Source organism: Pongo abelii, chromosome Y (genome assembly GCF_028885655.2).
Source record: "Pongo abelii isolate AG06213 chromosome Y, NHGRI_mPonAbe1-v2.0_pri, whole genome shotgun sequence".
In the NCBI taxonomy this organism is placed as follows: domain Eukaryota; kingdom Metazoa; phylum Chordata; class Mammalia; order Primates; family Hominidae; genus Pongo; species Pongo abelii.
The window spans coordinates 37,508,634-37,580,722 of NC_072009.2; the positions used below are offsets into that span (position 1 = coordinate 37,508,634).

Consider the following 72,089-nt stretch of genomic DNA (forward strand, 5'->3'; position numbering starts at 1 on the left):
GACCTTAATTGAGACATTCCAAAAGAAGATTCACATATAGGTTCTTTAAGATTTTATTGTTCGATATTCTGTTTTATTATGATTTTATTATTTTATGGTGAGATACTCTCAGCCTGGTTGTCTCTGAAATGCTCCTTTGCAGATTTTTTCAAAAAGTGTGTTTCCAAACTGCTAAATCAACACAAAGGTTTAACTCTCTCAGCTGAATGCACACATCACCAAGCAGTTGTGCTGATAGCTTCATTTTGTTTTTATCACACGATCTTCTGCTTTTTACTGTTGGCCTTCTTGTGCTCTGAAGTGTCCCTTCGCATATTCTAGAAAAAAAGTTTCCATCGTTCCAAATCAAATGAAAGACTTAAATTTGTGAACTGAATACACACATCACAAAGCATTTTCACAGATAGCTTTTTACTAGTTTTTATTGTTGATTACTAGGTTTTTTACTGTAGGCCTCAATGTCCACCAGAATGTCCCTTTGCACGTTCTAAAAAAGGTGTTTCCAAACTGCTGAATGAAAAGAAAGGTTCACTTCTGTGAGGTGAATCCAGACATCCAAAGCAGTTTCAGAGGTAACTTCTTTTAGTTTTTATCATGCGATATTCAATTTTTTATTACAGGACTCAATACATTCCAAATTATACAAAATCAAAATGAAAAGAAAGATTTCACTGTGTGAGCTGAAAGTACACACCAGAAAGCAATTTCACTGATAACTTTTTCTTGTTTTTGCCTAGAGATACTTCATTTTTCATTGTAGGCCTTATTGTACTCCAAAATGTCCTTTCTCTGGTTCTACAAAAAGAGTATTTAAAACTTCTAAATCATTTGAGTGGTTTAACTTTGTGAGCTGAATCCACATTTCACAAAACAGGTTAACAGATAGATTATTTCTGGATATCATGGGATATTGTACATTTCACTGTAGGCCTACTGGGTTCCAAAATGTCCCTTTGCAGATTCTACAAAAGAGTGTTTCCAAACACTGAATCAGAAAAAAATTTTAACACTGTGAGCTGAATGGAGACTTCAGAAAGCAGTTTCAGAGAAAGTTCTTTCTTTTTCACATGGAATATTCAGGTTTTTTCTTACTGCACTGTGAAATGTCCCTTAGCAGATGCTACAAAAAGAGTGTTTCCAAACTGCTGAATCAAAGGTAAGTTTAACTTTGTGAACTGAATGCACACATCACAAAGCATTTTTGCAGATAGCCTTTTTTCAGTTTCTATCATGAGACTTTTTGTTTTTCACTATAGGTTTTACTTTTCTCTGAAATGTCCCTTCATATATTGTACAAGAAAAGTGTTACTAACCTACTGAATCAAAACAGAGGCTAAAGTCTGTGAGCTGAATCCACACATCACAAAGCAGTTTCACAGACAGCTTCTTACTGATTTTTATCATGGGCTATTCACATTTTCACTATAGGCCTCAATGTCCTCAAAAGTGTCCATTCGCAGATTATACAAAAAGAGTTTTTCCGATCTCTGTTTGAATGAAACCTCTGAATGGAAAGAGAGGTTTAACTTTGTGAACTGAGTGCACACATCACAAAGCAGACTCAAAACTATTTTCCTTCTAATTTTTATTGTGGGATAATTGGTTTCTCACTATAGACCTTATTAAACTCAGAAATGTCTCCACATATCCTACAAAAACAGTGTTTCCAAACTGCTGAATCAAAAGAACAGTTTAATTCTGTGAACTGAATGCACATTCACAAAGCAGTTTCAAAGACAGTTTTTTTCTAGATTTTATCATGGGATATTCACTTTATCATTATGGGGCTGACTGCACTCCAAAATGTCTCTTTGCAGATTCTACAAAAAGAGTGTTTTCTAACTGATGAATCAAAATAAGGTTTAAATCTATGAGTGGAATGCACACATCAGGAAGTAGTTTCACAGATAACTTCATTCTAGTTTTTATCTAGGAATATTCTGTTTCTCATTGTAGACCTGGCACCCGGAAGTATACCTTCACAGATTCTACAAACACAGTGTTTCCAAACTGCAGAATCAAAAAAACAGTTTAACTGTTTGAACTGAATCCTCAAATAGCAAAATAGTTTCTCACATAGCTTCTTTCTGGATTTCATTGTGAGATGTTCACTTTTTCACTGTAGGCCTAGTGGTCTCGAAATCTGCCTTCACAGATTCTACACAAAAATTGTTTGCAAACTGCTGAATCAAAAGAATGGTTTAACCTTGTGAGCTGAATGGAAACTTGATAAGCATTTTTGCAGATAGCTTCTTTCTAGTTTTTATCATGGGATATTCAATTTTTGACTATAGGACTTACTGTGCTCTGAAATGTCCCCTCACAGATTCTACAAAAAGACTGTTTCCAAACCACTAAATTAAAAAATGGTTTAACTTTGTGAGCTGAATCCACACATCACAGAGTAGTTTTACAGATAGTTTCTTTTTAGTTTTTATTATTGGATATTCGGTTTTTCACTATAGGCCTTACTGTGTTCTGAAATGTCCCTTTGCAGATTCTACAAAATCTACTGTTTCCAAACTGCTGAATCAAAACAAAGTTTTAACTCTGTGAGCTGTATCCACATGTCACAAGGCAGTTTCACAGATACCTTCTTTCTAGATTTTATTGTGGGATATTCTGTTTTTCTCTATAAGCAAAATCGGATTCAAAATGTTCTTTTGCAGATTCTCCAACAAAAGTGTTTCCAAACTGCTGAATGAAAATAAAGATTTAAATGTGTGAGCTGTATCCACACATCATAAAGCAGCTTCACAGATAGATTCTTTTAGTTTTTTAGTGGGATATTCAGTTTTCAATGTAGGACTCGCTGCACTCTGAAATGTCCCTTTGCAGGTTTTACTTAAAGAGTGTTTCCAACCTGCTGAACCAAAGGAAAGTTTTAACTCTGGGAGCTGAATCCACAGAGCATAAAGCCAATTCACAGATAGCTTTCTTCAGATTTTTATCACAGGGCATTCCGTTTTCCACTACAGGCCTCAATGTCCCTTCACAGATTCCACAAAAAGAGTGTTTCTAAACTGTTGATTCAAAAGTATGCTTTAACCATTTGAGCTGAATGCACACATGACAGAGCAGTTGCACACATGACAGAGCAGTTTCACACATAACTTCTTTCTAGTTTTTATCGTGGGATATTCAGTTTTTTTACTTTTGGCCTTACTCCACTCCAAAATGTACCTTCACAAAATCTATAAAAAAAGTGTTTCCAAACTGCTGAATCAAAGGAGAGGTTTAACTCTGTGAGCTGAATCCAAACAAAACAAAGCAGTTTCACAGATAGCTTCTTTCTAGTTTTTAATGTGATATGTTAACTTCTTCACTATAGGTCTTAGTGCATTCCAAATTGTTCATTAGCAAATTCTACAAAAAAAGTGTTTCCAAACTGCTGAATCCAAAGAAAGGTTGAACTCTGTGAGCTGAATTCGTATATCACAGAGCAGTTTCACAGATAGCCTCTTTCAAATTTTATCATGTTCTGTTCAGTTTCTGCAATATGCCTGGTAGACTCTGAAATGTCCCTTCATATATCCTACAAAAAAAGATTTTCCAAACTACTGAATGCAAAGAAAGGTTAAACTTCTGAGCTGAATGCAGACCTAACAAAAACAGTTTCACATGTAGTTTCTTTTTAGTTATTCTCATGGAATATTCATTTTTCAGTATAGGCCTTACTGTGCTCTGAAGTCTTTCCTGGCAGATTTTACAAAAAGAATGTCTCCAACACGCTGGAAGGAAAGAGAGGTTTAATTCTGTGAGCTGAATCCACACATTATCAGGCAGTTTCACTAATGAATTCTTTCTAATGTTTATATAGGGATATCTGATTTTCTACTATAGACCTTACTGCCTTCTGAACTGTCCCTTCACAGATTCTACAAAACAATGATTCCAAACTACTGAATGAAAAGAATGGTTTAACTTTGTGAGCTGAATCCACATATCACAAAGCAGTTCCTCATGTAGCTTCTTTGAAGATTTTATCATGGGATATTCGATTTTTCTCTAGATGTCTTACTGTGCTCCAAAATGTTCCTTAGCAGATTGTACAAAAACAGTGTTTCCAACCTGCTGCATCAAAAGAAAGGTTTAACTCTGTGAGTTGAATCAACACATCACAAAGTAGTTTCACAGTTTCTTTTTAGTTTTCATCATGAGGTATTTGTTTTTTTTTATTGTACACATTACTGTGCTCTGAAATGTCCCTTCTCATATTCCACAAAGAGTGTTCACACCTGCTGAATAAAAATAAAATTTTAACTCTGTGTGCTGAAACCATGCATTGCAAAGCAATTTCACAGATAGATTATTTTGAAATTTTATCATGAGATATTCTGTTTTTCTCTATAGGCATAATGGGCTCCAAAATGTCCCTTTCCAGAGTCTACAAAAAGAGTGTCTCCAACCTGCTGAATCAAAACAGTGGTTTAACTCTGTGAATTGTATCCACATATGACAAAGCAGTGCCACAGATAGCTTCTTTATACTTTTTATCACAGGATATTCAGTTTTTCACTGTAGGTCTCAAGGTCCTTCAAAGTGTCCCTTTACAGATTGTACATTAAGAGTGTTTCCAATCTGCTGAATCAAAAGAAAAGTTTAACTCTGTGAGCTGAATGGAGACAAAGCAGTTTCACAGAAAATGTGTTTCTTTGTTTCTAGGCATGTTTTGTTTTTCACCATAGGCCTTACTGCACCCCAAAATGACCCTTCGTATATTCTAAATGACCCTTGGTAGATTCTAAAATAGGAGTGTTTCTGATCTGTGGAAAGAAAATAAAGGTTTACACTGTGCACTGAAATCATACATCACAAAGCAGTATCACAGACAGCTTCTTACAAGTTTTTATTGCGGGATATTTGGTTTTTCAACATAGGTCTTAATGCGGTCCAAAATGTCCCTTCACAGATTCTACAAAAGGAGCATTTCAAAACTGCTGAATTAAAAGAATGGTAGATCCCTGTGAGCTGAATCCACACATCACAAAGCAGTTTCACAGATCCCTTCTTTCTCTTTTTTATCTGAGAATATACTGTTTAGTACAATTAGCCTCACTGGGCTTCCAAATGTCGCTTTGTAGATTCTCCAAAAAGAGTGTTTCCACCATTCTAAATGAATAAAAAGTTTAAATCTAAGAGTTGAATCTTCACATTACAAAGCAGTTTCACCAATAGCTTCTTTCTAATTTTTATTTGGGAATGTTCAGTTTTTCCCCATAGGCTACAATGGGCTCACAAATGTCCCATCACAGAGTCTCCAAAAAAAAGTGTTTCCAACCTGCTGAATCAATAGAAATTTTAACTCTGTGAGGTGAATCCTCACATCACAAAGCAATTTCATCACAATAGCTTCTTTCTAGTTTTATAAGGGGATATTCTGTTTTCTTTGTAGGTCCTAATGGGCACCCAAATATCAGATTTTCCAAAAAGAGTGTTTCCATCCTACTCAATCAGAAGAAAGTTTTAACTCTGTGAGATGAATCCACACATCACAATGCAGTTTCAAGATAGCTTATTTCTAATTTTTATCTGGAGATATTCTGTTTTTCCCCTTAGGCCTCAGTGGCTCCTAAATGTCCCTTTGCAAATTTTCCAGAAAGAGTGTTTCCAACCTGCTGAATGAGAAAAAAAGGTTTAACTCTGCAAGATGAATCCACACATCACATAGCAGTTTCAAGGATAGCTTCCCTCTAGTTTTTGTCTCGGGATATTGAGTTTCTACCCATGAGACATGGTGGGCTTCCAAATGCCCCTTTGCAGTTTCTTCAAAAAGAGTGTTTCCAACTTGCTGAAACAAAAGAAACGTTTACCTCTGTGAGATAAATTCACACATCACAAAGCAGTTTCATATAGAGATTCTTTCCCGTTTTTATTTTAGGATATTTGACTTTTCCCCATAGGCCTGAACAGGATCTCAAATGTCCCTTAGCAGATTCCTCAAAATGCGTGTTTCCAAACTGCTGAATCAAAAGAAAATTTTAACCCTGTGAGATTAATTCAAACATCACACAGCAGTTTCACATAGAGCTTCTTTCTAGTTTTTCTGGAGATATTCTGATTTTCCCCTTAGGCCTCAATGGACTGACAAATGTCCATTTGCAGATTCTCCACAAAGAGCATTTCCAACCAGCTGAATCCACATAAAGTTTTATCTTTGTGGGTTGAATACACACATCACAAAGTAGTTACACAGGTAGCTTCTTTCTTGTTTTTGTCTAGGGATATTCATTTTTTCCCAAAAGTCCTCAACGGGCTTACAAAAATCCCTTTGCAGATTCTCCAAGGAGATTGTTTCCAACTTGCTGAACCATGAGCATGAAATGTTCTTCCATTTGTTTGTGTACTCTTTCATTTCGTTGAGCAGTGCTTTGTTGTTCTCTATGAGGAGGCCCTTCACATTCTTTATAAGTTGGATTCCCAGGTATTTTGTCCTCTTTGAAGCAATTGTGAATGGGAGTTCACTCATGATTTGCCTGTTTGTCTGTTACAGGTGTATAGGAATGCTTGTGATTTTTGCACATTGATTTTGTATCCTGAGATTGTGCTGAAGTTTCTTATGAGTTTAAGGAGATTTTGGGATGAAACAATGGAGTTTTCTAAGTACACAATCATGTAATCTGCAAACAAGGACAATTTGGCTTCCTCTTTTCCTAATTGAATACCTTTTATTTGTTTCTCCTGCCTGATTGCCCTGGCCAGAACTTCCAACACTATGCTGAATAGGAGTGGTAAGAGGGCATCCCTTTCTTGTGCCAGTTTTCAAAGTGAACACTCCAGTTTTTGCCCATTCAATATGATATTAGCTGTGGGTTTGTCATAAATGGCTCTTATTATTTTGAGATACGTCCCATCAATACCTAGTTTATTGAGAGTTTTTAGCATGAAATGCTGTGAAATTTGTCAAAGATCTGCTCTGCATATATTGAGACAATCATGTGGTTTTTGTCTTGGTTCTGATTATATGATGGATTACGTTTATTGTTTTGCATATGTTGAACCAGCCTTGCATCCCAGGGATGAAGCCAACTGGATTATAAAGGATAAGCTTTTTGATGTGCTGCTGGATTCAGGTTGCCAGTATTTTATTGAGGATTATTGCTTCAATGTTCATCAGGGATATTGGTCTAAAATTCTCTTTTTTGTTGTGTCTCTGCCAGGTTTTGGTATCACTATGATACTGGTCTCATAAAATGAGTTATGGAGGATTCCCTCCTTTTCTAATGATTGGAATAGTTTCAGAAGGAATGGTGTCAGCTCCTCTTTGTAATTCTGGTAGAATTCAGCTGTGAATCCGCCTGGTCCTGGACTTTTTTTGGTTGGTAGGCTACTAATTATTGCCTCTATTTTAGATCCTGTTATTGATCTATTCAAGGATTTAACATCTCCCTGGTTTAGCCTTGGGAAAATCTATTGCATCTATTTGCTTCTTCTCTCTTTTCTTCTTTATTAGCCTTGTTAGCGGTCTATCAATTTTGTTGATCTTTCCAAAATATCAGCTAATGGATTCATTTATTTTTTGACGGGTTTTTTTCTTTATGTCTCTATCTCCTTCATTTCTGCTCTGTTCTCAGTTATTTCTCATCTTCTGCTAGCTCTTGAATGTATTTGTTCTTGATTCTCTGGTTCTTTTAATTGTGATGTTAGGCTGTCAATTTTAGATCTTTCCTGCTTTCTTTTGTGGGCATTTGGTTCTATAAATTTCCCTCTACACCCTGCTTTAAATGTGTTCCAGAGATTCTGGTATGTTTTGTCTTTGTTCTCATTGGTTTCAAAGAACATCTTTCTCTCTGCCTTCGTTTCATTACTTACCCAGTAGTCACTCAGGAGCAGGTTTTTCATTTTCCATGTAGTTTTGTGGTTTTGAGTGAGTTTCTTAATCCTGAGTTCTAATTTGATTGCATTGTTGTCTGAGAGATAGTTTGTTATAATTTCTGTTCTTTTACATTTGCTGAGGAATGCTTTACTTCCAAGTATGTGGTCAATTTTGGAAAAAGTGTGATGTGGTGCTGAAAAGAATGTATATTCTGTTGATTTGGGGTGGAGAGTTCTGTAGATGTCCATTAGGTCCACTTGGTCCACAGCTGAGTTCAAGTACTGGTAATCCTTGTTAACGTTCAGTCTAGTTGATCTGTGTAATGGTGACAGTGGAGTCTTAAAGTCTCCCATTATTATTGTGTTGGATTCTAAGTCTCTTCTTAGGTCTCTAAGAACTTGCCTTACAAATATCAGTGCTTCTGTATTGGGTGCATATATATTTAGGATAGTTAGCTCTTCTTGTTGAATTGATCTTTTTATCATTATGGAATGGCCTTCTTTGTCTCATTTAATCTTTGTAGATTAAGGTCTGTTTTATCAGAGACTAGGATTGCAAACCCTGCTTTTTTTGTTGTTGTTTGTTTTTCATTTGCTTGGTAGGTCTTCCTCCATCTCTTTATTTTGAGCCAATCTGTGTCTTTGCATGTGAGATGGGTCTCCTCAATACAGAACCCTGATGGGCCTTGACACTTTATCAAATTTGCCAGTCTGTCTTTCAATTGGGACATTTAGCCCATTTTTATTGAAGGTAATACTGTTAAGTGTGAATTTGATGCTGTCATTAAAATGTTAGCTGGCTATTTTTCACGTTAGTTGATGCTGTCTTTTCATAGCATTGATGGTCTTCACAGTTTGGCATGTTTTTGCAGTGGCTCTTACTGATTGTTCCTTTCCATGTTTAGTGCTTTCTTCAGGAGCTCTTTTAAGGCAGGCCTGGTGGTAACACAATCTCTCAGCATTTGCTTCTCTGTAAAGGATTGTATTTCTCCTTCACTTGTGAAGCTTAGTTTGACTGGATATGAAATTCTGGGTTGAAAATTCTTTTCTTTAAGAATGCTGACTGGCAGCCAAGATGGCCAAATAGGAACAGCTCCAATCTACAGCTCACAGTGTGAGTGATGCAGAAGACAAGTGATTTCTGCATTTCCATCTGAGGTACCAGGTTCATCTCACTAGGGAGTGCCAGAGAGTGGGCACAGGAGAGTGGGTGCAGTGCACCGTGAGTGAACCAAAGCAGCGCAAGGCATTGCCTAACTCAGGAAATGCAAAGGGTCGGGGAGTTCCCTTTCCTAGTCAAAGAAACTGGTGACAGACAGCACCTGGAAAATTGGGTCACTCCAACCCTAATACAGCACTACTCTGATGGGCTTAAAAAACAGTGCATCAGGAGACTCTATCCCACACCTGGCTCAGAGGGTCTTACACCCACAGAGGCTTGCTGATTGCTATCACAGCCATCTGATATTGAACTGCAAGGTGGCAGCGAGGCTGGGGGAGTGGTGCCTGCTATTTCCCAGGCTTGCTTAGATAAACAAAGCAGCTGGGAAGCTGCAACTGGGTGGAACCTACTACAGTTCAAGGAGGCCTTTCTGCCTCTGAAGGCTTCACCTCTGGGGGCAGGACACAGACAAACAAAAAGACAGCAGTAACATCTGCAGACTTAAATGTCCCTGTCTGACAGCTTTGAAGAGAACAGTGGTTCTCCCAGCATGCAGCTGGAGATCTGAGAATGGGCAGACTGCCCCCTGAAGTGTGTCCCTGACCCTGACCCACAAGCAGCCTAACTGGGAGGCACTCCCCAGTAGGGGAAGAATGACACCGCACACGGCCAGGTACTCCTCTGAGAAAAAACTTCCAGAAGAATGATCAGACAGCAGCATTCATGGTCCACGAAAATCTGCTGTTCTGCAGCCACTGCTGCTGGTACCCAGGCAAACAGGGTTTGGAGTGGATCTCCAGCAACTCCAACAGACCTACAGCTGAGGGTTTTGTCTGCTGGAAGGAAAGCTAACAAACAGAAAGGACATCCACATCAAAAACCCATCTGTACACAACTATCATCAAAGACCAAAACTAGATAAAACCAAAAAGATGGGGAAAAAAGAGAGCAGAAAAACTAGAAACTCTAAAAAGCCGAGTGGCTCTCCTCTTTGAAAGGAATGCAGTTCCTCACTAGCAATGGAACAAAGCTGATGTAGAATGACTTTGACGAGTTGAGAGAAGAAGGCTTCAGATGATCAAACGAATCTGAGCTACAGGAGGAAATTCAAACCAAAGGCAAAGAAGCTAAAAAGTTTGAAAAAAATTTAGACGAATGTATAACTGGAATAACCAATACAGAGAAGTGCTTAAAGGAGCTGTTGGAGCTGAAAGCCAAGGCTCAAAAACTATGTGAAGAATGCAGAAGCCTCAGGAGCTGATGCAATCAACTGGAAGAAAGGGTATCAGTTATGGAAGATGAAATGAATGAAATAAAGTGAGAAGGAAAGTTTAGAGCAAAAAGAATGAAAAGAAACAACAAAGCCTCCAAGAAATATGGGACTATGTGAAAAGACCAAATCTATGTCTGATTGGTGTACCTGAATGTGATAGGGAGAATGGAACCAAGTTGGAAAACATTCTGCAGGATATTATCCAGGAGAACTTCCCCATCTAGCAAGGCAGGCCAACATTCAGATTCAGGAAATACAGAGAATGCTCCTCAAGATACTCCTCAAAGATACTCCTCAAGAAGAGCAACTCCAAGACAAATAACTGTCAGATTCACCAAAGTTGAACTGAAGGAAAAAATGTTAAGCACAGCCAGAGAGAAAGGTCAGGTTACCCACAAAAGGAAGCCCATCAGACAAACAGTGGATCTCTTGGTGGAAACTCTACAAGCCAGAAGAGAGTGGGGGTCAATATTCAACATTCTTAAAGAAAAGAATTTTCAATGAAGAATTTCATATCCAGTCAAATTAGGCTTCATAAGTGAAGGAGAAATAAAATGCTTTACAGACAAGCAAATGCTGAGAGATTTTGTCAGCATTTTAGGGAAGGCCTGCCCTAAAAGAGCTCCTGAAGGAATGACTAAACATGGAAAGGAACAGCCAGTACCAGCCACTGCAAAATCATGCCAAATTGTAAAGACCATCAAGGTTAGGAAGAAACTGCATCAACTAATGAGTAAAATAACCAGCTAATATCACAATGACAGGATCAAATTCAAACATAACAATATTTACTTTAAATGTAAATGGACTAAATGCTCCAATTAAAAGACACAGTCTGGCAAATTGGATAAAGACTCAAGACCCATCAGTGGGCTGTATTCAGGAAACCCATCTCATGTGAAAAGAAACACATAGGTTCAAAATAAAAGGATGGAGGAAGATCTACCAAGCAAATGGAAAACAAAAAAAAGGCAACTTTAAACAAACATAGATCAAAAAAGACAAAGAAGGCCATTACATAATGGTAAAATTATCAATTCAACAAGAAGAGGTAACTATCCTAAATATATATGCACTGAATACAGGAGCATCCAGATTCATAAAGCAAGTCCTGAGTGACCTACAAAGAGACTTAGACTCTCACACAATAATAAAGGGAGACTTTAACACCCCATCATCAACATTAGACAGATCAATGAGACATAAAGTTAACAAGGATACCCTGGAAATAAACTCAGCTCTGCACCAAGCTGACCTAAAGGACATCTACAGAACTGTCGACCACAAATCAACAGAATATACATTTTTATCAGCACCACCACACACCTATTCAGAAATTGACCACATAGTTGGAAATAAAGCTCTCCTCAGCAAATGTAAAAGAACAGAAATGATAACAAACTGTCTCTCAGACCACAGTGAAATCAAACTAGAACTCAGTATTAAGAAACTCACTCAAAACTGCTCCAGTACATGGAAACTGAACAACATGCTCCTGAATGACTATTGGTTACATAACGAAATGAAGGTAGAAATAAAGATGTTCTTTGAAACCAATGAGAAAAAAGACACAACATACCAAAATCTCTGGGACACATTCAAAGCTGTGTATAGAGGGAAATTTATAGCACTAAATGCCCACAAAATCAAGCAGGGAAGATCCAAAACTGACCCCATAACATCACAATTAAAAGAACTAGAAAAGCAAGAGCAAACATATTCGAAAGCTAGAAGAAGGCAAGAAATAACTAAAATCAGAACATAACTGAAGGAAATAGAGACACAAAATTCCCTTCAAAAAACCAATGAATCCAGGAGCTGGCTTTTTGAAAATATAGACCACTAACAAAATTGATAGACTGCTAGGAAGACTAATAAAGAAGAAAAGAGAGAAGAATCAAATGGATACAATAAAAAATGATAAAGGGGACGTTACCACTGATCCCAGAGAAATACAAACTACTATCAGAGAATACTGCAAACACCTCTACACAAATAAACTGAAAATCTAGAAGAAATGGATAAATTCCTCAACACATACACCATCCCAAGACTAAACGAGGAAGAAGGTGAATCTTGGAATACACCAATAACAGGCTCTGAAATTGTGGCAATAATCAATACCTTACCAACCAAAAAAAGCCAGAACCAGATGGATTCACAGCCGATTTCTACCAGAGGTACAACGAGGAACTGATACCATTCCTTCTGAAAATATTCCAATCAATAGAAAAAGAGGGAATACTCCCTAACTCATTTTATGAGGCCAGCATCATCCTGATATCAAAGCAGGGCAGAGACACAACCAAAAGAGAGAATTTTAGCTCAAAATCCTTGATGAACATTGATGCATAAATCCTCAATAAAATACTGGCAAACCGAATCCAGCAGCACATCAGAAAGCTTATCCTCCATGATCAAGTGGGCTTCATCCCTGGGATGCAAGGCTGGTTCAATATATGCAAATCAATAAATATAATCCAGCATATAAACAGAACCAAAGACAAAAACCACATGATTATCTCAATAGATGCAGAAAAGGCCTTTGACAAAATTCAACAACCCTTCATGCTAAAAACTCTCAATAAATTAGGTATTGATAGGTCATATCTCAAAATAATAAGAGCTATCTATGACAAACCCACAGTCAATATCATACTGAATGGGCAAAAACTGGAAGCATTCCCTTTGAAAACTGGCACAAGACAGGGATGCCCTCTCTCACCACTCCAATCCAAATAACATTGGAAGTTCTGGCCAGGGTAATTAGGCAGGAGAAGGACATAAAGGTTATTCAATTAGGAAAACAGGAAGTCAAATTGTCCCTGTTTGCAGATGACATGATACTAGATCTAGAAAACCCCATTGTCTCAGCCCAAAATATCCGTAAGCTGATAAGCAACTTCAGCAATGTCTCAGGATACAAAATCAACATACAAAAATCATAAGCATTCTTATACACCAAAAACAGAGAAACACACAGCCAAATCATGAGTGAAATCCCATTCATAATTGCTTCAAAGAGAATAAAATACCTAGGAACCCAACTTACAAGAGATGTGAAGGACCTCTTCAAGGAGAACTACAAACCACTGCTCAATGAAATAAAAGAGCATAAAAACAAATGGAAGAACATTCTATGCTCACGGGTAGGAAGAATCAATATTGTGAAAATTGTCATACAGTCCAGGGTAATTTATAGATTCGATGCCATCCCCATCAAGCTACCAATGACTTTCTTCAGAGAATTGGAAAAAATGAGTTTAAATTCATATGGAACCAAAAAAGAGCCTGCATCACCAAGTCAATCCTAAGCCAAAACAACAAAGCTGGAGGCTTCATGCTACCTGACTTTAAACTATACTAGAAGGCTACAGTAACCAAAACAGCATGGTACTGGTACCAAAACGATATAGATCAATGGAACAGAAGAGAGCCCTCAGAAATAATGCCACATATCTACAACTATCTGATCTTTGACAAACCTGAGAAAAACAAGCAATGGGGAAAGGATTCCCTATTTAATAAATAGCGCTGGGAAAACTGGCTAGCCCTATGTAGAAAGCTGAAACTGGATCCCTTCCTTACACCTTATACAAAAATTAATTCAAGATGGATTAAAGACTTAAGTGTTATACCTAAAACCATAAAAACCCCCCAAAGAAATCCTAGGCATTACCAGTCAGAACATAGGCATGAGCAAGGACTTCATGTCTAAAACACCAAAAGCAGTGGCAATAAAAGCTATAATTGACAAATGGGATCTAATTAAACTAAGGAGCTTCTGCACAGCAAAAGAAAATACCATCAAAGTGAACAGGCAACCTACAAAATGGGAGAAAATTTTCACAACCTACTCATCTGACAAAGGGCTAATATCCAGAATCTACAATGAACTCAAACAAATTTACAAGAAAAAACAAATAACCACATCAAAAAGTGGGTGAAGGACATGAACAGACACTTCTCAAAAGAAGACATTTATGCCACCAAAAAACACATGAAAAAATGCCCATCATCACTGCCCATCAAAGAAATGCAAATCAAAACCACAATGAGATACCATCTCACACCAGTTAGAATGACAATCATTAAAAAGTCAGGAAACAACAGGTGCTGGAAAGGATGAGGAGAAATAGGAAGACTTTTACTCTGTTGGAGGGACGGTAAACTACTTCAACCATTGTGGAAGTCAGTGTGGTGATTCCTCAGGAATCTAGAACTAGAAATACCATTTGATCTAGCCGTCCCATTACTGGTTATATACCCAAAGGATTATAAATCAAGCTACTATAAAGACACATGCACACATATGTTTATTGCGGCACTATTCACACTAGCAAAGACTTAGAACCAACACAAATCCCCAATAACATTAGACTGGATTAAGAAAATGTGGCATATATACACCATGGAATACTATGCAGCCATAAAAAATGATGATTTCCTGTCCTTTGTAGGGACATGGATGAAATTGGAAATCATCATTCTCAGTAAACTATCGCAAGGACATAAAACCAAACACCACATATTCTCACTCATAGTTGGGAACTGAACAATGAGAACACATGGACACAGGAAGGGGAACATCACACACTGGGGACTATTGTGGGGTGGGGGTAGGGGGGAGGGATAGCATTAGGAGATGTACCTAATGCTAAATGATGAGTTAATGGGTACAACACACCAGCACGGCACATGTACACATATGTAACTAACCTGCAAATTGTGCACATGTACCCTAAAACTTAAAGTATAATAACAACAAAATGAAAAAAGAAAAATATTTACGGGTTTTGTTTATGTGCTTGTTTGTTTGTTTTTTAACATTCTGAAGCCATCCCTTTTCAATATACCATGTAAACTAAATGATAGGAAAACACTACATGTTTATCTCAATTGTTACAGAAAATACCTAAAGTTAGTCAACATATTTAATAATAACAACATCCAATATACCGTGCTTCAAATTTCTTTCACATGATAAAATGTCTTTATGCAAAACCTGTAACAATCAGCATCTGAATTGTTGGGAACAAAATCTTTAAGGTGAGGAGCACAGCACTGATGCTCACTTTCATCATTGTATTTGATACAGTAGTAGATGTTCCATCCAAAATAATTGGAAAAGAAAAATATATATGAAGTTATTCATATGTGGAAAAATAAAAGTAAAACTATCTACTCATGGATCTCATGATCTCATATACAGAAAATCATAAGAAAACAAGAAGTAATAAAATCTAGTAAACAAATTAAGCAAACATACAGTATAAAATATCAATACACTAAAATCTATTTCTGTACACTAGAAATAAACCATATGAAACTGAAATTAACACAATAATTTTATTTGTAAAAGCAACAAGCTCTGCATCATCCAGCTTCCCTGGAATGCACAGGATCATGCAGCTAATTGTGAAGGACGACTTTGGAGTGGAGTCTCTACTGCTATATTGGGACCTGTACTGCACTGTCTGGGGGACTAACTCAAATTCTGGGGGAATCGAAGCAGAATCACTTAAGTACATAATGGATGAAGAGTAGAAAATCTACAGTGGTTTTGAAAGCCCTAATGCCACAGTGTCAAATGGATATCTTCAGAGTCATAAATTTATGGTAAAGAGAACATGAGTGAACATCAGCAACAATGAAAGTCATGTTGAGTGGCTCAGGTCATTTTGCTGAGAAGAAAAGCACTGAGGTTAATTTGGAGTTATCTCTTCACAAGTGCTGCCAAAAGAATGGACATATTTTACCTAATTGTTTCACTACACCTACAACTGCACAGAAATTTCTAAATTCCCATTCCACCTGAAACTGCCATAGAACAGTTGATGGCTGTAAACTTTCAAGATTCTATATAAATACAATTGATTGATAGGATAACATAATTTATAATAAACTTAATTTTTTTCAGTGTTTAAGATCTGTAGTTCTGTTAGTATTTTTTATAGATAGCACAGTCCCTGTATGCAAGGTAACTATAAAATTAATTGCAAAGAAGATTCTCTTCTGTGTTTTGCATAACAGAGTTGAAATTCTTTTGCATTGTGAAAAATCTAAAGACATTTTCACAAACAGAGAAATAAACAAACATGCCAATTCATAGGTGATTTTGCCTTATCCCTTGAATGTGACTTTAAAATGACTTATGTTGACACAGAAAATGATGAAAATTAGGCATAAATAAAAATTGCATTATATACATGTTCATAACTTAGCCTAAAGATTGATATTTATCTAACTCTAACATAAACATTTTATTAATGCCTATAATCTCAGCATTTTTTGAGGCCAAGGCCTGCAGATCACTTGTGTCCAGACATTTGAGACATGTCCAGGCAACATGGCAAACCTTTGTCTCTACGAAAAAATACAGAAAGTTAGCCAGAGGTGATAGCTGAGTCTAAGGTGGAGGATCAGTTGATCTTGGCAGTTAGGAGCTGCAGTGAGCCATGATGGCAATTCTGTACTCCAGGCTGAGAAAAAGAATGAGAACATGTCTCAAAAAAAAAAAAAAAAAAGAAGAAAAGGAATAAGTTGAAAATTTTATGTCCTGTGATAAACACAGTATTGTTTAATATTGTCTTTTCATTTTGTTTACTGCTACAATTTAAGAACTTTACTTAAAAACAATTTTGGGATTGTCTTTTCATTTTGTTTACTGCTACAATTTAAGAAATTTACTTAAAAACAATTTTGGGAGGTTACTAGGTACAATATTTGAGGAAGCAACAGAAGTATACCCAGATGGTCAACGAGTCAAGTATATGACTTACAAGGAAAGCATCCCTGACAACTAAAAACAGAATGAAGAAAAAATCTGGCAAGGTGTGGTGGCTTAGGTTTTTTAGTGTTTGATTTTTTTTTTTTTTATTTAAGAAATCTCTTTTTTCTGTTAGACTAATTATAATGTATAACAATTTAATATGTTACACTTTTGTAAATAGAAGTGAAACACTTATAAAAAAAGTTAACTCTCACTTCCCCCCACCCACCACAGTCATCTAAATGGACCCCTCCTTTTGACCAAGGGCATGCTGAAAGTGGTTCAGTTCCCGACAAGAAAGAGGGACACACATGATTCATTCCACGCTCCTCCCTTTTGAACTTTAGAAAAAGTTGACCATCATTAACAGCAACACATACCTTAAGTCTGATAAGGAATATTTACCTTTATTCTCTCAAGCCTGCTACATGGAGTCTTCATCATCATGATAGAACTTTGGAACTTTGGTCTCTACAGCACTTAACTATTCATTGTAACCCAATCATTCCCATTTGTTGATTTTAGTATTTTAGGTAATAACTTAACTCTTTCAGACAACTGCCAATGAAAACATATTTAAATCTACCTGTAACTTGAAAGTGCAGCCCCACACCATCGCTATGTCAAAGTGTCCCATCCTTTCTCGACCAAACCAACGTACTTCTTACATATGTTTGATTGATGTCTCCTGTCTCCCTAAAATGCATAAATATAGGCTGTGTACACATCACCTGGGGCAAGTGTTCTCAGGATTTCCTGAGAAGGGTTGTGTCATGAACCATTTGTCACTCATATTTGGCTCAGAATTCTTCAATTAATTTATGGTATAGTATCAAAATTTGATATTGTTAGTACATCTCACCTACTGTAGGATTTCAATCTTCATAAAGTGGACATTTTCATCAACATTAGAAATCCACTCTCAACTAAACTATGACTGTCTCAGGAAAAGAAAAAATGTGGCTAACCATTCATATATCACATATTTAAACTTAAATAATAATTCAAGTTCTCATATACCTACTTTAAAATTTTTCTATATTGTTTGAACTACTTTAGTTCTCTAAGAAAAATGAGTCATTAAAGCATGAAAAAAAGTGTTGTTGGAGGTTGTGATTTCTCCCCTGTCCTCAGCCAGTCATAGTGGTTCCACTCAGCACCTCTCCTTTCTCTGTACCAGAATCTCCCCCAGAAACAAGCTCAGATGATCTGCAAACCACAATTTGGTAGCTGTGACAATGTGTGGTCACTGACTCACTCAAGGGACACCTTCGTATAGTCAGAATTGGAGGCTAGGGCTGGGAATTAAGGCTCAGGGCAGTGCCCCTCCTTAGTTCTTGGTGCTGCAGACAAGGTGTGTTTTCCTCACCTGGCCCCCGGATGTATGAATGCTATGTCCTCTTCTGGGAAGGTCCTGAGGAGACGTCTGTGTTGTCACCTGGTCATAGCACCAGAAGTCTTGTAGCAACGGTCACTCCTGGACATGTCCAGAAGAGAAAGAGGCTTCATCTTCATGGTGGATGTGACCTCAGGTGTGCCAAAGTCGCGACCACTCGGGCGGGTCCTGAGATGAAGTAGGCTTAGTCTTCACCATGAACGTGCCACCGGTGTCCCCAGGTACCCTGCAACCATGGCCTGTCTCTGGTGTGTCCTGAGGAGAAGGAAGCACTGTCTGAGGCACTGTGAGGACCCCCTGCTCCTCAGAAAGTTCGTTTGGGGGCTCTGCGGGCTCAGTGCGTAGGCTGTGTCCACCCTCCGATGGTAGCCCGGGAAAATCTCTGAAATTCGTGGTGGGTTAATCCAGGTGGTAATCTCAGGAAGGGAAAGTGAAATAGAGCCAACCTTCCCGTAACTGAATGGAGATAAAAAAAAAAAAGCAAAGAAGAGGGTCAATAGATAAAACTCAATTGATTTTTTGTATATCAGCAATAATGAATAGAAATCATTGGAATTTGAAATATTAAAACACCACTTAAAATACTACCCATAAAATTGAATCCATTAAGCACAAATGTAACTAAATATGCAAAATTCATTCAGTAAACAATGAGCAGTCTTTGAGAGAAATCAAAAGAAATATTAGCAAATGCACAGAGGCCTGGCATGTTGGCAGATGCCTGTAATCCCAGCACTTTGGGAGGCTGCCACAGGCAGATCACTTGAGCCTAAGAGTTGGAGACCAGCCTGGGGAACAGGGTGAAATCCATCTCTACCAAAAATACAACGCCTGTAGTCCCAGCTACTTGAGTCATTGAAGTGGGAGAATCTCAGTGAGTTGAGATAGCAGCACTGCACTCCAACATGGGTGACACAACTCTTTTTCAATCAATCAATCAATCAATAAACAGATGTTTCTCATTCTGGAGAAGTACATTTATGATTATGGCAGCCCTATCCCAATCAAATTCCAGGTAAATATATCAAAAAACTCTTCGTAGATGTAGAATAGATGAAATAAGACTGAAGAAAAACAAAGCTAAAGGACTTACACATCTGGATAGGAATACTTACACTAAAGCTAACGTAATAAAGAAGAATGTGGCATTCATAATTTAATAGACAAGCAGATAAGTGGAAGAGAATAAATAGCCCCAAAATCGTCCCAAGTCAACTGATTTTGTCAAAAACGCAAAGCATATTCTTTGGAAGAGATAAAGCTATTTCACAAGTGGCAAGAAAACTGCTGGAAACTATATGGAAACAAATGAACATAGACAAAAATTTTACAGTTAAAAAATTAGTCAAAAGTACCCATACTTTTTTTCAACACAAAGTTGTAATTAGAAAATATCTTCATGGGTGTGGGTTTGGTAATGAGTTATTAGCAAGTCCATGAAAGAAAAAGAATGGATAATATGAACTTTATTGGAAATTGAAATGTCTACTCTGTAAAACACTCTGTTACCATTGGGCATGGCAGTTCAAGCCTGTAATCTCAGCACTTTTGAAGGTCAAAGCGGACAGATCACCTGAGGACAGGAGTTCCAGATCAGCATCGTATACATGGTGAAATCACATCTGCACTAAAAATACAAAAATTTAACTGGGATTTCTGGTGTGCGCCGGTAATCCTAGCTGCTCAGGAGTCTGAGCAAGGAGAATCCTTTGAACTTAGGAGGTGGGGATTGCAGTGAGGCTAGATCAGGTCATTGCACTACAGCCTTGGTGACAAAATGAGACGCCACCTAAAAAAAAAAATCCGGTAAAGAGAACCAAAAAGCCAGCCACAGATAGAAAAATTTGGCAAACTCATCTGAAAAGTGACTTGAATGTACAATATATGAGGAAACTCTAAAAGTCAAAAAGATAAGCAACCCAATTCCAAGGTAAAAACCTGAGTAGATACCTCACTAAGGAAGATACAGAGATGGAAAACAGGCAGGCAAACCAAACACTGCTTGCGGAAAGCCTGCTATTTCTGCTGAAGGCTGAGACTCCAAGTTATCCATGGGGAGCAGCAGTGGCTCCAAAGGCCGCTCCCACCTACCCAACTGCCGCCCTTCCTCCAGGGTCCAAGAGTCCCCAAGGAACGGGGCATGCTCTCCCAGAAAGAGCCTGAAGTTGGATATTTTGTTTCTCCGCTTTCCTTAAAGCTCTGGAGGCTGCTAAGTATCCTTAGGTTGGAAGTTTCATTTTTATCATAAGCATCTTGCAGCACTGACAAGCATTAGGAGAGTTGGTTTTTAATCTACACTTGTCTTCATAAAGAGATAAAATAATTGGCTCCAACTGCTTTTTAGTAAATTCTTTTAAAATGTTTGGTACAATATATTTTTATTTTGCTTTCCTGGAGACACAAAGCAGAGACAAATTATTAAGTAAAAACCAAATAGGGAGTAATCATAAATTCATGGATTCTATTTAGTCCATCATTTAATCTGACTTTCTTTTTTATTACAGTTTAACTTCTAGGATACATGTGCAGATCAGGCAGATTTGTTACATTGGTGTACATGTGACACGGTGGTTTGCTGCACCCATCAACCCATCATCTAAGTTTTAAGTCCTGCATGCATTGGGTATTTGTCCTAATGATCTCCTTCCACTTACCCCCTACTCCCTGAGAGGCCCCATTGTGTCCTCATTGTTCCATTCCCATTTATGAGTGAGGACAGGTTGTGTTTGCTTTTCTGTTCCTGTGTTAGCTTGCTGAGAATGATTGTTTCCAGCTTCATTCATGTCCCTGAAAAGGACACGAACTTACTCATGACTGCACAGTATCCCATGGTATATATGTTCCATATTTTCTTTATCCAGTCAATAATTGATGGGCATTTGGGTTTGTTCCATGTCTTTTTTGGGTCTGAATAGTGCTGCAATAAACATATGTGTGCATGTTTACTTATGTAGAATGACTTAAAATCCTCTGGCGGTATACCACATAATGCGATTTCTGGGTCAAATGTTATTTCTGGTTATAGATCATTGAAGAATTACCACACTGTCTTCCCCAATGATTGAACTAATTTACACTCCCACCCAGCAGTATAGAGCATTCCTTTTTCTCCACATCTTCACCAGCATCTGTTGTTTCCTGACTTTTTAATGGTCACCATTCTGACTGGTGTGAGATGGTATCTCATTGTGCTTTTGATGTGCATTTCTCTAATGACCAGTGATGTTGAACTTTTTTTATACGTGTTTATTGGCTGATTAAATGTCTTCTTTTCAGAATTGTTTCTTCATATCCTTTGCCCACTTTTTGATGGGTTTTTTTATTTTGTTGTATATTTTTAAAAATTTCTTGTAGGTTTTGAATAGCAGACCTGTTTCAGATAGATAGGTTGAAAAAATGTTCTTACATTTTGTATGTCACCTGTTCACTCTGATGATATTTTCTTTTGCTGTGAAGAAGCTCTTTAGATTAATTACATCCCATTTGTCAATTTTGGATTGTGTTGCAATTTTTTTTTGGTCTTTTTGTCATGAAGGCTTTGCCCATGCCTATATCCTGAATGGTATTGTCTTGATTTTCTTCTATAGTGTTTAGGGTTTAGGTTTTACGTTTAAGTCTGTTAATTCATCTTGAGTTAATAATGTGGTGTGAGAACGGGATCTAGTTTCAGGTTTCTGCATATGCTGAGCCAGTTTTCGCATATCAGGGAATTCTTCCACAGTTGCTTGTTTTTGTCAGGCTTGTCAAAGATCAGATCATTGTAGATGTGTGAATTACTTTAAGCAGTATGGTCATTTTCATGATATTTATTCTTATCCGTGAACATGATATTTTTTTTTCCAAATTTTGTTGTCCTCTCTTATTTCTTTGGACAGTGGTTTGTAGTTCTCCATAAAGAAGTCCTTCATGTTCCTTGTAATTTTTATTCTTAGTTATTTTATTTTCTTTGGAGCAATTGTGAATTTGAGTTCATTCACGATTTGAGTCTCTGTTTGTCAATTATTCATTTATAGAAATGCTTGTGATTTTTGCACATTGATTTTGTAGACTGAGATTGCTGAAGTTGCTTATAAGCTTAAGCAAACTCATACAAAAGACAAGTCCCTTGTCTATTGTTAAGGAGTTTTAGAGGTGAGATAATGGAGTATTCTAAATATACAACTATGCCCTCTAAAAACAGGGTAAATTTGACTTATTTTATTTTTATCTGAATATCCTTTATTTGTTTCTCTTCCCGATTGCCCTGGGCAGAACTTTCAATCTGATGTTGAATAGGAGTGGTGAGAGAAGCCATCCTTGTCTTGTGCCTTGTGTTTTGTGTTTTCAAAGGAAATATTTCCAGCTTTTGCCCATTCAGTATAATATTGCCTATGGGTTTGTCACAAATAGTTCTCTTTAGTTTCTGATACATTCCATCAATACCTAGTATATTGAGTGTTTTTAGTAGGAAGGGATATTGAATTTTACAAAGGCCTTTTCTGCATCAATAGAGAAAATTATGTGGTTTTTGTCATTGGTTCTTTTTATGTGAGGAATTACTTTTGTTAATTTGTGTATGTTGAAACCAGCCTTGCTGGTTGGAGCTGATCTGATTGTGATGGATAAGCTTTTTGATGTGTTGCTGGATTCAGTTTGCCAGTATTTTATTGTGAATATTCACATTGATGTTCATAGGGGATATTTGCCTTTATTTTATTTTTTTGTCTGTGACAGGTTTTGGTATTAAGATGATGCTGGCCTCATAAAATAAATTCAAGAAGAGTCCCTCTTTTTATATTGTTTTGAATAGTTTCAGAAGTAAATGGCACTAGCTTTTCTTTGTACTTCTGGTAGAAGTCGGCTGTGAATCTGTCTACTCTGGACATTTTTTGGTTGGTAGGCTATTAAGTACTGCCTCAACTTTAGTATCTGTTGGTCTCTTCAGGGATTCTAATTTTTCCTGGTTTAGTCTTGTAGAATTGTGTGTGGCCAGGAGTTTATTTATTTCTTCTAGATTTTTTGCTTTGTTTACATAGAGGTGTTTACAGTATTCTCTGATGGTGGTTTGCATTTATGCGGGATCAGTGGTTACATCCCCATTATCCTTTTTTACTATGTCTAATTTATTCTTCTCCTTTTTTTCTTTATTAGTCTGGCTAGCAATGTATCTGTTTTGTTAATTTCTACAAAATAAAACCAAAAACGCCCCTGGATTCATGAATTTTTTGATGGATTTTCCTGTCTCTATCACCTTCAGTTATGTTCTGAACTCAGATATATCTTTTTTTGTCTCAGCTTTTGGATTTGTTTGTTCTTGCTTCTTCAGCTCTTTTTCTCTCTTTCTTTTTTTTTTTTTTTTTTTTTTTGAGAAGGTGTCTTGCTCTGCCACACACACTGGAGTGGAGTCATGCTACCTCAGCTCACTGTGGCTTTTATCTTTGGGGTTCAAGAAATTATCTCAACTCAGCTTACCGAGAATCCTAGATTACAGGTGTGTGCTCCCAAGCCGGGCTAATTTTTTTTTTTTTTTTTTTTTGTATTTTCTGTGGACATGGAGTTTCACAACGTTGGTTGACTAAGCTGGTCTTGAACTCTTGAGCTCAGGTGACCTGCCTGGCACAACTTCCCAATGTGCTGAAATATCAGGCATGAGCCACTATGTCTGTCCCTCTAGTTTTTTTCATTGTGATTTTAGGGTGTTGATTTTAGATCTTTCCCACTTTTGATGTGGGCATTTAGTGCTATAAATTTCTCTCTTAACGCTGTTTTAACTGTGTTCTAGAGATTGTAGTAGGTTGTGTCTTGTTCTCATTGATTTCAACAACTTCTTTCTTTCTTTCTTAATTTTGTTATTTACCCAGTGGTCAATCAGGAGCAGGTTTTACAGTTCCCGTGTGATTGTGCAGTTTTGAAAAAGTTTCTTAATCTGAGTTCTAATTTTATTCCACTCTGGTGTGAGAGACAGTTTATTTTGATTTCCGTTCTTTTCCATTTGCTCAGGAGTGTTTTACCTCCAATTATGTGGTCAATTTTACAATAAGTGCTATGTGGTGATGAGAAGAAAGTATATTCTGTTGATTTGGAGTGGGGACTTCTGTAGATGTCTGTTAGCTCTGCTTGGTCAAGGCTGAGTTCCCTTCCTGAGTATTCTTGTTAAAATTCTGTCTCATTTATCTGTGTAATATTGATAATGGGGTGTTGAAGTCTCCTGTTAGAATTGTGCGTGAGTCTAAGTCTGTGTAAGTCCCTAAGAACTTGCTTTTTAATCTAAGTGCTCCTGTATTAGGTTCATATATATTTAAGATCGTTAGCTCTGCTTTTTGCATTGATTCCTTTACCATTATGCAATTCCCTTCTTTGTCTTTTATGATCTATGTTGGCTTGAAGTTTGTCTTAGGATAGACTACAATTTCAACCCCTGCATTTTTTTTTTTTAACTTTCCATTTGCTTGGTAAATATTCCTCCATCCCTTTATTTTGAGCCTATGGGTGTCTTCACCCATGAGATGGTTCTCCTGAATATAGCACAATGAAGAGTCTTGATTCTTTATCCAATTTGCCAGTCTTGGTACTTTAATTGGCAAATTTATTTCATTTACATTTAAGGTTAATATTCTTATGTGTCAATTTGACCCTGGCATGGCAATGGTATCTGGTTGTTTTGCACATTAGTTGATACACTTTCTTCATAGTGTTGTTGTTCTTTATATTTTGCTATTTTTTTCAATGGTGAGTACCAGTTTTCTTTTTTTTTTTTTTGTTTTTTGTTTTTTGTTACAGAGTCTCACTCTGTTGGTCAGGCTGGAGTGCAGTGGCATGATCTCGGCTCAGTGCAAGCTCCACCTCCTGTGCTCCTAACATTCTGCCTCAGCCTCCTGAGTCTGAGTAGCTGGGACTACAGGAACCCACCAACATGGCCGGAAATTTTTTTTGTATTTTTAGTAGTGATGGGGTTTCACTGTGTTAGCCAGGATGGTCTCCATCTCCTGACCTCATGATCCACCCACCTCTGCCTCCCAAAGTGCTGGGATTACAGGCATGGGCCACTGCACCAGGTGAGTACCAGTATTTTCTTTCAGTATTTAGTGCTTTCTTCAGGAGCTCTTCGAAGGCAGACATGGTGGTGACAAAACCATATACATTTTGCTGTCTGTAACAATTTTATTTTTCTTTTCTTATAAAGCTTAGTTTCACTCAATATAAAATTATAGGTTGAAATTGCTTTTTTTAAACAGTTGTTTTATATTGTACTCCACTCTCTTTTGGCTTGTAGGGTTTCTGCAGAGAGATCCTCTGTTAGTCTGATGGATTTATCTTTGCAGGTAACCTGACCTGTCTCTCTGGCTGTCCTTAACATTTTTCTTTTGTTCAACCTTGGAGAATCTGACAGTTATTTGTCTATTGCTGTTCTTGAGGATTATGTTAGTGGTGTTATCCATGTTTCCTGAACTTGAATGTTGGCCTGTCTTGTTCCATTTGTGAAGTTCTCCTGGATAATGCCTTAAAGTGTGTTTTCAAACTTGGTTCCATTTTTACCCATCACTTTCAGGTACACCAATCAATTATAGGTTTGGTCTTTTGACATAGTCCCATATTTCTTGGAGCCTTTGTTTGTTGCTTTTCTTTCATTTTTCTCTAATCTTGTCTTCATGCTTTATTTCATCAAGTTGATCTGGAATCTCTGATACTGTTTTTTCCTCTTCATTGATTCAGCTATTAATACTTGTTTTTGCTTCACAATGTTTCTTGCACTGTGTTTTTCAGCACTATGAGGTCACATATGTTCTTCTCTTAACTGGTTATTTTAGTTAGCAGCTCCTGTAACGTTTTATCAAGGTTCTTACCTTCCTTGCCTTGGTTTAGAACATACTCCTTTAGCTCAGAGACTTTTATTATTACTGATTTTCTGAAGCCTACTTCTGCCAACTCATCAACCTCATTCTCCATCCACTTTTGTGCCCTTGCTGGAGAGGAGTTGCAATCATTTGGAGGAGAAGAGTCATTCTAGTTTTTTGAATTTTCAGCTCTTTTGTGCCGGCTATTCCTCATTTTTCATGGATTTATCTACATGTGGTCCTTGATCCTGAATGTCTTTGGATTGGGATTTTGTGTGAGTGTCCTTTTTGTTAATGTTGATGTTGATGTTACTGTTTCCTGTTGGTTAGTTTTTCTTCTAACAGTCAGGCCTCTCTTCTGCAGGTCTGCTGCAGTTTGCTGGTCTACTTTAGCTGCTGTTTGCCTGGGTATCACCATATGAAGTTGCACAACAGCAATGATTGGAAGATTTGTCTCAGAGTGATACCTGGCTGGTACCAGCCACAGCTCTTCTGTATGAAGTGTCTGTTGACCCCTGCTGGAAGGGGTCTCCTAGTCAGGAAGCACATTGGTCAGGGACACACTTGAAAAGCCAGCCTGTCCCTCAGCAGAGCTTGAGCACTGTCCTGGGAGATACACTGCTCTCTTCAGAGCAAGCAGGCAAGAATATTTAAGTCTGCTAAAGTTGCACTCACAGCCATCCCTTTTTCCACGTGTTCTGTCCCAGGGAGATGGGAGTTTTATATATAAGCCCCTGACTCAGACTGCTGCATTTCTTTCAGAGATGCCCTATCCAGTTTGGAGGAATCTAGAGAGTGAATGTGGCCACAGCTGCTTTGCATGCTTCTGTGAGTTCCTTGCAGTCCAAACTTCTTGGCAGTTTTCTTAACACTCTGAGGGGAAATCCTTATGCTCAGGTCTCAGTAATGGTGGTCAACCCTCTCCCAAACAAGCTTGATCATTCTAGGTTGACTTCAGGCTTCTATGTGGGTAGTGAGAACTTGAAGTCAGTGGATCTCAGCTTGCTGTTGTCCATGGGATTGGGGCCTGCTCAGTGAGACCACTTAGCTCCCTGGCTTCAGCCACTTTCCAGGGGGGTGAATGGTTCTGTGTCACTGGTGTTCCAGGTGCCACTGGGGTATAAAAATTATTTTGCAGCTAGCTCAGCATTTGTGAAAGCAGTCACCTAGTTGTGTGCTTGAAAACTCAGGTCTCTGGTTATGCAGGCACACTAGGGAATCTCCTGTTCTGTGCATTGTTAAAACCATTCAAAACTGCAGGTTATGGTCTTGATAGCACAGCCCCTGATGGCTTTCCTTGGTTAAGGGAGTAAGTTTTCAGCCCCATGCACTTCCTGAGTGAGGTAACACTCACCGTACTTCTGCTTGCCTTTTGTGGCTGGAACTCAATATCTAACCACTTCCAGTGAGAGGAACCAGGTAACTTAGGTAGAAATGCAGAAATCACCTGTCTTTTGTGTTCATCTCGCTTGGAGCTGCAGAACAGAGTTGTTACTTTTCAACCATATTGCCAGATGCCCACAAGCTTTTCCCCTTATTTATAGTGTGCACTGTTGAAATTACCAGAAGTTTCACTTGTAATGTCTCAAAGCAACAGGGAAAAGAACAGTGAGAAATGATTTAATAAATTGATCTCTGTCTTTCAATGTCAATCAAAAGGAGTGCCATGTTGCAAAAGGTGAAGGAAAATGAACAAACCAAAAACATGTGATTTCACATTTTGGTTCACTTTTGAAAAAGCAGATTTAAGAAGGTAAACCTCCAGGTTTCTAATCTGTATCAAGTATTAAGCATTGCAAAGTATGTACAGAAATTGAAATCAATTATTTCTTCAATTTTGACAGAAATAAATTTGTACTCTAGAAACTCCTGTTGTTGCTTTGATATCTGTGGGGATTCAGTCAAGATGTTGGGGAAAATTAGCAGATGCAAACTTTCTTGCAAGGCTAGGGGGTTGGCATAAGCTCCAGGAATTAACTTGGCTGAAAATGGCCTTTTCCCTTTCGTCAAGTAAGTTAGAGTAGAAACAAACGAATGTGGGTGTTTATCTAACTAGCTTGCTTACTCATGTGGTCCCAAGTTTAATCTTTGACTTAGTACAGTGCTAAATTGCTTTCTAATTGGGAAGTCCACACTGTCAATTACCCTTTAGTGGTGTCAACTTGAGCCTTGGTCAATTAGTCTTTACTGAATTAATGTGAGTCTCACTAGCTGCTTGGGGCCACAGTCAAAGCTCTGCAGTGAGCAGAGACCACACCACTGCACTCCAGCCTGGGCCACAGAGCAAGACTCTGTTTCAGAAAAATAAAAAGCTCCTACTCACTCTAGGAAAGAAGGGTCTTCCTTTGTTCCACATGGAACTATTTCAGGACCAGGTCTCAGGAAGCCTTTATTGTATGCGTTAAAAGAAATGTAACATAAAATTTACCAATCTAAATATTTGTACATGTACAGGTAAGTGGCATTAAGTATGTTTATGTTATTGTTCAACCATCACCACCATTTCACATTCCCACCATCAATGCACAAGGGTACCATTTTCTGCAGAAACTCTCCAACTCTCCCTTTTTCAAAAAAAAAAAAAAAAAAGAAATTCTAGTGGGTATAAGGTGGTAATCCCTCTCCTGTCCCACTCATGCCTGTTTAAATATCTGTAGCAGACCCACTGGCCATTTCCAGCTCCAGGTCACTTTTTCTATGCTGCCTATCCAGACGCCCAGTGATCAGTGATGTCTCCTCAGGGTTTAGAAGGTCTTCTGCATTTTGCTCTATTATAATTCAGACCTCAGCATATGATATCCATGCATTGTTCCACGTAAATAAAGGGAAATTAACATTTTCTGAGCACCACCACATGCAGGTGACTTGCTCAAGTGAACTCAAAGTAACTCTGCCAGATATGGTTCATCCCACATGTAGAGAAAAAAGCCAGGATCAGGTGATTGAGTGACTCACTTTCAATCACACAGCTTCCAAGTAACTTCAGGTCCAGCCCCTGGCCAGGTCTCCCGTTGTCATTTAGAAAAAGTTTGTGAGTCACTTGAACATATGTCCAGGCAACACCCAGTCTTCTTTCTATCAACCAAGGTGAGCTCCAGGGACAATGGGTGACAAGACACAGCCAGTCATCTTTCTTCCATTCAGAGGCACTGCAGGTACTTGAAACTCATCAGGAACAGTCTCTTATCCCAAAACCCTCTCATACATAGGATGTTTTGAGGGCAATGTGTTACACATGGGTCACAGAAGGCAAACTTTAGTGAGGGAATCAAAACCAGCACATGGAGAAGGAGCTGGTGATTCCAATTGTAAAGGAAGTGTGGTATGCTAAGAAATTATTGCCCTGGAGGGTGAAAGAAACAAGAGGTTAGTATGACTAAATCAGATGGAGCAAGACGGAAAGTAGGGAATGGACCAGACACTTAGCATAAGGGCCAGTGGTTCCTTAGCAAGGTCGATGCAGATCTACCATGACATGATGTGGCCACTGCCCTCCTAGGAATGAACGATGAGAAATGAAGGCAAGTTTACAGGCTACATACATAAATAAATATTCACAACATCCTTATACGCAATGTTCCCAAACCAGGGGCCCCCCAAATGCCCACACACAGAATAAGGGTGAACAGGCTGTGGCACATCCACACCATGGCATGTGGGTCAGCATGAAAAGGAATGGACTGTTGATGCAATAAGAACAGAGTGACTCTGAAAGTGGTTCCACTGAATAAAAGAAGCCAGATCAGAACGATGCACAAAGACCCAAATACATACTGTATTTACATGTAATTCTATAAAATACCCGCGAAATTTTAGTGAAAGAAGCAGATCTGTGGTCCTAGATAGGCCAAGGAGAGATCGTTATCGCCGGGAGGAAGGTACGTTTTCATCACCTTCATCGCACTTCTGGCCTTACAGTGAATGAAATACTCACATGGAGAAAATCATCGGTTCTTCTGTCTGCACATGTGCAGTTTACCATATGCCAATCACAGTTCAACGAAGCTGTTTTTAAATAAGGAATCACTATCTGCAGCTTAGAATATGGATGGGCAGGAGGCCTAGAAGGAAAGATTGTTTTCTTTTCCTAATCTATGAGGTTGTACAATGAGAATTAAGTTGGTCCTTAGCTCAGACACAGAACAGGCCTGAGGGAAGGCCTCACACAGTCCTTCCTTCTGCACAGAAGAGTGACCATCTAACACAGTACCAAGATGTCCCTGAGGACCTTTATAAGTCAAAGTGACCTCCTGTCCTCATGTCTATTTTCTGGTATTTCCTCTTTCCTGCAGAAGCTTGCCTGCCCTCTGATGTAGAGCAAATAATGTTCAAGTTCTAATACGAACATTCTGGTTCCATCACAGTAGAGAAATGGGTTGCCTTCTCTCTCTTCAAGACAAAGAAAAGTGAAAAACCATGAGCACAATGTCCACAGTTGTGCAGTCAGGTTGCAAGTGGAGGAAGAGCATCGCCATGCCAAGGTAGCAGCAGGACAACCGAAGGTGAACATTTCTGCAGAAGAAACAAGGAAGCTTAGGGATTCCCAGAGGAAATCATCCTTCCCATGTGTATACCCCTGGTTTGAAGCCCAGTTCCTATTGTCCCAATGTGAAATGAGCCTGTCACCATCCCCATTTCAGCCTTATTACTAATTGCACAGGCAAACATAAGTGTTCAACAGTTTTAAAAAATGCAAAAAAAAAAAAAAAAAAACAGGACAAATATGATCAAACAGACAACTCACCTCGAGAGAAATGAGTCTTTAAGTTCCTTTTTCCTTCTGGCCCCATGACCTCTGATCAAGGAAAGTTCAGAATGAATGCTCCCTATAGTCTCAAAGAAGTATAAAATATTGCATCCATAGAAAGTAACAAAATTTAGGAAGATAATAGGAAAATTCAGAGACCAGGAAAGACAGCTTGAAATTCTCTTAAAATGTGCAACTCTCAAAATTGGAAGACAGAACTTAAAAAATATTTCAAAACCACAGACAATTAAAGAAAAACACATAAGAAATGTGGTTAGCTCTCTGGCAGATGAGTCCCTGAGTTGCAGTAGTGAAATAGCATTTGACATGTAAAAACTGAGGGAGGCAGTTATGAAAGCCCTTGGAATGACAGCTCAATCCCAGGCCTAGAGAGCTGTTGGTTGGGTGGGAACAGGAAAAAGGAAGGCATCCAGCAGTGACTTTTCAGATGGGAGGTTAGAAATGAGGGAAGATGTTAAGGATGTGATAAAAGGAGACAATTTAATTTTAAATAGAAAGAGAAAAGAAAAGGCAATAGAAACTCTATGAAAATAGAAAGCTAAAGAAAAAATTTGTATATACCCATAGAATACCAAGACATATATGTGAATTGACAGTGCTAATATACTTCCTGCAAGAGGAAAGTCACAAGATTCTATTGTATTTGATCAACAAAATATATATCTAACTATTTATACTCTACAGTTACTTGCAACTTCAATGATAAGTAAGAAAGAATCTAAAATCAAGATATTCCTATCATTGGCTGAGGGTGGAGAAAAGGTGGGAGTCTAAGAAACTCAGTCTTCCTCTGTGGTACCTGGTTGTTAACGGGTTGTTCAGGGGACTAGGGTGAGGTGTACATGGTAGCAGCTCCTTCTGTGTAACTCTTGCCTCACCTCTGTATTTTTCAGTCATGTGCATATATTTTTATTTTCAAAATAAAATATATGAGAAATAACATGTGGTGTCAGAGACTCAAGGAAGAGTCTCTGTTCCAGCTTTACTGGTTCCAAGTCTAATTAAACACCACAGATTCCAGCAGAAAATCCTGTCTCTACCCACACTTCCACTCCCTGAAACAAGACCCAAGTAATCACCAGATGCAGCTCAAAAACTCAAGATCTGTCCAAAGCAGATCCACATGTAGGCATCACCAAGGGTATCAGTGGACACAACCACAGAGGTGTCTGCAGTGTGCATCATGAAGTCCAGCTCCTAAGTGTAGACCAACTTCGCGATCTGGAAGGAAATTTCCTTAGAGGATGCCAGTACTAGTGGCATCAGCCACCACTCAGGTACAGCCATAGAGTGGTCCAGCATGTTACTGTAAGCAGCCAGAGGGCAGAGGAAAGGAGCAGGAAAGATGAGAGGGAGGGTGGCAACCTCATGTTTGGACCCCTACTGGTATATGTCACTATGTTGCAGTGGCCTGGGAGACACAAAGAACACCATATTTTGGTGGGAAGAGGCTCTCTCAGGTCAGAGCAGTAAGACTTGGAAAGAAACTGAAGCCAAGCTGAGGAATATGGTTTCCTGTTTCAATTTGGCCACCTGTGGCTGTGGGTCCCATGATATCACAAATGGCAATGCCTTTTCCATTTTCTCTGTGGCTGCAAAGACTTGGGTAAGGCTCTGATTGACCTGGCACTCTTGAGGCACTTAAGCCTATTACTTGAAACTGTTAATACGTTAACACTTTATTTACAATGACTTCAATGAAGTATTGTTCTCCAGTGTTGAAAATGGGAAAATGATTAACAAGAGCTTGATAGTTATGCAAATAAATGATGGTTGATCCTAAAGAACAAATAGGCAGCACTTGATAATAAAGATTTAGTATTTAATGAATGTGCACTGTGTCTCAATGGTACTCTTAGGCTTTTGATAACCACCCCCACTTAATCTCTGCGACAATCCCCATGGCAGGTCCTGGCACCATCCTTATTTTAGAAGTGAGAAGTCACATGAACCCGACCAGGGTCACAAACCTGGGCTGTGGAGGATCTAAATATAAGCAGGTAAAAGAGGTGCCAAGAAAGATGATAATATCCTAATGGTATGTGGAAAGGAGGAGAAAAAGTGCAGATGGTGTGAAGGCCAGACAAGACATAGGCCAGCCTCAAATGTAGACCATATCGACACCTGGCCAGCCTGCACTTTTCTTATCTTAAAGGATCCTCCTCATCAAAGGAAGATCACAGAGTGCAGGGAGTGTGCTCAAAGAAGCACTGATATGTAGCAGAAACATGATAAAAGAGAAACAAACAAAATGCTAAAAATAAACACACCAGAAGTATGCTGGGTTTGTCTTTAGGTGACAAGCCTGCAAGTGTCTTTTCCTAAGTATGTTTTCTCCATTCTCCAAAATAGACATAAATTCAGGTGATGAGTCAGGCTGCAGGAGTAAGCGTAGGGTCAGAGGAATCTTCTCCTCAAACCTGGCCCCAGACCTTGGCTCCTGGCTGGTGGCCTCCCCTTCGCTGGGGTCTGCCCTTGTCCCAGAGACAGGGCTAGTCATCCCTACAGCCATTCCATGCCCTAGTCCCCAATAAAGAGTAGAGGGGAACTGAACAGGAGAAATGGTCTCATGGCCCATGGGATGAGAGTACCTGGCAGTCAATGGCATTCAAATTGTCTTGTCTCCAGAAAAGTCCAAGCCCAAGTCATTGAGTGCTTTCTTGGGACTGTGGAGGCCCATTTTATTCATGTCCCTCTAAAAGAGATCAGATGGAAGAAGAAGTTTTGTGGGACTCTGAGGCCCAGCCTTCTTTCCAGAAGGTAAAGCAGGCCTGCTGGCTGGAAAATGCTGTCACCACAGGGCGAAACCAATATTATTTGTTTATCTCTTGTCCTGTCTTCGGTCCAAAACAAAAACTGATAATTACTAACTGTGGAAAAGAGAGTTTCTGGGGTGCCAGTTTAGTTGGTCTACCCTGTGTAAGAAACCCATGGGGAGCCATGGGCAGCCTCTGAGGAGAAAAGTCTCCTTATTGCCCTCACGTATTTATGCCCCGAGTGCATAAATGCTCAACAGCATTCCACATGTTGCTCAGGGAGATAACACTCCCTTGAAGCAGTGGAGTATAACCAAACATCTTGGCTCCTTCTGAAACCAGCTCCCACCCATTTCAGTCCTGATAAGTTACAGATCTTAAGTAAGTTTGACACACACTTTTGCTTAAGGAAATGCACAGAAACTGCCAGTGCCAAACATCTTATTGAATGGCTCAGGATTTCTCCTTCACTGATTAATCCTTTTCCTCATCCCTTCCTCCCCCTCCCAGCTGCCCTGAGAACAAAAACTTGTAAACCAATAAATTGGGTGAAATCCAGGAGCAATGGGCCTTGAGCAAGCTTTCAATGTGCTGGTCTCCTGGACACACATTTTAAATGTTTATTCTGTCTCTTTCTAATTCCTTTTTCTCCTCCAGACTCAGGGTACCCACTGGGTGTTGGGCTGGTTTCCCAAACACAAACCTGTGACATTCCAAATCTTGGTGCTTGTATTGTCTCTCAAATCAACTCAATAAGCCCTCCTCTGGTGACACAAAAGCCTTTTCTCTAGCCAAAGAACTGACCCTACCATACAGTGACCTTGAAATGCAGACAGGCAGCCACAACACTGCTTGGGCCTGTCCTGAGCCTCAGATACCTGGTTTCAATTCATTTACATTCAAGATAATCATTGATAGGTAAGTTCTTACTACTGTTATCTTGTTAGTTGTTTCTGATTGAGTCATACATCATTTTTTCCTTTCCTCCTCCCATGTCTGCTTTTAAATATTTAGCATTTAATTATTTTCAGTAGTGATAAGCTTTGACTGCTTTGTTTTTATTGTTAGTGTTGCTGCTATAGCTTTTGATGGTCATCAAAGGCTCAGAGGAAACATCTTAGTTAATAATCAACTAGCTTAAGCTGAAAACATTTGTCACATAAAAACTCTAGACATTTACCCTCTCTTCCAATTACATTTTTGACATCACAATTTATATCTTTTAATACTGTGTATTCCTTAAAAGCCTATTGTTGACAAGTCTTTTGCCGAATGATTTCAAGTTCCTCTATTTTTTTGTTTATTTTCCCTTAGTACTTTTAGAATTTTCTTTATTTCTCAGACTTTGAGAGCTTGATTCTTTTTTTTTTTTTGGCAACACTTTTATTTTTCCTTACACAATGATGTGTTGCTGAGGCCTAATGTTCTCACATAACCGTTGAAAACAAAAATTTGTTGTCATCTCTTTAAAGAATTGAGAATTTCATACAAAAACCCTTACATAAATTAAAAGGATGAATACATTTACAGGTGTAAATGCAAACTGCTTCCAACTCAAGGCTAGTGACAGCCCACGGTGTTCTGGCAGAAAACATCAGCTAAGAAAGGAAACTGGGTCCTATGGCTTGGACTTTCCAACCCTGACAGACAGGCAGGATGGAAGCAACTGTTTCAGGAGCCCTTGCCAGCCTCTAGAGAAATCCCAGAACACTTAGTCCTGACACATTAATACCCTGCACAGATCAGAGACTACTGACCATGCAGACTCACCAAGCCACAGACTTGTCTTCCACAAGCACGTTCTTACCTCAGCAGTCATGAAGTGACCAAGCCACATGCACTAAAGTTTGAACTCAAAGATATGTACACAGTATTAAACAAATACCAAGGGGAACAGTTGACTTGAATACAAGGTCAAAACTGGCAACAAGTTCTACAATCCAGTGCTGATACCAGATAAAAGCTTCAAGGACAATTTCTTTTCAAATGCTTATTCCAGTTTCATGAGGCTAGCATGAGGTGTATGCATTTGCCAAGGGCAAATTTATACTTCTGTATTAACCCATGCAGCAAATTCTACACATCTGCTCAGTTCATTTAGAAGCATTTGTGGTGGACGATGGAGGGGCCTGAATCGTCATACTCCTGCTTGCTAATACTCATCTGCTGGAAGGTGGACAGTGAGGCCAGGATGGAGCCACCAATCCACACTGAGTACTTGCTCTCTGGGGGTGCAATGATCTTAATCTTCATGATGCTAGGAGCCAGGGCAGTGATCGCCATCTGCACCTTGTCAGCAATGCCTGGGTACATGTTGGTGCCGCCAGATAGTACCGTGTTGGTGTACAGGTCTTTGCAGATGTCCACGTCACACTTCATGATGGAGTTGAAGGTGGTCTAGTGGTTGCCGCAAGATTCCATACCCAGGAAGGAAGGTTGTAACAGCACCTCTGGACACCAGAACCGCTCATTGCCAATGGTGATGATCTGGCCAGCGAGCAGTTTGTAGCTCTTCTCCAGAGAAGTGGAGGATGTGGCAGTGGCCATCTCCTGCTTGAAGTCCAGGTAGATCTAGCACAGCTTCTCCTTGATGTCGCACATGATTTCCCGCTCGGCTGCGATGGTGAAGCTGTAGCCTCGCTCATTGAGGATCTTCATGAGTTACTCAGTCAAGTCCCAACCAGCCAGCTCCAGAAGTAGGATGGCATGGGGAAGGGAGTAGCCCTCCTAGATGGTCACCGTGTGGGTGACCCTGTCTCCGGTGTCCATGGCAATGCCAGTGCTGTGCCCAAAGGCATAGAGGGACAGCACATCCCTGATGGCCACGTACATGGCTGGGGTGTTGAAGGTCTCAAACATAATCTGAGTCATGTTCTCTCTGTTGGCCTTGGGGTTCAGGGGTTCCTTGGTCAGCAGCACTGGCTGCTCCTCTGGGGCCCCATGCAGCTCATTGTAGAAATGGTGCCAGATCTTCTCCATGTTGTCCCAATTGGTGATGATGCCATTTTCGATGGGGTACTCTAGGGTCAGGATGCTGTGCTTGCTGTGGGCTTCATTGCCCACATAGATGTCCTTCTGGCCCATGTCCACCATCACTCCCTGGTGTTGGGGGTGCCCCACAATGGAGGGAAACATGGCTCGGAGAGCGTCGTCCCCAGCAAAGCCAGCTTTGCACACACCAGAGCCATTGTCAATGACCAGCATGGCTATATCTTTTTCTATTGCGATGGGCGGAGGAGTGGGATAGTAGAGTGGTAGAAGAACAAGGTGAGTGAGCTTGCATTGGTGACTGAGAGTGAGTGCTTGATTCTTGTTTGTTGTGGGGTAGTTTTATGGCGTATTAATCTTTTTTGTAGTCTCTGATCTTTCTGAACCTATATATTTATATCTCTCAAATTTTTGAAAGTTGTTATTATTCATTTGAATATGCTGTATATACCTTCCTTTTGCTGAACTCTTTCATGAATATTGCTAAATATTAGATTTGCTTATTCAAGAGAATTTTGTATATCTGGTAAATGTCATTCATTCTTTTTGATTGTTTTTCTGTTTTGTTCTTTGTTCATTTCTTAATAACCTATGTTAATTTTCATTTCTTTTCTTTTTTATTTTACTTTTTTTTTTTTTTTTGGACAAAGTCTCTCTGTGTTGCCCAGGCTGGAGTTCAATGGCACAACACTGACTCACTGCAATGTCTGCCTCCCAGGTTCGAGTGATTCTCCTCTCTTAGCCTCCTGAATAGCTGGGATTACAGGTGTGCACCACTATGCCCAGAGAATTTTTTGTATTCTTAGTTGTGATAGGGTTTCACCATGGTGTCCTGACTGGTCTTGAACTGCCAACCTCAACTGATCAGCCAGTCTCAGCCTCCCAAAATGCTGTGATTACAGGCCTGAGCCTGCAAACCTGGTCCTAACTCATTTTAGAGCTCACTGATTCTTCATTCTGTTTGTTCTCTTCTGCTGTTGAAAGCCTTCTGAATTTTCTACTTCAACCAGTATATTTCTCAGTTCTGGGACTCTTTTTATTTTTAAATACTTTCAGTCCATTTTTAAAAGTTTCTTTCAGAATTGTATCAGTTTCTTTTCTGTGTTGTTTTAGAGATCTGAGTTTCCTGGAAACTGATATTTTGAATTCTTGATCCAATAACCACTGATAGCCATTCTTATTAATTAGCATTGGTCAATGGTTTATGCTTTGTCCATTTAGGGATGTTATAATTACCTGTTTGGTATTATTTCTTGTGGTTATACATATATATCTTTTTATTGAAGGACTAGTTATTTAGTTTATTGTTTTCTCTGTCTTATTTTGCATTTTGTTGTATATAATTGCTTTGGGTTTTCTTTAAGACAAAAGTATGGTGGGACATGGTTTGCTTGATTTTGGCTAGGTCAGTTCCTCTGTTTGGCAGTAGATGGTGCCTTAAGCCCAGGTTTATCTCAGCTCTAACAAACTTTGAAACCCTGACAGTCTCCTGTCTGAGAGATTTTGAAGGGGATATCCTAAGCCTGTGAGAAGGCTCTCTACAGGTTTGTCATCAAGGAAATTATACGATATACCTCATACCTTATAGTAATGCTGTAGAGGCATTCAGGTTTGGCATCTCCTGTGACTGAGCTATCCAGGCTGGAAATGGTAGTCCTGTCTTGCTACTTCATCCCTTGTTGTCCCCAGGTTGTTTTTCACTTTTCAGGTGCTCACAAGGCTTCCTTGGGCTAAGGCATGAATAGTTTTGCTGCCAGGAAATCCAAAGTGATGGGGAAGCTGTCCATCCACTTCAACTTTATTTTATTCAATGTAGTAACCAAGAGTCAGAGGAGTTTTTCTTTTTCTATTTTTTAACACTTGTTTGTCAGCAGACTAGAGGACTAGTGTCATGGATATAAAAGGCCAAATTTTTGCCCTCTGCCTGGTTTCTTCACTTCTCTGTCACCCTAGAAACAGCCTCATTCTCAGTTTTGAGCTCTGCGTTATTGATGGTGATAATCTCGGCACTGTATACTTGGTTTTGGTTTTTCTGTGGGTGTTCTTGGGGGGTTAGGGTTGGGGGCAATTGATGGCAGCTTCCTTTACTATGCCATATTTTTTACAAAAGTACTGTCCTCTAGTTTACATTTTTTCTGCTTCCTTGTGTGTACATTTATATTATAAATTTTACATTTCTTATTATATATCTATATGTTTACACATATATATTTCTCAACTTTGATTTAGCTGCATTTCAGAAGCTTTAGTATGTTTTAATTTTTCTTTTGTTTGTGAAAATTATTCAATTCCTTGCAGATTCTTCAGTTAACCATAGGTTGTTGAAGAGTGTATTTATTAATTTCCAAATAATATATATTTTTCAGGTTTTAGAAAATGAGTCTCAGTCAGACATGGTGGTCATGCATATAATCCGAGCACTTTGAAAGGCTGAAGTGGGTGGATCCCCTGAGGTCAGGAGTTTGAGGCTAGCCTCATCAATACAGTGAAACTCCGTCTCCACTAAAACTACAAAAATTAGCCTAGCATGGTGGTGTGTGCCTATAGTCCCAGCTACTCAGGAGTATGAGGCAGGAGAATTGCTTGAACATGAAAGGTTGTGATGAGTCAAGATCACACCAATGAATTCCAGCCTGGGTGACAGAGTGAGACTCCAACTTATTTATTTATTTATTTATTTATTTATTTTAAAGAAAGAAAAAAAAAAGAAATAAAAGAAAAAAAAGAAAATGTGTCTTTAGTTTTATTACATTGTGGTTGGAGAAAACATTATATGTGATTTCAGTAATATTAAATATAATAGACTTCCTTTGTGGCCTACCATAAAGTCTATTCTGAGGATAGCACAGAGAATAACAAACATGCACTTTAGAAGAATGTGTAGTCAGCTTGTGGAGTGGAGTGTTTTGTATGTGTCACATAGACTTATTTGGTTTATGCTGCTTTTCAAGACCTTTGTTTTCTTATTGAATTTGGATTTGGTCATTTCATACATTGTTGAAAGTGAGGTGTTGAAATCTCCCACTATTACTATTATTGCAGGACTGTCTAGCTCCTGAAATCAATTTATTATTGTTTCATATATCCTGAGGATCTGTTAATAGGTATATATGTAAGTGTTATACCTTCTTGATCAATTAAACAATTTTGATATTTGTCTAGTAATTCTACCTCTATTTTGGTTACAGTTTGCTTTATATTTTCCCTCAATTTTAGAATATTTAAAAAGTTATTCTGCCAGTCTTTGATGTTTAACTGGAGTTTATTTGGATGGAAATTAATTTCTGACAAGAATTTATTTTCCTATTTTTGTCCTTTTTTTCTACAAGTTTTGTTATTGGTGTTGTTGTATTTCTTTCCTCCAAAACTGCTTATATTTGCATTTGTTTTTCTAGGGTACCATTTTGACTCCTTCATTTCTCTTCAGTATATTTGAACAGTTATTTTCTTATGGTCTATTAATGATATTATAATTAATATCTTAAATTTATAATAATATAGTGTGAATTACAATAACTGACTATTGACATTACACAAAAATCATTTTCTCATATTGCTCTCCCTACCTTTCTATTTTTTGTCAAAAATTGTTTGTTATACAAAATTTCATATACAAATTTTGTATGATTTTTGTTATACAAATTTTGTATAACAAACAAAAATTTTTATACAAAAATATTACATATTTTTCTACCAACAACCCAGATATGTAATTATTGTTTTATTCTCTGTCATTTCTTTATGGTATTATTGAATTTTATTTTACTTCATTGAGACAGGGTTTCAGTCACATAGGATAAACATGGTTCACTACAGCCTCCAGCTCCTGGGCTCAAGGGATCCTTCCACTTCGACTCCTCATGTACCTGGGACAGAAGTGTATGCCACCACAGCTGGCTATTTTTGTTGATTTTCTGTAGAGACAGGGTCACACTTTGTTGCGCTGACTGATCTCAAACTCCTGGGCTCAAGAAATCCCCATCCTTGGTTCGGATTACAGTTGTAAGATACTGTGACTTTCCTCTTGTCATTTAAATACAGTAGAAAAATAAAGTCACAGGAACCCCGTATACAATAATATTGGCTTTTCTATTTCCTGGTGTAATTACTTTATTGATGTTCTTTATTTCTTTATTTTCACATGAGATACTACTTTACTTTCATGCCTTATATGTTTTTATCATATTTTGTAAGGCTGATCTAGTAGGAATGTACTCTCTTTAATTCTGTTTGCTTAGAAATGCCTTACTTGCTCAAAAATTTAAATTTTGGTTTGGACAGATATTGAGTTTATGACTGACTTAATTTTTTTATTTCAGCACTTTGAAGATCTCATCACCATGACCTATTTCCTCCATAATTTATAATGAGAAATTGGCTGCTAATGTCATGAATGATAACTTGCATGTGATCAGTTACTTCTGTCTTGCTTCTTTTAAAGTTCTCTATTTATTTGTCTTCTGTCAATTTCAGTTCATGTGTTTCATTGTGGATATCTTTGAGTTTATTCTTCCTGGAGTATTTTTTTTTTCTATGGAGATACTTGGATCAGTAGATTTCCATCTATCAACACATTTGTGAAGTTTCAGCTATGGTTCATTCAAATATTTTTTCCCCCCATATTTCTCTTTTTTCAGTGGAACTCCCATTATGAATATGTTGATATTCTTGATGGAATTCCATGGCAACCTAAGTTTTTTTCATTATTCTTGTTTCTATTTTTGTTTCATACACTGAATAATATCAAACAATCAATCTTCAAGTTGCCTCATTACACTTTTTGCATGCCCTCACAAGCTAGTCAATCTTTCTAGTTACAGATTATTGATTTCATTTTTTTAAATAATGTAAATGTCTTTACTGGTATTTTCAATTTTAAATCACTGTTCTACTGGGTTCCTTTAGGTCTTTGAGAACATTAAATTGAAGAGAATTGGAAGATTTCCCTAGTTAGTACCATGCCTGGGCTTTCTGAAACAGTTTCTTTTAATTATGTTTTCTTCGAATGTGCTTTTTTTGCGTTTATCTTTGAATGTCTTTTATTTTATTGTTGAATGTTGAACACTTTGAATATTATTCATCATATTCAGATAACAAATTCTTGACATCCACAATTGCTTAGTTTGTGGGTTGTGTACTTGTTTCACAACTCTTTAAAGCTAGTTTTGCAGTCTGTATTATTTGTCATGTATGAACATTTAATCTGTGTTCTGTCATCCTTTTCATCATCTGCTGTCCTTAACACACTAAAAAAAAAAAAAAAAAAACAATCCAAGGAGGGAAAAGAAGAAGAGGAAAAGAAAGAAAGGAAAAACTGTCCAGAATTTGCATATGGACTCCTTCAGGAACTCTAGTGTTTAGTCCAAAGTCAGCGAAAAGTGAAAAGTTTTGGGGTCTTCTCCATGCATGCATCCAAAATGGACATTCTTATATCCTTCTAAATATACCAGTAGGAGTCTGAGTATGGTGGTTTATATCTCTAATCCCACCAATTTGGAAGGCTTAGGAGAACAAATCACTTGAGGCCAGAAGTATGAGACCAGCCTTGACAACATGACAAGATCTCTTCTGTATAAAAAAATACAAAAATAAGCTAGATTTGGAGGCCCATGCCTGTACTGTGAAATGCTGAGGGGGGAGGATTGGTGGATTCCAGAGAGGTGAGATGTTCAGGAGGCTGAGGTGGCAAGATCATTTGAACCCAAGGAGGTTGCCGCTGCAGTAGGCCATGATCATGCCACAGGACTCCAATGTGGGCCACAGGGCAAGTTCTGTGACTATTTAAAACCCAATCCAAAATAAACAGCAACAAACTGTGAGAGTTTTTCAAAGCTGATTTTCCACATCAATTTTCTTCACCAGCCTCTTCTTTCCAGGCATTTTGTTTGTGTACTGCTTGATCTGACTCTTATTCCTTGCTACTGGTGGCTCCGACTAGTATATTTCCTTTCCACAAATGCCTCCTGGGAGTCAACTTCTGTCCCCAAGAAAGCTCTGAGGTGGGCTAAAGAAAAGCCTCCGAGCCAATAATCTCTAAGGGAGCCTCAGACATTTTAAATCACACAACCACAATTATTTGAGAAAAGCTCCATATTTCCACACGTGCATCAAAATCTGCATCTAGAATTTAATATTCCTCACAGTTGCCATGAAGCCATAGAGTGGGTGATGATGGTCAGTTAAAATGCCACATACTGTCTTGCCCAAACTTAGAGGTCTGGTCTTTCTTCATTAAACGCACCCCTGAGTTACGTTATTAGATTCCAGAGCTCCAAAAATCAAGTCTGAGGTTGTTTTCTCTTCCTTATATCTCTTCACTTTAAACCCAGTTAACTTTAATGACAACATAAAATAGAAACTTCATTAAATCTACCTTGCTTTTTAATGTTCAGAGAGGTCTTTTTTTGAGATGGAGTCACTCTCTCACCCAGGCCAGAGGGCAGTGGTGCGATCTCAGCTCCCTGCAGCTTCTGCCTTCCAGGTTCAAGGGATTCTCTTCTCTCAGCTTCCTGAGTAGCTGGGATTACAGGCATGCACCCCCATGCCTAGATAATGTTCTTATTTTTAGTCGAGAGGTGGTTTCAGCATGTTGGCCACGTTCATCTCAAACACCTGACTTCAAGTAATTCACCTGCCTCAGCCTCCCATAGTGCTGAGATTACAGTCATGGAGCCATCACGTCCAGACTGTCTTGTAAGATTTTATTTGACACTGCTTCCATCATTATCATGAAAGCCATTCTGTCTTTCATGTAATAAGAAATAGTTAAGAAATATATGTTTCTGTTAGCAAATTTTAAGTGATATGACTTTATTGTTTTCCAAATTATTAAGAGTTCACTTACTTCATTTCACCACAGCATGGTAGTTGTTACAAATAATTAAATTCCATCTTGGGCCAGTTTAATCTCACAGTCTCTAACTAAAGTATTTGAGTGTAAAAATTAACTCTCTGTATGGACTACATAATGTGCAGCTCATATATTATTATTACATTAGTGGTGTTTTGTACAATTAAATGTAAGTGTGATATTTTAAGACATTATCATATTCATCTTGCAGAGTCATACCTTCCTAAGAAGACAGAATTACACTGGGCAGTTGTAGGCATATCAATATAGAGTTCAAAAGACACTCCTGAGATTTCCCTGGGAAATGAAAAGTGAAATGTTATGACTGTTGTGGAAATATGGCCCTAACCAGTAAGGAGAAAGCTTGTGACCTCTATAATAAAAGGAACGATAAATAATGAATTACTTGAGATTTTTCCATGTTTGTTTCCCATAGTGAGTTTTGAATAATAAAAAATATATATAATAACTGTAATAATACATTTCAGTAATAAAAACATTTAAATAAATTTTAAATTTTAAACATTTATATTTATTAACATGAATTAAATGGTCAGCGTACATTTCTTTATTCACATCACTTCAACAGGCTCTCAAGTATAGAGAAGAATATGTCAAGTTCACACCCCTAAATGTCTTATAGCTAGGAAGGATAGAAATGGAAGGAGTGAGTGAAAAAATAGCATAAGCTTATCTGCAAGTCAACTAAAATATTGTTTCATAAATACTATATAGACAGTATTCAAAAATTTAATATTGAAATTACAAAGTTGTATTATTTATTATAATATTAAACACTTAGAGAGACATTATTATAGCTCAGAATTCTAGCTTAAAATGGTTGATATAATAGCAAATAACACTGAAATTGCTCCTAAAATGGTGGATATAATAGTAAATAACACTGAAATGGCTCCTCACTTCATAAAGTAACAGTTAATAGTAAAGCAGAAAGGAACAAGAACAGAAAGGAAAAGAAAAGAGATGTGTTTTATTCGTTGAAAAGTAGAATAATTCTAGACGCTCAATGAAAAATAAATTGAACAGGGTAACACAGAAGAAGGATGTAAATTAAGATGTTGATACTATCATTTAGGGAACAATAAATGATGACCTCACCTTTAATGCATAAACAGCAACCAGAAAAAAAATTTGTAGGTGGTAGATAAGAAATAAGTTGTTAAAGATAAAATATGAAAGAGATGAGGGAAAATAATTGTATTTGGAATATCCCCAGTTTTTATGTTATATAGGTGATGTACTTTTGGACAAAAAATGATGGGAGAGAGGCATGTAGAAAGTGTAAAGAAGTTCAGGGGAAGTTTTAAATTTAGCTGTCTTAATTTTGGGGCACTCATAAGAAAAAAAAAAGAAAAGCACAATGTATAGAAATTCAGAGATCATATCACTGATTGAATTCCTTAGAACTGCAGCTTTAAAACTTAAGAGGCTTTTGTCTCAAAACAACATCAATAAAATGCCAGGGGTGGTGGTGTGCATCTGTAGTCTCAGCTACTGAGGAGATCAATGGAGGAAAATTGCTTAAGCCCAGCAATTTGAGGCTGTAGTCAGTCAAGTTCTCACTATTGCACTCCAGATTGGGTAACAGAACACTTTCTTAATAAAAGAAAAGGAAAGGAAAGAAAAAGGGAAGGGAAAAGGGGAAGGAGAAAGGGAAGGAGAAACAGGTATTCTATGTAGTTCCATTAATGATCTAAGGAACAGACGTCTATTAGATAAAATGAAGCAAAACACACTGACAATTAAATAGAGAAATCAGATGAAAGTTGAGTCGTGTAATCCAAAGCAAAATAGTATTTCAAGAATACTGGTGTGAATCAGTTTTACAGATACATATGACTGTTTGTGTAATATGCAAGAGACTAGTGATATATGGGATTTAGTGACAAGTATAAAATATGATTCTAAAAACAGGGTAAATGCCTTAAGAAAGGAGAGTTAGGAAAAATAAAATTAATCCTTTTCAGGACCAACTCTTTCCATGAGTCTTCCTATCATAGAAAATAAATAAATGAGTTGATAGTGGCATATGTAGGACTAAGAGAAGCAGCATGTAGATCTAGTAAAGAAAATGATCAAACCGGGTGTGGCATCTCACACCTGTAATTGCAGCACTTTGGGAGGCTGTGGGGGCAGATCATTTGAGGTCAGTTCAATACCAGCCTTGGAAACACGGTGAAACCCCATCACAATTAAAAATTCTAAAACTAGCCAAGCGTGGTAGTGCATGCCTATAATATCAGATACTCAGGGGACTGAGGCAAGAGAATCACCTGAATCCGAGAGGCTAAGGTTGCACTGAGCCAAGATTGTGTCAGAGACTCTCTCTCAAAAAAATTAAACTAAACTAAAATAAAAAGAAATTATCCTGCAGGTAGAGTGAAGAAGTAATGGTACAAAGAGACAAAAAATAATAAGCAAATCAGTGTTTTAAGAAGCTGGGAAATCCAAAGCAAAGGCAAACAGAGTCATAACAAGCAGCAGTAAAATATATACACAAATCTACACAAGTTTTATTTTTGCTGGTGATTTCTCAGGAGAAAGAAACTCAGAAGAAAGTGTGAATAAGAAAGTTGTCACCATTGCTTTGGTAGAAAGAAAAAAAGGAGAAAGACCAACCACAACAAAATAATGTAAATCATACAACGTTAAGCTTTAGTGTTCTTCATCCATTCCCATGGTGATTGTTTCCTCAAGAAATAATAGAAGCCAAATATTCAAAATAGAAGAAAACTTTAGCATATATTACTGTCTATGTATATTAAGCCAAGTTTATTTTAACTGTAATTCATTCTATTAAAATTTGTATTTTAAATAAACAAATATAAATATTTATGGGACACAAAGTGCTTTTATAATGCATGTGTATATTGCAAAACAATCATATTGTGCTAGTTACCATATCCATTACCTCACATACATACCATTTCTTTCTTTGTGGTAAGAATATATAAACTCTACGTTTTAAACAATCTGTATTTTTGAGATAGAGTTTTGCTTCTGTTGCCCAGACTTGAGTGCACTGGTGCAAACTCAGCTCATTTCAACTGCCACTTCCCAAGTTCAAGTTATTGTCTTGCTTCAGCCACTCGAGTAGCTGGGGTGAGATAAGCATGCCACCAAAGCTGGCTAATTCTTTTATTTTCAGTAGAGACAATGTTTCATCATGTTGGCCAGGCTGGTCTTGAACTCCTGACCTCTACTGATCCTCCCTCCATGGCCACCCAAAGTGCTGGGATTTCAGACATGAGCCATCATGCCTGTCCTTTTATTTATTAAACAATTTTGAAGTTGATATTTATTAACTGTGATCACCATTCGATGCAAAGGATAACCAGAAATTCTTCCTGTCTCACTGAAATTTGTTACCCTTTGATGAACACCTCTTCTTTCTCAATCCACTCCCATCACCACCCCACACTCCAATCTCTGACTAACTTTTTGTGTTTGTAGAGAGTCAGGGCCTTGCTGCATTGCCTAAACTGGAGTACAGTGACACAACTATGGCCTCAAACTTCTGACCTGAAGTGATCCAACCACCTCATCCTTCCATAGTGCTGTAGTGACAGGCATGAACCACCACATCTGACATATTCACAGTTTGAATGAGTTCAACTTTTTTAGATTTTACATATAATTGTGATCATTCTATACTTGTCTTTCTGTGCCTCTCTTATTACACTGAGCATAATATCTTCCAATTCCATTCATTTGGTCACAAATAAATAAAAGATCATCCTCCTTTTTTTAAGGCTCTATAGTATATCTCATTGTGGATATGTGCCACCCTTTATCTGTTGATGTGTTGATGAGCACTTGGGTTGTTACCATATCTTGGCTGTAATGAATAACGCTGAGATGAATATAGAAGTGCAGATATATCATTGGCATGCTAATTTTATATCCTTTTTGTACATATTTGGAAGTAAAGTAGCTGGATTATGTGGTAATTCTTATTTTTAATTTAATTGTGTTTCTGAAAACTCAATTCTATGACCCCAAAAGCACAGACTATAAAAACACAACAAAAAACAATTGGATCACATTACATCAAACTAAAATGTTTCTGCACTGCAGAGGGAAACGGGTGAAAAGAAAATGTTCACTGATAATGTATATGCTATATTACAAACACTTACTAAATTAAAGGTATAGGTTACAAAAATGTGCTAGGTGAAAAGTGTATTATGGTTATTTTTTCTGCTTAGTTTTTGGAGTCAGATCAATTTTTGATTTGTTTAAAAAGTTGTAGAATTATATTTAAGAAAATAAAAATTACTAATGCATAGTCACATTAGAAAAATCAATTTTATTAGAAACTACTTCCAAGATTTTGTTGTTTATAACATTTTATGAGTATCTTTATAAAGTAACACTCACCCTCTTTACTCTTTGTTCTGTGAAAGTATATATGGATATTGCATACTCATTTATTGAAAATATCCAACCCTTCTCCATGAGTGATAGTAATTCCTCAGCTGCTTACTGTTAAACTTTTAATTGAATTTTCTCCAGATGCTTACACAATATCACTGTGCTTCTGGATGATTTTCAGCATCTCCTGGCAATACTTTGCCTGACCACCTTGATTGCAAATACTGACAGAAGATGAGCATAAAGCCAATATGCAGGTTACAATGAGCTACATGGCAATTATTGAGTAACAAGACTTCAGTAAAATGTTCCCTCCAAAGAACCTAAATATCAATATTATTATCACATTTTCTAAAAACTGAAAGCTGTAGTGTACATTTTATGGCCCACCTCTGTCTCTTATCAATAAATTCCTCATTTGACAGCTGCAGTTTCACCGCTAACCAGCAGGAGAATTGATGGCAGCATATAACTAGCATGATTAAGATAAGCATCCATAGTTACACACCAAACTGGAATTATTTTCTGTGTTGGGAGGAAGATGAGCTCCACTTTTCCAAAACTCCAGCCATGGTGTCAACAATAATACAAAATATATGATTAATAGAAAGTGTAAGCTCCCCTGTTTCAGAGATGCAGGGAAAAATGCCAGAGTCACTACATGTGAGATAATCACCAAGGAATGCCATATCATGACATAGATGAATTTTATCACCTGTAGCTTAATGGCAGCAAAGTCGTTGCCAGTGTGGATGGCCAGTATATTGCAGTGAATGGCACCTACACAACTGAGGAGAGGGAATATGTCATCAGCAATCATCAGCAATGCTATTAAAGATAAATATGAAAATGTTAGAGAATAATTTTCATTAGCAATGGCCACTTTCTCTTTTAAACTTGCCATGGTAAGATATATTTCTCCCAACCCACCTCCTTCAGAAAATAATTTACTTACAAGAAAGAAAAAAAAAAGATTTGTTATTTTTCCATTATCAGGGATTTAGTAAATATCTGCATGCAAAACATATATTACACCTGGGAAAAACAAATAATAAGTGAACACATACATACCCAAATTTATAAACTTATATACACATACCCTCAAAATAAAATAACTGGAACACATGAAATTGGATGGAGACATTCATCTCTGATGCTATAAGGTGTGACAGCACCTAGAAAGAAGTCTCAATTAAGAACAAATAGAATTACCTGAATTAGATCTTGAAAAAGTAGTTTCTTTTTTATAGAAAGTTAGACTGTAAAGTAGGAAATTACAGTGTAAAATAGGAGGCAAATGCAATATAAACTGTGTTTTAGACTATGGTGATAACAGGAAATCAGAAATAAGCTGTGCAGTTCAAGTAAATTCTGGAAGTGGAGCTGCCAGATTTTGCTGAGTGATGGAATACAAGGTACTAGAGAAGCAGAAAAATTAAAAGTTTTAGAAATTAAGTGATATGTGTGGGCACATTTTTGTTTGCGTGTATTTAGGTAATTTTATCAGAAAGTTTTAAGAAGAAAATTAATTTAATTTTGACATTGTTATCCCAATAATTAGACTAATATGCACAAAGAAGAAAACCAAAATTATATAGTAGTTGAATAATCAGTTTAAACAATCTTCTACTACATTCAGTTGAAAGAGTAAAAATTCATTTCACATATACAGGAGGGTTAAAATAATACAATCTTTATACACAATGAAATGAAGAGAGAAAACAAAAAAAGGCCAAATAGACTTTACTCAACTAAAGTAATTATTCATTTTCTAACACCATTTAGAAAATTACTATCGAGTCCATTTATTCCTTCAGGAATACCCAAAGAGAAACTCTAAAGCAATAACATTCTTAACTGCATTTATGAGGAATAAGACTGAATAAAAGGAAATGACCTAAAAGTTAAATTTCAGAAAGTAAATTTTAGCTGGGTGCAGTGACTCATACCTGTAACCCTAGCACTTTAGCAGACTGAGGTGAGTAGATCACTTGAGCCCAACAAAACAACCACAAAACACCAAAATTTTAGCCAGGCATGGTGGCACATTCCTGTAGTGTTAACTATTCAGGAGGTGGAGGTGGGAGGCTTGCTTGGGCAAAGGAAGTACGCATAGTACTTTTATTTGCCTGTCCCCTTACCCCAGCATTTTGGGAGGTTGAAACTCAGGGGTAATCATGTAGACCAACCCCGGCAACAGATTAGAAACTATGACCTCAGCTGAATGGAGCTGAGTTCCAGTCAATATTCCTGCTGATTGACTACAGTAACCTCAGGCACTGAATAAAGTTCAGAGGGCAGACCATGGAAGCTACAGGCCTTGAGTGCACCCAGTGCTTAACTGTGTGATGCAGGTGCAACCTGGCACTGAGTCAACATTGTCGGTCAAATTACTCCTGCCATGAAAGTCTGCTCATTAATGTTTCCCCTCATGCTACCAGGGCTGAAGCTATAGTAGGCTTAAAGACCTTAATTTCCTTCTTCTCATTGCCCTGAATCTCTGGACAGTCTTACTGTGGAAGAAAGCTTCCAAACAAAGACAAACTACAAACACTGAATTAGTCACATACATCACTGCACAGATATTGATGCAGTCACAAGCATTAGGATCAATGAGAGAAACATGATGGCATCAAGTGGTTAAAATAAAGCGGTGGTGGTGACTGACCCAAAACAGATGGGCATGGACACATGGCCTGACAAGGAATTCAAAACAGTTGTTTTAAGACAATGCAGTGAACTTCAGCAAAACACAAAGAATTCTGAAATTTATCAGAGAATTTACATAAGAGATTTTACACAGAGAATTTACACAGAGAACTTACACAAGAGATTAAAAAATGGGAGGAAAAAACAAACAGAAATCTTGAAGAAAAAACACAACAAAATAAAAAATACAATTGACAGAAGTGACAATAGAAGTGGTCAAGCAGCAAAACTCAAAGACAAGTCAATTCAAAATATACAGTCAGGGGAGAAAACATAAATAAGATTCATGAGATTAATGGGATAACATCCAAAGAGCAAATGTATCAGACACTGGCATTTAAGAGTGTGGTGGAGCTGGCTGTGATGGCTCATGACTGTATCCTTAGCACTTTGGCAGGCCAAGGCAGGTGGATCATATGTTGTCAGGAGCTTGAGATTAGCCTGGACAATATGGCGAAACAGTTTATCTATTATAATACAAAAATAAGCCGTGTGTATTGTTGGACATCTGTAATCCCAGCCACTCAGAAAGCTGAGTCAGGAGAATCACTGGAACTCAGGAGAATCACTGGAATCCAGAAAGTGGGTGTTGCAGTGAGCCACAATCACACCATTGCACTGCAACCTGAGAGAAAAGAGAAAACTCCATCTCAAAAAAATGTATAAAAAAAGAGTAGAAAGCTTATTGAGAGAAATAATAACAGAAGCCTTTTCAAACTTAAATAAAATATAAATATTCTGCTATAGGAATATCAAAGGCTTACAATCACATTCAACTTCAATAAAAATATCCCTATGACTTAATATAATCAAACCACCAAACTTCAAAGACAAAGAGAGGATACAGAATTCACCAGCAGAAAAAAAAACATATTGTAACAGGAATATATCTGTACAAGTAATATATGCATATATATAATACAAATGTTAATAGATCCAAAGGAAGAAAAAAATGCAAGATAATACTAGAAAACTTCAGCACCTTACTTTCAGCAATGAATAGATAATGCAGACAGAATTAATAAGTAAACATTGGATGAAAATGCCGTGTAGGAAAAATGCTAAAAACAGTTACTGAACTATCCATCCAAGAGCTATAGAATCAACATTCTTCTCCACTGCATACATGAGACATCTTCCAGGATATGTCATATATTAGGTAAAAAATCACGTCTTAATGAATTTGGAAAGATCAAAGTCATATCAAGTATCTCTTCTGAAATCACTAATTCATAATTACATCAAAATTAAACAACATGCTTCTGAATAACCAATGAGTCAGTGAAGACATTAAAGAGAAATCACCATATTTCTTGAGGCTAAAATAGAAACACAACACACCAAAACCTATGAGGTTCAACCAAAGCAGTTTTAAGAGGGAAGTTATGGCAATAAATGCCTTCAACTACAAGAAGATATCAAATACACAACTTGATGTTTCAATGAAGGAGTTAGAAAAACAAAAATCTAAACTCAAAAGTAAAAAAACAAAAAACAAAAAACAAAAAAAAACAACAAAGCCCCTAATAAAGGAAATCAGGGTCATAAAACAGATACCATCATTGACACCCAGAAACAAATTTAATGGTAAGAAATCAAATCAGCAATAAAAGGTCACCTATTAAAGAAAAGCCCAGGACCTGATGTATTCACTGCTGCATTCTATCTGCCACAAAAAAGAAACTACTGCCACTTTTTTTTAACCTAGTCAAAACATAAAACAAAAAGGAAGATATGGGAACTGTTCCAACTCATTCCATTGGGATGGCATTATGCTGATTACAAAACCAGACAAGGATACAAGATAAAAGAGAAAACTATGGGCTAATATATCTGTTAAACATACTGTAAAAATCCTCAATAAAATACTGGGAAAATGACTTATAATGACCATTTAGAAAATCATTCACCGTGATCAAGTGACATTACAGGGATGAAGGAATGGTTTAATATACTGGAATCATTAAATGTCATACATCATATCAACAAAATAAAGAACGAGATCTGTGTGGTCATTTCAATTAGTTAAAAAACTTTTTGACAAAATTCAACATTTTCACAGTAAAATTTCTTAACAAATTTTGCGTGGAACAACTGTAACTCAACACAACAAAAGACATAGACCCAAATAAACAGATAACGCCATGTATAAAAACCTTTAGCTAATATCACACTCAAAGGGAATTAAAAGTTGAAAGCATTTCTGTGAAGATCTGAAGGAAGACCAGGATGTTCATTTTCACTACTTCTATTAATGTAATAATAAAAGTCCTTAGCCAGAACAATTAGACAAGAGAAAGTAAGAAAAGCTACCCAAATTAGAAAGAAAGGAGTGAAATTGTACATATATGCTAATGAAATACTATGGAAATGCTTAAAAACACAAGTAAAAAGTAGTCAGAACTAATACAGAAGGTCAGTAAAATTTCAGTTTACAAAATCAACATATAAAATTGCACAGCATTTCCATACACTAACAGCAAAATAACAAAAAAAAAAAAAACCCAAAAGTTTAGGAACACAGTGTCATTCATAATAGGTATGGGGGATAAAAGGGAGTAAATTTAACCAAAGAGATAAAAAAAATCTGCTTTCTGAAACCTATGAAACACTAATAAAATGTTAAAATGACATACATAAATGGAAAGATATTTATGTTCATTGATTGGCAAAAGTAATGTGGTTAAAATGTTTATATGATCCAAAGAAGTGCAGAAGTTGAATGCAGTCTCTATCAAAACACCAATGGCATTTTTCACAGAAATTGAAAACAAATCCTAAGTAAATATGAAACCACAAAAATTGTGAATAGCCAGAGCTATTCTGAAGATGTCAATGGGGTTGGCGATTGAATCCACACAACTGGGGATGTCACAATGTTATAAACCAATACAATAGAACACACTGAGCAAAAATAAATCTACACCTGTATAGCCAACTGATATTCTGCAGAGGTGCCAAGAAAACAAAATGAGGAAATGTCAGTCTCTTCAATAAGTGGTGCTGGGAAAACAAGACAGCTATATGCAAAAGAACATAATTAGAACCCTATCTCTCACCAAATACAAAAATTAACTCAAATGGATTAAAAAGCCTAGTGCAGTGGAGTGTCCCTATAATTTTAGCTACTCAGGGGTCCCAGCAGGGAGGATCACCTGAGCCTAACTCTTCAAAGCTATAGCATGAAACACTTATGCCACTGAGCTCTACACTAGGTAATATAGTGAGACCTGACCTATCAGAATATATATTTAAAAATATTTAAAATTAAAGATGTAATGACAACACCAAGCTGTGAAACTAGTAGAATAAATCACAAAACACATTTAATGACCTTGGTCTGGGAAGAATATTTTTTGGATAAGACTTCAACAACGCAAACAAAAAAAAATGCACAAACAGAAAAGTGATGTTACATCATACAAGAAAAATTCTTTACAGAAAAAATAATAAAATAAAATAAATCATCAGACTAATATAATGAGAGCAAATATTTGCAAACTGTCCATTAGATGAGGGGTTAATCAAAATGTACAAGGAAATAAAAACAGATTCAAAAGAACAAGAAAATAATAACCCAATTAAAAATATGTATCTTCTGTTTACCGAAGAATACATATACACAGCTAACAGGTGTAGTGTGTGTGTGTGTTCTGTGGCTGTGTGTATATACATATACACACACATAATATATATAAATATTTCAACATTTCTCATCATCACAGAATTGCAACCTCTACCTTCCAGGTTCAAGTGATTCTACTGCCTCAACCTCCTAAGTATCTGGGATTACAAGGGCATGCCACCACACCCAGCTACTTTTGTATTTGTAGTAGGGGTGGTTTCACCATGTCATCTAAGCTGGCCTCAAACTGCCACCCTCAGATGATCTGTATGCCTTGGCCTTTAAATGTGCTGGGACTAGAGGTTGTGAGCCACCATGCTCAGCCTATTGCAAGAAATTTGAGAAATGTATAAAGTTTCTTAAATAAACATTGTAACAAAGAAAACTCTTGCTAGGCATGATTGCACATGCCTGTAATCCCAATACTTTGGGAGGCCAAGTTCGGTGGAACACGAGGTCAGGAGCTTGAGACTATCCAGGCCAATATAGTGAAACGCCATCTCTACTAAAAACAAAAAAATGAGCTGGGCTTGGTGGTGTGTGCCTGTAGTCCCAGCTACTTGGGAGGCTCAGGCAGGAGAATCCCTTGAACCTGGGAGTTGGAGGTTGCAGGGAGGTGAGATCACACCATTGCCCCCCAGCCTGGGTGACAGACACTGTCTCTAAACAACGACAACTACAGCAACAAAACTAGGTGTGTTTTTACTACATGGAGATTTATTGGTTCTAATATTTTCAGGTGTCTTATTTATTTGTTGAGTTTTCTGGCTAATGTATTGTTCATTTTTTTTTTGTTTCTGCCTAAGTCCTTCTCTTTCAGGAGATTCAGTCAATTAAACTTAAATTTTCTCCAGATTATGGCCCAAAACCACTTAATGTATTATCGCTGGTATTAATGCTTTGGCTTTGCAGGAGGGTTTATTGCCCTGCTAGTGTCACTAATGGTCTAGCTATTACTAATTTTTATTTGAATAGATTAAGTCATGAGATTGCACATTTTTGCATGTGTTTATAAACTTCTGCACTTACCTTTAAAGAAAGGTAATACTTATCCCCAATGACTCCTAATTCTATAAAATGTATATATTTTTTATACATTTTACTATCTTGGAAGTCTAAATGCAGATCTGAATGAAATTAGTTCTTACAAAATTTATAGAACTCGTGAAAATCAGTATAGTAGCAGACAGAAGTCATATGGAAATGAATTGTTTAGCTACATTTTTATATTCTAAGTCACAGCTCTGAATTTAAGGATAAGTAGAAAATCTACTACTAACATGTTAAATCACATGAGTTGACAAATAAAACTTGTGAGATTATTTTTGAGCCATACTCTCTTCTCTCTCACTCTACCCTCATTCCTTAATTTAAGGTTATATTCATATCCCTCATTACTATTTAGAATGCCCGTTAGGTTGAATGAGAATAATATTAAAGGGAGCAGAAAAAACCACTAACTAAATCCCATTTTCATTTTTTAAAAACTATCATTATCTTATGACTGATAAAAATTGAATAGGAAAACTTTCAAAATTGTGAAAACTAAATAAAACTAAACAGGGATGCATTTCACTTAGAGGAACAATGATTACCTTATCCTTAATCTTGTTAGTGAACTATTTGTATTCTATTTACTTGTTGGAAACAGAATGAGAGAGATTTGTGTCACTCACCTCACTGTAGATCCTAAAGGAAAAACGTGCCAAAAAAAGTAATGCAACTTTATTTCTTCTGAAGTCTTTTTTGAAAAACTTTAGGGTAATTTGATCCAAAAGTACTTACACAGTAATAAAGTTCATGGAAAATGACATCAGAATCTGTCAATGGCTTTTCAATTAATTTCAAATATATACAATGCATAGGTGCCTCACCATAGCACCGAACAGTTGTGCAGAGAATACTGAAAGTAAAGCTCATATGGTGTGTGTGCCCAAGGACCATTTTTTCTTCCAAACATGAAACTCCCCTTGTAATTTCTTTATCAGTCTCTTCAAACACGGTGTCCATTCTTAGCATGCTGCTAATTCAAACTCTTCTTTTCAGTGAATCCAGTATAGTTCCGTATCAAATCCAAATAGAAGAAAACAAGATTCCATATAATTCACTATTCATGGAAAATGTAAAAAGGTAAATATGGATCACTAATCACAATAAAAATATATATATCTGGTTTAGGAAATATTGAACCACCATTTGACATAATGCAGTCAATTAAAGCATTTGACATAATTTAGTCAATATGTCAAATAACTTGACATACTATTTCCTCAGCAAACATTGTTTCAAGGAAATAGACAACAAAAGTACTATGAGGACTTAACTACCTCTTAACATCAAGATGATTGTCCTGTCTTCAAGTAGTAAGAAGAAAGGGATATATTTCTCAGAAGTTTTCTTTTTGTGCTCTGCAGCCAGTGTCAGCCACTGACATTGACTAAAACAAAACCGTACAAGGTCTAAGCCAAGTCCAACTGTGATGACACTAAGAAAACTATCTAGCAGATATTTCTAATTTGGAAAGGACTAAAAAACAGTGGGCCCTTTAAGTTCCGCTTATTGTTAGATGTTGGTCATTTTGCATTTAAAATACTGTTTCTTGGCTTGATGCTATGAAGTTATTAATCAAGTAAAGCTTCACTTTAAATAGAAAGGAAATCCAGACTTCGCATGGTTATAGAAGGTGTAAATTCTATTTTGTTGGGGCAGGGTATGAAGAAGCTCATATTAGGTTCTTTCTAGACAAACTATAAGAGAAATTAATGATACATTGTGAAGATCAATTAGTCATTATGGGTGGGAAGAAATATTCAACAAAAGTGAATAGAAAGGAAGATAAAAGGCAACAGTACTTATAAAAGTAAACTACTTGACTTACTTTTAAATCAAGTAAATATTGGAATGGAATTTAGATAGAAAACTTTTCTGACTAAAAATTCTATTAATATAATAAAAAGACATGAAATGTATAAGAATATAATGCAAATTAGCAGAGACAGAACATAATATTTCCCCAGAAGATGTTGGTCATTTGTTAAAATATATCAACGGGAAAAATAGAAGTAGTAGTTTAAAAAAGTGGGAGGGAAGAATCAAGAAATTACCTATTTTATTTTTATTTGATAAGAAGTTCATTTCCTGAACTTTCCTTGCATTGCTTTTATTCTCATAACTTATCATAAACATCGTTTCCTTCAATTTGTTAAGTTTTTTACTGTAGAGTATTAAATTCCTCAACTTCTGTTGTTTATTATTCTGATCTAAATCACACCTTTAACTATATGCACGTGTTTATTCAAAGACAAAAAGCTTTATCACATTTTAAAATACATCCTCCTGGACCCAACCCATCAATGTGATTGATCTTTTCCTCTTTCACGTAATTTCTTTTATTCTCTTCTTCACTGCCCTGATTTTCTTATCACACATATATAAAAACTCCATATTTTACAATCCACAACAGAAACTGTCTCTTTTGGTACTGACACTTTTCTCTGCTTTTAATTTCAACAGAGAATTTCTATTAGGTATTTTCTTTCCATCAGTTCATGTTCTGTCTCACGTTTTATCCCACAACAATGAAGTCACAGTCTTTTCTCAAAGACCATCAGTGACACCCTAATTGCTAAATTTAAAATGTTATATTGAATTTCAGGTGAATTTTTTTTCTATTGATAATGTGCTCTCACTTGAAAATTAGACTTACCTTACCAGTCAGGCACTCATCCCCAACAGTCTACCAAATATACTATAATTAAAATAATCACCATTTTTTTGCCAAATATAATATATATATATATTTTTTAATTTCTTGTCTTTGTTGTTTGTTTACTGAGACAGGGTCTGTCTCTGTTGTCCAAGCTGGAGTGCAGTGGTGCCATCAAGAACTCACTGCAGCCTCAAACTCCCATGCTCAGGTGATATTTCCACATCAGCCTCCTGGGTGACTGTGACTACAGGCACACAGACTAGCTAATTTTGGTAGAAATGGTGTCTCTCCCATGCATCCCAGCCTGGACTTGAGTTTCTAGGATCGAGCCATCTGCCTGCCTCAAGCTCCCAAAGTGCTAGCATTGGAGATGCAAGCCACCAGGCCTGGCCTAATATAAGTTACTTCTTATTCACCCTCTTCCTTGAACTATTCCTGATAAATTTGCTCTCAATCTCCCAGTTATCTCTTCCTGTACGATGGATTTCTGAATGGTACTGAGTCCCAAGTGGTAATCTCCTGCCAGTCTCTTACCAAAGACCAAATCATATATGGCTCTATTGCACATACTCATGTTTAACAGGCAATTTGATCTCAAGGCTATACACTGAATTCTGGTGCTCCTTCCAAACAACTTCTCCCAAGTGTATCCCATTTCACCTGACAGTAATTACATCCTGTTGCACAGGCCTAAAACTGTAAGGTCATCCTTGATGCTTTTCTTTACATCTCCTCATTTCTATTAATCCTCAAATTCTGCATGTTTTCCTTTTAAAACAGGTCCAGAATCTAACCACTTTTCCCTATTTTTCTTGCTGTCACCCAGATACAGGTTATCCACATTTCTCATATGATTAACTCAGCCTCTTTACTGATCTCCTGCCTTCCACTATTACAAGTATTACACTATCACTACTATTACAACTAGGTGAATTATATCTCAGATACTATAAAATTAACCATTTTAAAGTACACTTTCAGTGATTTGCAGGATATTCCCAATGTTATGAAACCATCACTATTATTTAAGTATAGAATGTTGCCCTTACTTTAAAAAGTAACTCTACCTATGAACATTCAATACCAGCTTCCCTTTTTCCTAAGCTAAAAGCATGGTCTTTATAATGTCACAAAAAACCATATATTATTTTCTTATTATTCTCTTTTGCATATCTTCTTCTACCATCCTCTTTCTTGTTCAGAGCCTCAGTATACACTGTGACTTCAGAGGTTTTGCACTCCTTTTTGTTTCAAGAAGTTTGCTCATATCTCCTTTGAGCTTATGCTATTCACCTGCTTATAAATGAACCCAAAGTCCTTATCTTTCTTACATAAAAATAAAATCATTAGATATTGTCACTACTTTCCACTAAAGCGAAAATATAAGTTCCATCAGTAAATGGATTTTTGTCTTTGCTCAGGTGAAGTGGCATAAACAATACCTGATGTATTCACAGTTAATTTGATCTTTTCTTATTTATTTATTTTTTATTTTTGGCATGTGAGTGGGGTGTGATTAAATTTTTCTCTGTTGCTCAACCTGGAGTGGCAGGATCTCAGTTCACTGCAACCTCCGCCTCTCAGGTTCAAGCAATTCTCCTGAGTCAGCCTCCTGAGTAGCTGGTACCTCAGGGATCTGCCAGCTTAAATGGCAGTTTTTTTTTTTTTTGACATTTTTAGTACAGACTGAGTTTTGCCATGTTGGCTAGGCTGATCTCAAACTCCTGAATTTGAATGCAATATATTATATAGACAAAGGAATACCTAGGGAGTTTTTAAATTATAAAGCTGTTTTTGATCATTAATAGGAGTTGACTTTGAAAGTGTATTTTCATTTAGAAAAAAAATTAACTCTTTTTTTAGTTTGTTTTTGATCAACTAGTTTAACATTGTATTAGCTATATATTTAAAATAATTTATGTCAGACAATATTAAATTAAAAATTTATGTATTTCTTAAGTGTTCCCCTATACTTGGTGTTGATAACTAAACTGAGTTTTATTGAATCATATGTTAAAAAACACTGAAACCTTAGTGTAAAAAGAAGCCAAATTTAATGGTACAAAATGTTTGTATTTAAAATGTGTTCATGAGAAATATTTTAATAAACCAAGCCTTGAAGTTGTTTAATGTTATTTTATTTAAATTCTAAGAGAGGTATGGTTTTAAAATCATAATGTGAGAAAAAAAATTTTGAGTGCACTGTATTACTTCTAAATATCCACCTCTGTCCAACAAAGTAAGTAGTAATGTTCAAATCTTACACAGAACTGAAACTCAGGGTGGGAAGTCATATAAGTAAATTAACAAATGATAACAAAATTTAGTTCATTTCAAGAGAAAACTGAGGTTTAAGAATACAATTCACAACACATTCTGTACAGATCTTTAATTGGAAAATGTGAAGTTATATTTGTTTATGTTTTTATCTGTGTGAGTGTATTTTCTAGCACATTGCAGATTTTTCTAGCTAAACTCACTGCTTAAAAGGTCAGATCTTTATTTGTCTTGTAGGATCTATGTAGAAAGAAGAGTTTCCTCCATAAAAACCCTTTTTTTGTTAATTTATCTACAGTTGCATTGACATAGAAAATGTATATATTCAAAAGATTTTTTTTAAACAAACAAATTTTTTTTAAAAAACAAACAGATAATGTCATTAAAATATGGACCTAAGGGATCTATAGTTAAAAATCTGTATAGTTACTGGATTTGCTGTTAATATCAAAATTTAAAATACTCCTTCAAAGATGGCTGTATTGATAAATGAATTGTTGTTGATATTAATTTGTCACTTGATGAACAGACAAGTGGATAGAATTATTTTCATACTACAAGCATTATTTTTTCTTCTTATCTCAGGTTGTGAGCACTTTTGAGTGGGAATATCTGCTCTCTGTTAGAGCTCACCCACCAGAAAACTTGTGGGACTCAAAAATACTGGTGCTACTTGTCACATGAATTCTGTGATCCAACAGCCACATATAATATACTATATATACATTATATATAATATGTTTTATAATATATAATCATATAATATATTGTTATGTAAATCTATAAATTATATATAAATCTATATATAGTATTATATAATTGTATATTATATATAGTTTTTATATAGTGTAAACTATATATAATAGATATATAATTTATGTGTGTGTGTATATATATATATATAGTTTCCACCAGGAACAGTATTCTTGCAATTGAATGCATAGGTGAAAATATAGACAATGAGATTTCAAAGATGAGAAGCAGAACAGTTAGGTAAATTCTAATTATAAATTATTATTACTTTGAAGATTCTGATAGCAGCTACTGTTTTTCTCTCAGAAATTACTGTACTTTAAAAGAATTATGCGGGAAGATCTTCTTCATAATATGGCTAAAATCTCTGAGATACTATGACTGATAGATTTATGTTATCTGTTTCATAAGCTGTGCTTTTTCTAAAATTCTCTCTATATTTTTCTCAAGTGAGAGCTTTTTCTGCTAAAGAAACAAATTTCTTCTTCAAATTATGTTATGTGAACTTGTAAAAAATATTAGTTAAGAATTATCATGAAACTGCCTATGAAAGGTATTCATCTGAATATAAAGCGGTAAAAAAGTTAGATCATAGTGGTAGGTCACCTATTTAGGATACATCTCCAAATAAGCGAATATAGGATACCTAAATTTTGGTAATGTTTATACTCAAGATCTTTATTATTGTTATTTTTTTTACCTTTCTGTACAGATATTGATAGAAACTAAATTTAAAAATTAGAATATTTTAACTGTAGTAAATGGTTCTACAATTTCTTCTTTTTTTCCTTTCAGTGGGCAGAAATAGTTTGTCTTTTAGCTACTAGATTCTCAGCACTTATCATATATAGGATTACAAAACACACACTTTCTTTCTCTTTGCTAGATCCAGTAAATTATATCATCCAAACATCGCAGTCCTGGTAGCTTTACTTTTAGTAGAGTCTTCATATGGGATGTTCACCAATACTTCCTTAACAGCCACTATTGGAAGAAAAATTGTAATGTAAGTTCCGATACTATAGCCCGTATGCCCCCTAGGGTGTGGAATTTAACACATATAGTGATGGTTAATCATACCTGCAAGAAGCAAATGAAACAGAAAGAATATAAAATTGCAAATTAGATATCTCACCTTTGTACTTGGTTGCTTTGGCTTTATGTTGTCTCAGCAACATACTGTGGCACATATGTCTGCCTTGTTTCTTTTTCTATGCAATCAGCTTCTCCAGGGCAGGACATGGATATTGTTTCTTTCTTTGTCACAAACCTAAGACACAATTAAAAGCATACAGAAATTTCTTAGATACTTGTAAACAAAGAGTATTTTGCTATATGGCTACAGACATGTTTTGACTTTTGGAGCTTCTGTCTATGCTCCCCTTCCTTCCACAACTACGGTTAATAGGCATATTTATTGAGTGTTAATAATTCTGATTTAATCATGTAAATAATCTTATGTAATTTGGAAAATGCATTATTCTCAAAAGAAGATTCTGAATCCTAGAAAGACTAATTAACTTACTCCCCAAACTGTACTTATTCCCCCAAAGTTACTCATGGCAGAGGACTCACTTGTCTTTACTCCTGCCTACTTGAGCAAACTTTACTGTATTACATCCAGTGTATATTATTATTTTATTGCTCTTTAATAATAACTTCTCTGTGAACTCAGTTATAACAGTCCATGTATGAAATAAGCAATAATCATAAAACTTAAAAAATAAATTAAGTGTTTTGAAAATTAGGAGCATAATCAGTATATCACCTTATTCAGTAACTTTTGGTATTTGTTGTAACTTCTTTCCTTGTATTTATAAAGTTAAATTAGTGCATTACTGATTTCTTTTGATCTTTAATGTTGGTACCCAAGATAATTTACTAGAATTGTTTTATTTATTTGAAGACAAACCAAAGTTAAGTAAGACAAGAGATAGAAAAGAGTACAATATTAGTGTCCTAAGACAGCTTCAAGACATCTTTGTTCATTTAGCTGTTTCCAAACTACAGTCCTATGTACCCAAGGAATTTTGGTCACAGTTAAGGTAAATTTCATGTAAGTGATTATTTCAGTTTCATAAAAACCTCAATACATTGACTAAACATTACTCAGAAAAAGGCTTCATACAAAGGACATTACGTTAAGTGAAATTAGCCAGGAAATATAAAAGACAAAGATTGCATCTTTTTATTTATATGTGAGAAAAAACAAAGTTGATCTCATGGAGGTAGAGAATAGAATGACAGATTATTATAGGCTGTGAAAGATATTGAGCAAACAAATAAGTGAGTTAGTTGATGGGTAAAAAATACAGTTAGAAGGAATAGTTTCTAAAGTTTGGTTGTATAGGAGGGAGAATATAGGTATGAATAATTTGTTATAGATTTCAAAATAAATAGAAGTTTAGATGTGGAAAACTGTTTACACAAATATGTCAGTAATAATTTAAGGGGTGCATTAAAGAAGGACATGTTGATTTCCATTTGAAGAATCCTCTCCAGGATAATTGGGAGGTGATTAGAACCAGGACAACATGATGCATTCACTTGAGGTAGCAAACTTATAGAGATGCAGCAGTAATACAGAGATAAGATTAATCTACACATATTTCTCTTACACTCTCTAAGGAACAGAAATTCCAAAATCTAAGTCTAGGCCACAAGAGAAACAGACGGCAAATAACAATAGGCCAACTAGGAAGGGCCATAACATAGTTGGATTACAATGTACAAATATCAGTAGCCCTGATAGTGTATTTATAGGTCTCGACTAAGGTAGACTGCATGTTGCATTCATAGTGGTTGATGCTACTGCTTATGTACTATAAAAAGATAAAAACATAGTATATTCTAACCAATTTGAACAAACAAATTGCTGTTCCTCAAGCTACACAACACACTTCATATCCTATTGTTTCCAACAATGGGTGTTGAGATATTACATCAAATAAAAAATTATATGAATTATTTAAAATCAGAAGGCGCTTATATCCTCAGTAAACCCTACATCTAACAACAAAAGCTTTAAAATAATATAGAAATAAACTAGGAGACTTACTGCTTTCAAGGAAAATTGTGACTGGCTAGCAAAGCAGTCAGAAATCTTGGCACAATGGTGATTCAAGGTACTGTGGATTCTGATAATATGCACTTCACTGGGATTAGATGAAACCAAATTTTAGAAGCATCACTTAATAAATTCTACCACAAAAGTGCCCCAAGCACAAAAATATAATCTACTATGCTTCACACATTGTGACATATGAAAATTGTGCATATTGGTTTTAATATTTTAGAATTTCTATTAAAATCTATCCATATTCTTTATCTCAACAAGAAATTAAACTATCAAACATTAAATGTGAAGAACGTGTATAATTAAAATCTTCTTGTTTTTTACATTTTTCCCCATTTTATATTTTTTCTGGTGATAAAAAATAAGGTTTCTGAGCAATACAGCTGTTATTCTGGGCAACTGTTGTAATTTAGGTAATTCCATCCCTTGGCTACATGAACTTGATGAGAAGTCATGCTGAATGTTACTTTAAATGATTAACCTGGCCGGGTGCAATGACCCACCACTTGTAATCCCAGGATTACAAGTGAGAGACCGAGGCGGAGGTGGGTGGATTGTGAACTCAGGAGATCCAGACCACCCTAACTAACACAGTGAAACACTGTCTCTACCAAAAATACAAAATTAGCCAGATGCATGCCTGTAATCCCAGCTACTTCAGAGGATGATACAGGAGAATCGCTTGAACTCGGGAGGTGGAAGTTGTAGTGAGCCAAGATCACAATCATTGCACTTCAGCCTAGGCAACAAGAGTGAAACTATCAAAAGAACAAATAAAAGAAAAGAAGAAAGGGAGAAGGAAAGGAAAGAAATAAAGAAAGGAAGGAAGGTAAGAAGGAAAAGAAATGGAAAGGGAAGGAAGGGAAGAAAAGAGAAAAGAGGGAAGAAAAGAGTAAAGAGAAAAGAAATCTGCATTACTCACATTGTGGCTAATCTTCCCAGAATATTTTAACACAAATATTTGTTTTAACATAGAAGTGCTCATAAATGGATTTTATTTATATTTTTGGTCAGTATTTGTTCTTTATAGTAAATTTCATATTAAAGCTGGCAAAATTGTTAAGTTTTACTGCCACTGGATTTTGAGAAAGACTAAATAAATTACTTTATACTCATTGAAATACCACACATTTTTATGAACTAGGACAAGGTAGCACCTAATTACAAAGAAAATATCACAAGGGTAAAATAAAAGATGATCCCACTTAAACTATTGTTCCTCCGATCATCTTGCCAAAGCTGTCCTAGAAATTTTTTTTTTTAATTTGCAGTCACAGCAGATAAGTTACAAAATATGTTATAAAATAATAATTGAAGACCATATAAGTAAATCATCAAAATGAGTTTTGAAAAAGAAAATTATTATTATTATTATTTAACCTGCTGATACATAGAGCCTGTTGAATGAGGATATAATGGAGCATCTTCTGTTGGAGAGGTCTTATGCCCATCTAAAGCATCATGGTCAACTGGCTCCAAATTCTAAATATTTAAATATTAACAATTTGATTATAAAAGTAACTTTATACCTTATATTTTATTTTCTTCATTAGAATAAACTTTTAAGGAATGCAAGAAAGCTGACAGCTATAACATCTTTACAATTCCTGCAAATGATTTATAATTTAGGGAAAAATTCTGAATTATTTTAGCTACATAATTTTTAGGACATTTCACCCAAGTTGCTTCCAAAAGGAAACTACTTTTTAAGAACAAACAAACCAATGCTAATCATTTCACAAAATAAATATTTTTAAGGGCAATATTAATACATAAACATTGGCTTATGCATTTAAAAATTACTTCTCTTTTTCCCCAGATGTATCTGCTGCCCTTTGGAGGCTTCCCTCAGCCACCTCATCTAGACAAAGTTTTCAAGCATTTGCAAGTGTCATCCTAGCACTATTTGATTTTTCTAATAAATAACAATTTGATGTTTTATTGTTTTGTACTGGTGGACAACAATTTTTGTAGGCATATTTAATTCTTTCCAGTTTATTGTTTTCTTTCAATTTTCTATATACACTAAATGACTCAATTTTCTTTCTTTTTTTCCCATGTGAAAGCACAAACACTGTCCTTCACTTCCACAAATTATGCAGTCGAGTTTCCCACATTTGGGGAAATCTCATGGGTCAACACATCTAGAGTGCAATAGATCCACCTTTCCTTGGGAAAGCCACCTTCATGATCATGGTGTCTCCCCTGGCACGGAAGTATCCATTTCCTTTTTAAGACTTCCATTAGCCTTCGAAAGAAAATACAAATATAAATGTAGTAGAATTCAGAATAATTTTCAGTATCAGCTGAAAATGTTAATTTCAATCATCCGTGATTATTCTTTTCTAAAAGAGTTCTTAATTCTGACACAGGCTTCTACAAAATTGTAAGAAAAAACAGTATGATAAACAATGAAATGACTGCCAAATAAAACTACCATACATTTTATGAACTGATATACTCATTTTTGATACTGACTCTTAGAGTGTTCTATTGTATCTAACAGCCATTCTCGGTCTTCTGGAATTTTATCATGTGCATTATGAGCTTTAAAAATAAGCAGATGAAAATAATTTACAATATGTAGTAGCTAATATTTTACTGCCTAATATGTGTCATTCAGAACAAGTTTTTGAGGTAATCTAATTAATATCAGTTAGTTTCCTAAGCGGGTAGCATTAGTAAATCCATTTAACAAATAAAAAATCAATTACAGTTAGAACAAATACCTCACCAATTATTACAGATTTAGCCAGTTGAGGAGCTAGTTAGCAATCTGACCCAAACATCTGACCTTTTGGTGTATTACCAATTTAAAATATTTTGGTTAAGTATACTATCCATGCATTACTACAAGCGAATTAAAAACTGTAATGTTATATTACTTTTCATAGTTCTATTTTTTATTCTATACTTAGGATTATGCTCCATGGCCCAGGCTGGACTACAGGGACAAGATGACAGCTCACAGCTCAATGAGTCTTCATACTCCAGGGTTCAAGGAACACTCCTGCCTCAGCCTTCCAACTACTTGGGATTAGACAAATGCACCACCATGTCCCACTCACCTCATTATTTTTACTAAATATGACTAGCATTTTATGACTACCTTTTTAAAGAAAAAACAAAACTTACTTGGTTTTTACTCATTTTTCAGAGACAACATTTTAGAATGTAAAGCAAGAATCTCATGATAATAAAACAGTGATATTAATTGGCAGTACAAAATTGATTTCAATTCTGACAGTAAAAGAACACACACGATGAGTAAAACAATTTTCAACAACAGAAATAAAAATTGCCTGATTTACTAATGATCAGTCATTTTCTTTCACAGCTGGCTAAATTGCAATATATTTACACTGCCAACTGTTTTATGTTCTTAGGAGTCAATATTAAAAATCACAAAAAGAAGACCTGTCTGTTTTGTCATCACAATGACAGATAAATAAAACAGTCTTTTTCTCTCTACCATGTATCTTAATTAATAAAATGGTATTATATTCCAAGTCAGAGGCCAGGTTTTTTTTTTCTTTTTGCCATAGGAACATTTATGATATATATTTATTTTGAAAAAAGTAATTTTTATAATCTAATTTCAGGTAAAGAATAAGATGGATAGGCTTCTTCTAACACTTAAACAATACACATTTCATTGTCTTATTCTCTTAAAAATTATAATAAAGTGAAAATCATGTCATTTGCCACATTATTAATAGTATCAAAAGTTTTCATGTGAAATTTGGATTAATATTATCTTTGCCTATATTGTTATCTGCTGCCATGAACAGTGTTGGTACTCAGCAGATGCTGATATATATCTGTTGAATACTGCCTATTGAATAGACTAAATATTCGTTAGACAAAACATTTCAAGCTTATCTTAATAAAGAGAATAATAAATTTATACATGAAACCCACATTAATCCACAGCAAATATTTTCCACATTATGTCAACATGTATACCTTTACTGTAAACACCTCCTTGGATGAGATGAGGCTAAGATGTGATCTAGCCTTACTGTAGAGCAAATACAAGAAGTTACTTAATAAACAATATATGACTACAAACAATTTTTAAAATGGTATAAATTAAATTCCACTGATAGGGAACTCAGTGTCATTCATACAACATTAATTATCTCCTTGAAATCTACAATGGTGTACCAAAGAGCAATTAGAAAATTTTAATTGCTAAAATCTAATATTTCTTTTGTTTAAAATTTAAAATTATCTTTTGCCTTTAATTATTGTGTTCTACAGCTTTATAATTATTTTATTATCAGGTTTTCAGTGTGCTTATTATAAGGTCTATTGAGTGAAAATTGTGTGTTTGTGTGTGGGCATGTGTGTATAGGGTTTCCAGGTATACAGTCTGATTGTTTCTAGAAACCTATAACAATAAAACTTCGAATCTCTTGGCAGAGTTGGGCAACTAATTCTGGTGCAATTCTTTGGCTTATTTTATTGCAGATGACACAACTAAGAATTCTAGAAGAATGCTAAAGATTTGTGTTTAGCATTAACATAGTTCTTTAAAATTATAATTTTTCTCCAAACCAGTCTGGCCACGATTGTGAAACCCCATCTCTTCTAAAAACACAAAAATTAGCCAGGCATGGTGGCAAGCACTTGTAATCCCAGCTACTCAGGAGGCTGATGCAGAGAATTGCTTGAACCCAGGAGGCAGAGGTTTCAGTGAGCTGAGATTCCGCTCCTGCACTCCTGCCTGTGTGAGAGAGCGAGAATTCCTTTTACACATACATGCACACACACACACACACACACAAATAATAGTAATAAAAAATAAAAAAGAAAAAAAGCTCTTTTTCTTACATCCTGATAGTCTAACTACTTAGAGGCTACAGATTGCTTTTGGATAAATTAATGTTGTCTGCCATGATAACATTAACTTTTCCAAAAATGTTTCCATTCTAGGACATTACTTTCTATGACTGTTTTTCATTGTTACTTCTGTAGTAACACATGTATGCTTTTAGATAATTCCAAATTCTGGACATATGTATCCAACTCCCCATTACAATTTTTTATTTGGTGTCCCATATGTTTCTAAAATGCAATCCGCTCAACGAAGTTCACTTTTTCTATCAGTAAATTGCATTACTATTCTCTCAGCTTATCAAATCACACCCAGGACATACGTGTTAACATCTCTATCCTACCCCACTTTCTCAAATATCCAATTGCTAACAACTGCCTATTCTAACTCATTACGAGCTCATAAATCTGTCCAAATGTATGTTCTACATTGCCAGCTTTTCTAATATAGAGCACCCAAAATTTTTTTCTACAGATAATTTTGAATACTTCCTTACTGTGGTCTACTGTGAAATTTTCTATGCTATAGCCAGTGAGATGTTACTAATATATGCCCTTTTTTGTCCTCTGATGGATTATCAAGTCACACTGCGTATCTCACATTGCTAAAAAGCCAAGTTATGTCAATAATAAGTCTGTACCCACTGTATACTTAAAAAGATCAACTTAACAAAGCAACCCTTTTCAACTGCAAGATGCTTTTTACTCTCCAAATCTAAGTCACATACACCCTATAATAGGCAAATCTCTTTGTATTGTATTTTTTTGTTATGATGCTTTGTATCCCACCTGAGCTGTTTATTCAGTACTGTATTTTCAATATCATAATTAAGACAGATTCAAAATTCTTTATCTGAAATTGGAAAAGCTCAATTAAGCAAGACTTTTTAAAATAAGATTGGTATGTAACTCAATTTCTGATGCAATAAAGACTTAATTGAGGGAAGCTATTTCAGTCTGCATTCATGTATCCTTCACCCTTAAACAGAATATCCATTTCTCTTCCTAGAGACATTAGCAAGATTGATTCTTGAGTACTTTCGGGAACCTTACAGGTAATGGTACACAAAGTGATGCAAATGTGTTGACTCAGTTTTCTCAAATGCAAGAATTCCTAAAACCTAAAACACACTACCTAAATGCCTCAAGATGTATAAATGTATACTGAACCTTGGCAATTAAAATTAAACTTAGGTTATATCATAAACCGACCATATGTTGTGTATGAGCAACTAAAATCTCAAGTTAAATTGTGCAAAACAAAGTTTTTGTGAGTTCTTAAGTTAGATACTTTTACATTTAAAATAAATATTGTGTTTATGTTTGTATAATATATGCTCCTACTCTACTAAAATTATCCCAGCATCTTCGATGTAGTCAGGCTAGGCTGAGAAAAAGAAAGTACAGAGGTGGTCAGAGCAGGAAGGGTAAATGGTAAAATTTATTTTCTCCTGAAGGTGTATATTAATAATACAAAAAACACTTTCATTACAGAAATGTGTGACCATAGAACTTAATTTTAGGTAGTAAAATATTTGTGATTTTAACAAGTTACTTAAAATGATCTGCTAAATGTCTGAGTCAATCATTCATATAAATGTGACCTCTAGCTCATCTTTCTGTTGAATGTGAGAGATAAGGCAGACACATTCTAACCAACTCACATGTATACACAAAATAAACATGGACATGGAGAAGAGAATTAGTGCTTGTAACAGTGTATTACTTACTAATAAAATGCAACAAGTGTATATAGCTGCATCATTAGTTGATGGGAGATGGGACAAATCCACTCATAGAGAAAATATTTGCTCAATAATGGCACCTTACATTTATAAACTGTAATGGTTTTCTGAAAATGTTTCTTTGATTTTCATATGTAAATTAGAGAGCTAATAAATGAGATGACTAAGACTTAATTACAATTAAAATAAGAAACTTGACTACTATAGAATTCACACTTGGATTTTTTTCCTGGAAAAATCAGATACTACTCTTTATATGTACAGATTTTTATGCAATTAGTATTGTATTCTTGGTGAAAGAAAATGATTTCCTAAAACAATAATGTTAGATATGAAAGATTAGAATCTACTGCATTTGCAATGCATTCTTATTTAATTTACTTCTTTATTCTTTTCAAAATGACTTAACCTTTTTTATTTTCATTCTACATAGCATTAGAATTATTCTCACTAGCAATTACTCCATCATTTGTATGCCATTAATGAACTTCTTCCAACATATATCATGTTTCACTGCCCCAGGATGAGGAAGGGCCAACAGTGGCACAAGGGTTGCTTCATACAGTGTGTCACACATCCTGCTAAATTCAAGTTCACCATGAATAAAAAGCCTTTCCATAGCCAGCATTCAGCTTTAAGAAAAAGGCTAACTACTGAACTTGGAGAAAAGACAAATCTGCCTTTGATAGCTGATTTAAGAAATATAATGTGTGTGTAGAGGATACAAAATTACAATTCCACTAATGGGATAGTTAATATTTGTGCTACTTTCTTCATCCTTGTGGAAAGTCTACTAGTTGAAGTTAAACCATTTCTTTTTCACACAAGACAGAAGGTAACCTTATCACTCTCAGAGGAAATACTAAGAAGGATTGTACTTTGTCAGAGGGTAAATCAAGACATCTTTATTAGGCCACCTATTTACTTAGTGTCTCCTCTATTACTGAACATTGTTTAGTGATTTGCTTTCAAGGATTTTTGTGTTTGTTTCAAAAAAAAATCCTTGCCACAATGATGAGACTTGATAAAGCAAATGGTGGCCTCTTGTGGTTGTTCACATTCTGTGCAGTCGGTAACTGTCTGATTCTGTGGAAGCTAATCGAAGCTTGGACTGAATGTGGATGAGACCCGCCACTGGGGAGTGATGGACGTATCAAAGGACATGATGGGTGAGGGGAGGTGGCTGTCACATAGGGAGTAGAGTTTTGAAAACTTACATCAAAACATTTCTCTTCCTGGCCCCACCCAATATTACCATCTGGAAACATTTGATAAAAAATACAATAGAAAATGGTGGCAGAACAAAGCAGGCCATGAGTGTGGCAGCAGGAGCAGTCAGAAGCAGCTGCAGAGCCACCCTGGGCAGA

At 36.4% G+C, this 72,089-nt stretch overlaps 1 non-coding gene and 2 pseudogenes across 1 annotated transcript; all 3 read right to left on the minus strand.

The window, feature by feature from the left end:
• LOC129053228 (PTPN13 like Y-linked pseudogene) lies at positions 18,037-31,092 on the minus strand (annotated as a pseudogene).
• Positions 35,717-36,975, minus strand: LOC129053170 (actin, cytoplasmic 2-like; annotated as a pseudogene).
• A 29,223-nt stretch (positions 36,976-66,198) lies between these two features.
• LOC129053518 (U1 spliceosomal RNA) lies at positions 66,199-66,358 on the minus strand. Its single transcript, XR_008518307.1, has one exon. It is a non-coding gene; the product is annotated as a U1 spliceosomal RNA (small nuclear RNA).
• Between the last annotated feature and the right edge of the window lie 5,731 nt (positions 66,359-72,089).